The 71,813-nt window shown below is 43.8% G+C and overlaps 1 protein-coding gene across 1 annotated transcript; it reads right to left on the bottom strand.

The window, feature by feature from the left end:
• Nucleotides 1-22,751: 22,751 nt before the first annotated feature.
• CDH20 (cadherin 20) lies at nt 22,752-67,839 on the bottom strand. The gene is made up of 11 exons (XM_054583873.1): nt 67,488-67,839; nt 58,748-59,042; nt 58,078-58,197; nt 55,334-55,501; nt 52,537-52,724; nt 44,951-45,204; nt 38,750-38,886; nt 36,551-36,672; nt 32,348-32,465; nt 27,927-28,178; nt 22,752-24,175 (listed from the first exon to the last, which is right to left on the bottom strand). Exons 1-11 carry the CDS (start codon nt 67,731-67,733, stop codon nt 23,670-23,672), a joined length of 2,406 nt encoding a protein of 801 aa, XP_054439848.1. The 5' UTR covers nt 67,734-67,839; the 3' UTR covers nt 22,752-23,669.
• Nucleotides 67,840-71,813: the final 3,974 nt, after the last annotated feature.

Below are 71,813 nucleotides of genomic sequence, written 5' to 3'. Positions count from 1 at the left end.
TAGCCCCTTCCCCTGCCTTTTTCCGTGGCTTCGCTTTTACGCAGTTTTATTTACCTGAGGTCACCCAAAGTCTGAAAACATTAAATGGAAAAATTCCGGAAATAGATAACTTGTAAGTTTAAAGTTGTGCACCATTCTGAATAATACAATGGAATCTCACCCTGTCCCGCTCTGTCCTGCCCTGGGCATTGAACCATCCCTTTGTCCGGTGTCGCCACGTGGTTGAGGCTCTGCACTTAGAAGCCACCTGGCTTATCAGATTGCCTGTTGGGGACCACAATGCTGTGGCCAAGTCACCCCTATTTTACTTCATAACAGCCCCAAAGCACAAGAGTAGTGATGCTGGCAGTTCAGGTATGACAAAGAGAAGCCTTCAAGTGTATGAATGTGCAGGACAATACACGGTATCTATAGGGTTTGATACGACCTGCGGATTCAGGCATCTGCTGGTGGTCTTAGAACTTAGATGCCCACAGGCAAGGGGAGGGCTACTGTCGTCATAAATGAGCAATGCACACCTCGTGCTGAGAAAGCACGTCCCCACATCAGCAGCTTTTGACAGGGAGTTCTATGTGATAAGATGCTAAGAAGAAGGGCAAACAGCGCTGAGGAAACATGGAGCAGTTAACATGGGAGACGACACTGTGAAATATTTAGCTAGAACACCAGGAATGGGAAACGCAGCTTTAAAGCGAAAAGATGTTACAACTTGTATCTGTGCTCTGAGAATACCTGTCTTGTTTTATATTTATTCCCTTAAGATAATCATTCTTGAATTATGCAAGTTGTACTTACAAAAAGTCTTATGAGGTGCATCTTTTGTATGAAATAAGACCTCCCCACATTTTTATCACCAAAAATAATCCAAGTTAAAAAAAAAAAAGTCAGCGTTGCTTGGCACTTGACTAAACAAGTTTCAGGTTGTCTTTCTAGTAGGAAAACTGCATTTTTAGATTATATAATCCATCAGTTTGAATTGCTTAGGAAGTGCTTAGCAAAGCCCCATGTGCAAATAGGTGTAAAGAAAATGTTTTTTTTTTTGGTGATAAGAATCGGATAGTTAATGTTTCCAAAGCATTTTGCTCAGACATGTGAAGAGCTAAATTAATTTCCTTGAAATGTGTAGGAGAATGCAGTTATTAATCTAATTCAGGTTCTCATTAGTGCAAAGCTCACTGGAATGTTACAGTGTAATGGTCAGCTGTCGAGATGATTTATGCCATTTATTATTTTTAAAAGGAGGGATGCTTTGCTTTTCTCTTTCTTTTTTATATTTCCATGTGATAACCTCGGCAGAGTGAAATCCCATTTCTAGTTTCCACAGTGCAATAAAAACAGGTTTGGCTTTCCAAGTTCGGCCATGTGATTTGTATGTGTAGTTTCGATCTGTGATGTGCCAGCCAATGAACAGCTGATTTCATAACAGTTAAGAACCTCTGCCACACAGCAGTGACGGAAGTGGTATTTCTGTAAACCAACAGAATTGCCTGCTTCTACCAAGGACATAAATTATTTTGCCACATGGTTGCCAAAATGTGAGGAGTTTTGAGATCAATGACGCCAATCTCTGTTGTCTTTGGAGAGACTGACTATACGATCTTAGTCCATCTGTCAAATCACCTTTAATTAAATCTAATTTAATGGACTACTGCCTAATAAAAGGAACGCTTAAAAGAAAGTCACCGTTGCTCTGGCTGGTGTGGCTCCATGGATTGAGTGTCGGCCTGCAGACCGAAAGGTCACCGGTCTGATTCCCAGTCAGGGCACATGCCGGGGTTGCGAGGTATGTCCCCAGTTGGGGGCATGTGAGAGGCAACCGATTGACTTATCTCTCACATGGATGTTTCTCTTCCTCTCTTTCTCCCTCCCTTCCTCTTTCAATAAGTGGAACCTAATGAACAAAACAAACAAACAAGCAAAATATAACCAGCAACATTGAAAGAAAAAAACAAACCAATAGTGACGAGACAGGAGAAGGGAGGGAGGTAATGGGGAAAGGAAGGTGAAAGGTCAAGGCAAGGAACATGTATAAAGAGCCCAGGGATAAAGCTGAAGTGGGGAAGGACTGAGGGTGGGAGGTGGGGGTGGGTGGGGCGGGGGAAAGTGGTGGTGGGAAAATGGAGACAACTGTATTTGAACACTAGGGAAAAAAAGAATAAATAAAATCTTAAAAAAAAAAAAGTCACAGCTGAAGCACACACAGTGAAGTGGAGCTCCCTGGACTTGGATTTCTGAGGGTAGCGTCCATTCTGATCTTGTTGCTCAGTTCTTCCCTTTTTAATGTTAAAAAAAAAAAGGCAAGCTGCAGGCTACAGCCAGGAACCAAATTGATCTTTAATTAGATTTTCGATGTTTAAAAATAGAGATCATTAAGGAACTTCTTCCCTTTCCCAATACCCTTTATGCCACCTTATCTTTTCAAGATAAGGAATATATCAAGAACATGAAACTTGCCATTTTAGACATTTTAAAGCGTACAACTTAATGGCATTTATTATGTTCAGAGTGTTGTGCAACCATGAACACTAGCTAGTTTTGAAAAAGTATTTTCAAAACTTTTTAGCATCCCAAACCAAAACCCTGTGCCCATTAAATAATAACTTCTCATTCTCTCTTCGCTAAGGCCTTGTTAGCCTCCAATCTGCTCTCTGTCTCCGTGAACTATCCTCCTTAAGAGAGTTCATGTACGTGAAACAGTACAATACAGGAATGGGCAAAAGTAGGTTTATAGCTTTAATATAACTAAGTAATGCAATAACTAATAAACAACACAGAAGTAAACTCTATTTCACATACTCACAACTGCAAACCCACCCTTGCCCACCCCTGTAATCTGTTCTTCGTCTGACTCACTTCACTGAGCATAATCTTTTTAAGATTCATCTCTGTCATAGTATGTGTCAGAATTTCTTTCCTTTTTTTTTTTTTAAAGATTTTATTTGTGTACTTTTAGAGAGAGGGGAAGGGAGGGAGAAAGAGAAATATCAATGTGTGAGAGATATATTGATTGGTTGCCTCCTACACGCCGCGAATATCCCATTATATACATAGATCACGTTTTGTTTACCCATTCAGCTGTCGATGGACACTTGGGCCCTTTGCAGCTTCTGGCTGTTTACACAGTCATGTCTTGGTAGTTATTTACCTTTGACCTGGAAGGCACATCCTTCCCTGTCACCTGTGCAGCTTCTGTTCCAGGGGCGCCTCCTAAGAGTAGTCTGATGCTACTCCGGGCGAGGTTAGACCCCGCCTCTCCTTGTCTGTGCAGGGCTTCCTGCGCCTGCGCTTCGGTGTGTTGTACGCTGCCTTGTAGCTGTGTTTCATGGTCCGCCTTCCCCATGGGAGGAAGAGCTCATCAAACTTGGGGTGTCCTCTCCTCCGTGGCCTCGCCCCAGCCCTACAGAGAGTGAATGCCAATCAGCGTGTGTGAGTCAAGTGCACCCAGAGCCGTGTTCCTCCTGAGGAGGCCCCCCCGCCCCCTCCCACAAATGACAAACATTGACCAGTGACCTGTTCTGCTCCTTGTTTCCTCATTCCAAGGGCTGGCCGAACCGTGAGGCCTTTGGGGCACTAACCGTGACAAACTCCTGGGATGCTCCGGGTTCAGAAGTAGAATTTATAAGAATAATTTGCCAGAAGGGAAGGAAGAAGAAGGGGAGACACGGATCGCATCCTTGGGCCAGTGGTGAGAGGGTGAATCCTGAAGATTTATAGACCCTAGGAAGGCTGACGCCAGAACAGGACGTGCCCATGGGTGGGGCAGGGGTGGGTAGGTGCACAGGTGGGGCTAGGGGAATAGAACAAGCTTAGCTGGTGACAGTCTGGTCTGGCATGAACGGAATGTGCAGAGGCAGCCAGCTATTCAGCAAAGCGTGCTGTCCCCTCCGTAGATTAGAACGGGGAGGGGGCTGCCCAGCCAGGGTCTGTGTTTCCCAGCTCTCCTTGGGTCCAAATGGGACCACAGGGCTAGTTCCCACCAACGGAACAAAAGTAGAAGTGATGTGTCTTTTTCCATCCACTCTCTTTCCCCGTTTACTTGCTCCAAATAAGAACTTCAAGGTCTAGAGGATGAGGGGTCCATAAGAGAGAAGGAACCCAAGTCTCTGAATCATTCTACATGGAAGAATTGGGAAGTGTGGGCTTGAGGGGCCAGGGAGGATGAAGGGTTTGGTCAAGTTCAAGGGTGGGGCACAGGGAGAGGGTGGGCCAGCTCAGACCGGAAAGGGCCTGGTGCTAGTGACGAGTATCAATTTACCCAAGTTTCCCCAGGTGTCTTAGCTAACTAGGGCTGCCGTAACCAAGTTACTTAGGCTGGGCGGCTTAAACAATAGAGGTTTATTTTACAGCTCTGGAGGTTAGACGTCTATGATTTAGGTGTCAGTGGTATTGGTTTCTTTGGAGACCCCCCTCCTTGGCTTGTAGGTGGTCGTCTTCTCCTTGTGTCTTCACAGGGTCTTCCCTCGGGCATGTCTGTGTTCTGATTTCTTCTTCTTACAGGGAAACCAGTCATATTTCACTAGGGCCCATCCAAATCAGCTTATCTTTTATTTAATTCCTACTTTAAAGACTCTCTCCAAACATAGTCACTTTCTGAGGTACTGGGGTTAGTTTTTAAACATATGAAATTTGAGGGACGTAATTCAGCCCCAACACCAGGATGTAGACCTTTAGATTCCTGAAATCATGAAAATGCAAATCCTTTTTCTTCAATGACTTTTATATCTATTTCAGAATAATTTATGTACTCAACTCACATATATCATCAACTCAAGCGGAGGGCTGAACAAAGCATTGGGCTGGTAGAAGACTTTCAGGAAGTCAGCACTAGGGGGCAGCATAAGGGCAGGTGATGCTGGGGAAAGGCCAGTCACGAAGTGTTTGTTCTGCTTCTCTCAGCTTCGGCATCAGCTATTAACCCAGGTGAGTAGTGGAGCATCAGATAGGTCCTCCACTCATCTTCCCTTTCTATACACACTCATGAGAGCCTTTCCTCTACTGGCCAGTAGAAATGTCCATCATAGACCCCAACATTAATAGACTGTTATTTTGGAAAATGCAAACTTTGGAAAACACCCAAAGATGTAAGTAGTCCTGTAAAGGTGTAGGTTCAAGGGAAACCCAGTCTCCAAACCTACACACTTTATTATGATAATAAAAACAAGTTTTATACAAAAGTACAGCAAATGGCCAGGCTTCAGTTTTTGCTCTGATTCTGTCCCTGGAAACTGTGCTATAAAGCAGATTATTGCAGAAGGCAGGGTCAGTCTTCAAGGGCTGGAAGGTTACTTTCTTGTTTCAAAGGAATTGTGGACCAGGCTAAGAATATATAATTCATGTAAAACCACGACATCCATAAACCTTTAAAGTCATACAAATAGTAAAATTATGTTCAAGGTCATAAAATAGACTTGATCTTACCCAAAAGGCCGAGAAGAGATAAGGTTATAAAATAGACATAAATGTACTATGTATGTTGACTATAAAATAGGCACTAATGTATTACAGAATATACTATGTGTATTAAAAATATAACTTTATCATAAATTTGATTGATTTCTAATATGCTAGCTGTACTAAGCGTATAATTACCATTAAATTTGTTTGGCTTGAAATTCTGAGGTGCCTTTGCGGTGCGCTTTGGATAACCCACTTCTCCAGACTTCCCGATAACGCTGTAAGGGCAGGTGGAGCTGACGTGTCTGGCTTTCCCCAGAGGTGCCTCGCGTGGTTCACCGAGGAGATATTATTCCTCACGGTTACTCCCGAAGTTGGAGTCACTGTTCTCATCCCAGCCTCTTTACATATTTGAAGGCAGACTCTGCATGAATTGTGGGGGCTTTGAGATGAGCTGTCTGTTGAGTCTATCCCTCTTGCTCCTCTTTGATGCCTCTCTGACTTCCCACATCAACTGTCACCCAAGTCATTTTTGCCTCACTTCCTATTTCCAGAGCCTCCTTCCTATGCTGCGTCTTGTGAGGAGGGGGATGGAGGATGCAGGGGGTGAGGGGCAGAGTCCCCTTCGGGGCCCAGAGCCCGAGGGTGGGAGAGCCCCCTCCCTGCGCCTTGGCAGCCAGCCTGAGGGACAGGCCTCTGGCCCTGCCAGGCTGACCCTCCAGGCCAGGGACTGAGTCTCCAGGGGGTGATGCAAAGTTGCAAGGTCCGCTGACGAACAATGTCCCCTTGGCTTGGAGTGTCCAGGAGCGGCTGTGCCAGCCATCTTGTCCCGGAGCCTTTCTTCTGGCTGCCCAGCCTTCCGGGGTCCTAACTGTCGTGCAAACCCCGTTGTTCAGACGTCCTGTGGAGCCTGTGGCCTGCCTGGATCCTTCGGCTTCGGTTGCTGTGCCCTGCAGCTCTCTGGAACGGCTGTGGTGCGGGAGTCCTGGGGGCGGAGCCTGGAACGGGCAGTGGCAGAATTTTGCACTGCGAGTGGGGCAGGTGAATGATGCTGAGATGGTGACAGAATTTGCAGGTGTTTCCTTTGTACACAGGAGGCCATTCTTGCAGGGGTAACTTTGGGCATTTCCTTTTTATGGGAGGAAATCCTCATGCTCTGCTTTGCCAGGGGACCTGAGGTCCAAGGTTCTTAGTGATTAGCAATTTCAGGCCACTCTCTACCCGGCTTAGAGGGTGACAACAGCGAAGAGACTGAGCTCACGGAGAGAGCGGTGGTCTGGGTCTGCCTCTCCGTTGTGGCCCCAGTGTCCGGCACGCAAGGGATATTCGGTAGCTGTTGAATGAGTGGGTGTGAATGAATGGCAGGACACTGGGTCAGAAGACAGCTAGGAAAGGCACTTTAAGTTAGAACGCACAAAAAAGCCAAATGCCTACCTGACTCTTTAAAAAATGTATTATTTTTATTTTATTTTAAAATTTGTTATATTGATTGATTTTAGAGAGTTAGAGGATGGAAGAGAAAGGGGGGGGGGGAGAGAGAGAGAGAGAGACACTGACTTGTTGTTCCACTTATTTATACTCTCATTGGTGGATTCTTGTACAACACGTGCCCTGGCCAGGGATGCACCCACAACCTTGGTGTGCGGAGAGGACGCATTAACCATCTGAGTTACCTGGCCTGGGCCCAGACTCCTTTCTTAAATTTATAGGTAAATTTCACTTCTCTTTAATTCAAGATCCTTTCTTTCTACTGTTACTATTTAGATAGAAAGGGAAATGAGAACAAATGTACCAGATCATTGTTTTGTATCTGATCATTAATTATAATTTATCCAAAACGGAAAGACTGAAATTTAGCTTCAGAATTACTGTCATTATAGAAAATCAAGAAATATATTTATAATAATGACTTTACTTTCCAGCAGTTTATTAATTTTAAAATAACTGATATATGTTCGTATGTTAAAATTTTTTGGATTTTTATTTATTGATGAGAGAGAGAGAGAGAGGGAAGAAGAGAGAAACATTGGCTTGTTGTTGCATTTATGTATGCATCATTGGTTGCTTCTTGTATGTGCCCTGACCGGGGATCAAGCCCACAGCCTTGGCTTATTGGGGCGGTGCTCTAACCAACTGAGTACCTGGTTAGGGCTTGGTAAGTTTTTTTAAAACGTATATCCAGTGAAAAGTTAACCTCTCTCTCCAGTCTTGTACTGTATTCTACTTCCTGTGTTTCAATCCCTAGATATAAGCACGATATAACCAGGTTTCTTATGTAGTCTCCTAATTCATTTCTATATAAACAGATATTTAACTATTTTTAAAAATATAAATGATAGCATACCATACTCATTATTCTTCATCTTGCTCCTTTTATTTAATGTACAATTTAGAGATCAGTCCATTTTACTGCATAGAGAGCTGCTTCATTTCTTTAACAGCTGGGAATTATTCCATTGTATATATCTATGATAATTTAATCTTCACTGGTACATATTTAAGTTGTTTCCAATTATTGCAGCTGCAAATAACATCATTTTATACATGCACAAGTATAACTGTAGCATAAAGTTCTAGAAAGGGAATGGTTAGGTCAAAGAGTATATGCATTTATAATTTTGACAGATAATACCAAATTGCCTTCCTTGAAAGTTGCACCATTTCTATACAGGTCTTCATTAATAATTCTCATTATTGGTATGAATGTTGATTTTTTTCTTATTCTTATTCAATAATGTTATTAAACTTTTTGATAATTTGGCACCTCTTAGGTAAAAAAAAAAAATCTTACTGTCATTTTAATTTCCATTTCTCTCTCCATGAGGGGGTCAAACCTTTCTTCTTAGATTTAAAATTTATTTGTATTTCCTTTGCTGAAAACTCTACTTATTCTTCCTCCTTTTCCTATTAGGTTTTTTTTTCTTTATGGTTATTGTTCATTTGTAAGAACTTTTTATATATTACAAAGTTAGTGGAAGTTATTGCTGATAGTGGTTGGCTAGGGTTAAGGCAACTACAAAAAATACATCAAGTTACACCTTAAGGACTTCAAATTCCCAAGTCATGTTGCTGAAGATGTTTTTAGAAACAGACCTGCAGTAATAGAGTCTCTAAACAGTAGTTGACAAGTACAGTTAGTGTCAGTGCCTAAGTGTGCAATTCACACATATTGGGAGCTCGAAAAGATCTTAGATCATTTTCCTCTACTCTCCCAGTTTATAGGTAAGAAACTAAGGGCAAGAAAAAACTTGGACCTTTGGCTGAAACTAACAAGAAGCCAGGCTCAACCTGGCTTGCACCATAAAAAATGTCTTGGCTCACTTCAAAGGAAGCCCAGGCAATGCAGGGTTTAGGGCTGGCTGATCCAGCAGCTTCTTCAGTGATCCAGATTATGTCCCACCCAAGGGTAGTTTCCAGTACCAATTCAGGGTTACTGCTTCCTCCTTCTCTAGCTGAGAGAGGAGAATGCTCCTGCACAGCCTCCCAGAAGAGTGAGGACAAACCTAGGAGAAGTCCGCAACAAACCTCTTCTCATATCTCATTGGCCCTGACTACATCACACGACCACTCCTGAGCCAATCATTGGTGAGGGGACAACACACCCTCAGGCCAATCAGGACTACCCCTGATGCTGGGAGGCAGGTCAGTTTCTAAGGAGGGTAGTGGGCTGTTGGTAAAAGGTTGTTTGGTGCCCGAGCAAAATGAAAAATCCATGCCACTTATAATGTCATGTAAAATAGCCTCACTAAAGGTCTCTTCATTGTTTTAATTTAGATAGCATGAAAAATAGATTCGTATGAAATCTGAATCAGTGAGGTTCTCCAGAGAAACAGACCCACTGGTATTTACACACAGACGTATACAAACACACCGAATAAAGAGAATTGTTTTAAGAAACTGGCTCTAACGTAGGGGCTGGGAGGTCTGAAATCTGCAGGGCAGATGAGCCTGCTAGAAACACAGGTAGGAGTTCATTTTGCAGCCTTAAGACAGGATTCCTGCACCAGTAAACCTCAGCGTTTGCTCTTAAGACGTCCAGCTGATTGGAGGAAGCCCACCCACATTATCGACAGTAGTCCCCTTTCCTCAAAATCAACTGATTATAAATCATACTCACATCCACACAATACCTTCATGGCAGCATCTAGACAAGTGTTTGATCATGCAACTGAGCGTCATTGTTCAACCAAGTTAACACATAAAATTAACCTTCCTGTGATATTTATTCTCCATTCTTATTTTCCTTAATGTTTTTGGCTTCCAACGCCCCTGGACAGAGTGGCTGGTGTGATTTCAGAAACAGAAGCCTTACCAAGAACGTGCGGCCAGGGCTCCCCCAAGTCATTGATTTTTATCCTACCCCTGGAGTCCATAGAGGTGTCCCCAGAAATAGACGGACTCTCAGCCCAGTTTTACAGGTGGGAACGCTGTCCCATTTATGCTCTGGTTCAGATTTAATCCGTAGTGTTGTGCCGCAGAGAGGGACCGGAGAGAGGCTTGCTTTCTTGCCTGGAGTAGCACCAAGCCAGCCCATGACTCAGCAAGTGAGCCAGACAATAGGACCCCGGCTCAGCAAGCGTCCTATTATAAAGGGAGACAATTAGGGTTAGAAACATTTAACGGTGGGCTTTATCGGAGCCACCCTTGGCTGATAAACTGATGATGATGATAGTGATGATGGTGGTAATAATGATCACCCACTCGTTTGACAAACCTATGAATATCTACAGTTCATTTGGGGTATGTGGCTTGACAAATATTCTGGAGGCAGTTAAGGGATTTTAGCTCGCACAGGTTATTTCAGATCTATTTTGGGTATTAGTGTGTAATTATTAGACTATGTAAAAAGTGTTTTTCATCAGCTGAGACTCCTTCTCCTTTTTGGGAAGGGGATAATTTTAGCATGCTGTGACTTTGGTTTTTACCTGCTGTGAGAGTTATCATTCATCTCAGAGTTTAAGAAAGTTGAGGCTCTCTTTTTTCCAAAAAGACACTTCAATCCGGTGGCTAACCCAAAATCATGGAATTAATTACCCTTATGAGGCAAAAACCACACAAACAAACAAACAAACAAAACAGCCCTCCAGGGATTCTGACAGAGCTTTTGAGTGCAAGCCTCCTGATAGCTGTCAGTGTGTCATCCTGTCTTATCTTAAAACCTGCTTTCTAATTCACTGGGGACAAGTAACACAGGGCGATGCTGGGTGGGTATGTTCACTCAAGGGTGTGGAGAGAACAAAAGGACTTTGGGGAGCAGCCAAGTTAGTGCAATTGAGGAATTCTCGTCTTGGTGCCGAGCCAGCCGGATAAGCTTCCTTCCTTCAGGTATTTGACCAATTCATTGTTAAAGCAACAATAAGGGAAAGGCCACTGCTCTCCCCCTCCCTCGCCTGTCTCAGATCTGGAAGTTCCTTTCTTTTCCCTTACCGGGCCTCCTTAGCACCACGCTGGGTGTCCCTGAGAAGGGACAGTGTCCTGCTGTGCCAGTGGGTTGCCACCCCGTTTTAAGCCCGCGAACTGGGAGACCTCGCTGCCAGGGCATTTCCATCCACCTCCTACTGAGTCTGACTTGCGTTGTCTCTGATAGACAGTCTTCCAATAGCTTCCTGGGATCTGGGTAGAGATTGTTGTCCTTATAGCACACCTTGTTGATGGCTGAGTAATTGTTTTTGACCATCTACCCCGGTTCGTTTAGAAAAGATAAGATATAGGAAGTCGGGTATGCCTGTGTCCTCCACGTCCTCCGGGTCCCCCAGCCGTGGCGGCGTTTCTTCCAGGCCGCAGGTGTTGGAGGCCCATCGCCCGCAGGCAGACGCAGCTGGGAGGCGGCGCGGCGCTGGCTGCACAGCAGGGACCAGCGGAGGGGGACAGGCGCCCTCCTGTGGCCGAAAGTAAGACCGCCTGCAGAGAGCGGCGAGCCCGGGCGCCCGGAGGCGAGGCTCCTGCCGCAAACATCCTTGCCCACAGCGGTAAACCAAGCGAATCAAACCTTCAGCCTCTGCGGCTCTAGCACCTCGACTTCGCCCTTCTCAGAGGGGAGAATGGTGGTCGCTGGGGGGAGGAAAGGAAGAGCAACGGATTTTTCCTATTTCAGCTTTTGCCTCCTTTTTCCCACTTGCCTCCCCCCAGCCCCCTGGCTGACCCCAGCCTCCTCCGGACGTCCCCCCTCGCGCCCCGCTTGGCCCCCTGGGCTACTCTAAGTCAGATTTCGTTTTGCCTCCAGTGAAAGGTGTGGGTTCATTAGTCGGCTTTGTCTGCAGGCTGTGTTTCCTAGCGGACCCGGGTCACATCCTGCTTGTGGCTGCATCCTGCTTAGCGCATCCCACACAGTAGGTGCTGAAAGTAGGCTCACAGCACGTTGGATGGCGGAAAGGAACCTCGCGGTCATCTGGGAAGAGCCTGGTTGCAGGGTAGGATGTCGTCGTGAGCCAAGAGCAGCAGGCTGATTTTAAATGTTGGTCCTATCACCTCCCTCAATTGACGTAGCTTTTACAGAATGTCCTGGTTCACACGATGCCACTTAAAACATTCTTGTCTTTGAATCAACTGAGCGAATTAGATGCGGTAGACATTACCATTTTTATTTAAATATCAAAATATGTACGTATTTATTTCAGGTGCTTTGGAGAGTCAGATGGGACTAATTTATTCATTTAACAAACTTCTGTTTTCTGCGTGCTATGCAGCTGGCAAGTTTTGGAGGCTGGAAGTCCAAGATCAAGGTCCCAGCAGATTCAGTGTCTGGCGAGGACCCTCTTCCAGGTTTATAGGCTGCACCTTCTTGTTGTGACCTCGTGTGGTGGGAATGTAGATATTATGGTTCTTATTTTTGAAATCAGGGAAGTATTCATTAAGTGCAAGTGACTTGCCCAAGGGGCCTAGACAGGGGATCCTTTCTCTCTGTTCCTCTCGCCTCTTTGCTCAGAGCTCTGACACCCTTCCATGAAGTCACCCCTCAGGCTCATGCCATCTGGGTGAGTGACGGACCTCCAGGTACTTGCCCAGTGTCTTCGGTGAGTTGCGGTAGCTATTTCCACCCATCGATTTTGGTCCCGTCCCCAGCTGGCCGGTGACTCACTGAGCCAATGACATCGGGCAAGTCATTAACCTGTATGTGCATCTCAGTTCCTTCATCCTGAAAATGAAGATGACAGGAGATGCCGGCTGCCGCGAATGGTGGCGTGAAGATTAATGAGATGGTGCTAGGAAGCGCCCTGGGCGCCTGCGATGGAAGACTTAGCAGGAGCGTGAAGTCTAATTATAATTTCTCAACAGATTCAAAGGAGTCTCTGGGAAGCCGGTTCTTGCTTCTATATTTGGAGAGGATGCCTATGGGGGACGGAGGCTTTTCTCCCTACTGGCAGCCCCCGCTGTCTCCTGCTTACTCTGGGCTTGATGGCTCTGGTCTGACACATCAGCCTGTGGTCTACCCTCGGATCTCATCAATAATGCAAGCAGAGCCCCCCAAAGCCACTGCCCCATCTCCCCCGCTTATAGGAAAAAGGAGCAAGGGTAACCCTTCTGGGACAAGCATCAGCTGGGGATCTATTACTTTTAGGGGACTGGGGAACAGCCCCTAGTTCAAAGGCAGGAACATGATGTAGATCAGCAGTCACGTAAGAAGTCTGCAGGGACCTTCCAGGAAAGGATACTCCCCCGACTCCAGGTAGGAGGAAAATCTGGAAGAGAACCTGTCCTGGCCACGTCCTCGGCTTCCTGCCTTTAAGTGCAGTGTGAGATCTGGTCCTTGGAGCCAAGGTTGTCATCTCACAACCTAAGAATCACAGCAACATTAGCTCTGACGCCATTGATGAGTCACGGAGGCAACATGGGAGCACTCGTGTGTGAGAAAAAGAAACCTTTGCTTCAGCTGCTGTTAGGGCACTTTTCTGTCACTCACACAGACACTCCTGCTACGTGGCCACGTCCACTGCAGCGTGGGGCAGGTGCAGGCTGCAGTTGGGGATCTCTGACCTGGAACGATCCTGTGGAGGTTTCGGAACACTGGGTTTATGCAGAAAATCTGTGCCTTTGCTCATGTTCTGCCCTGCTTTGACTCCGTTCTGGTCACTCCCCCAGCTGCTTGTCAAACAATCTATCCTGAATGCAGCAATAAACCCAGGGCACACGCCAGCTCCCATGAATGGGGAGGTGAGCTTGGTCTCCCTGCTTCCCATTTCTCAGCTTCCTCAGCCAGCTCCGGAGCCCTCAGTGCTTGCTACCCAGGCACTGCCCGGCAAAGCGCTTTTCATCCGGGCTCTACAAAAGCTGCCATGACTTTAGTGCCCTGATCAATGCTGCAGTGGATAAAAATGGCTTGATGAAGATAATTTATCTCCTTTTGGTATTTGTGTTTTCAGAGTCCATCTGGGGAGGGGGGGAAGTGCTGAGAAACTTGAGACCGTTTCTGGGATCCAAGGTAACAGTCAGCTCTACTCTGCCTTTGTGACCAGTTCACCCCTGAATTGAGCACAGAAGAAACATTCATGGTCTAGCTCTCAGCTGACTTTCTCTGTTTTCTGATTTACTGGGGTTACAGGACCCAGAATTCTCCAAGGCCTTCAAATTTAAGAATTAGTGGTGGAAAGGAAATAAGAAGATGGACTGCTGGTCTCAGAAAGCCACAGAACTTTGGAAGCAAGAACAGATTTCCTAGCCACCTCTTGGGAAGGGGGCTGTCTTCCTGAGAAGAAGAAGGGGGTCCTGGCTTCCAGTGGGAAGCCAGGAGATACTTTGAGATACTTACAGGAATGATAAAGCAGCTGAGCTAATGAAGACACCCCCCAAATACCACAGACTGGGAAGGTGAATGGAGAAAGGGGTGCCTCCAGGACCATTTATTTGCCCAAAAGGGGTATGATTTCAAATGATACTGTTCGTGGAGGATCCCACCAGCATTCAGTAGTTTGGGAGAAGACCTTAAGTTGGCTTTCTCTGTGTGAGACCGAAATCTCTGTGCTGGCTGCATTTCACTACAGTGAATCTTAGTCCTCATAAGATTGCATTGTGCTGGTTCTCAGGCCATTAGAACTCCTTCCCAGCCAAAATGAGAAATGGGCTTTGCTTTATGCTTGGAAAGAAGGCCAAGTGTACATGGGAGCCAACAGATAGCATACCTGTGGGCCAGCTCATTAAGGCACATAACAAATGAAGAAACAGATTTTCTGTTGACAGATGTGGTACGTGTACACAGTCATCGATGATGTGGGTATATGCACGCAGCGTCTCACTTTTTCAGGTTAACTTTTCCTTTTGCCTCTTAAGTCTTAAGTTTCTTGTTCTGCCCTCAGTGATTAATGATGTTCTGTTAGCTCAAACACTCCAAGCCTGCCTCTGGTGATTGGCTTGCTCCTCCGCTTGCCCTGATGTAATCGTGGATGGGAATGGCATTAATAGACCATGGCACAGTGGGCACTCCTCTGGGGATGGGCTGATTTAGATTGGCTGCCAGAGGGACCCAGTTTATTGTTTAGTGATTGACCATGAAGGCAGCCAACACTAACAGACTTAGTAATTCAGTTGTTCTGAAATCACTGCTGAGTCTGAGCTGAGAGCTACAGAAAGAATAGGAGTAACGGCCACTGTTTGTTCTGGAGTTTTCCTAGCGGACATCTTAAGAGAACTTGCTGTGGGCCAGGTGCTGTGCTAGGTCTGAGAAGGTGTTGGAGGAGGGATTAAAAGACAAACAAGACATCGCTTCTGATTGTAATGGGCTTTATTTGGTGGAAGTAGAGGTTAGGCCCAGACCCTATTTTACTCATTTTAAGCCTTAGAGGAAATCATGAATGTTTAAAATGCAGGGAAGTGCAAGACCAACTTGTAAAGACTCAGTGTGTGAAGACTCACTGTAAAAATGCCGAATAGGTAGAGGAGTGCTGGTTAAAAACCACTGCATTCATTTCCTACTGCTGCTGTAACAAAGTGCCTCACAGGGAGTGGCAAAAGAATAGGCAAAAAAAAAAAAAAAAAATCAGGAATTGATTCTTACAGAGTTCTGGAGGACAGAAGTCCAACATCAAGGTATCAACAGGGTTGGTTCTGTCTTGGGGGTCCAGAGGGGGTGTCTGTCATGCCTGCCCCCCAGCTTCTGGTGGTTGCCGGATTCCTTGGTATTCCTTGTCTTGCAGCCCATGGCTCCAATCTGTGTACATGGTCACATGGCCGTGTTTCCTGTGTGCCTGTCCATCTCTGGGCACAGTGCAATTTTATGTCTCTAATCTCAGAATTGTGTGCTGTTCATTTTGAGAAGGAATGGGAGGAAGCGAGTTGAAACATTCAATGAAATCCGTTATTGCTCATGGGGAAAAAAAAAACAACAACTGGTGAACATACATTTTTGATGAGGTATCAGTAGTCATTGCTCTATTCATATCAGTTGGTTAGTTTCTCTTCATAAGAGAAGTTAATTTTTGTTGTTGTATTAGGCTAAATTATGCTGCTGTAATAAGTACCTCCAAAATCTCATTGGCTTCAACACCACAAAGGCTGATGTCTCTGTTGTATGTCAGCTCTACTCTCTCTCTCTCAGATGACAGGCCAGAAGGAGGACCTACTTAATAGTCACGGAGAGACTGAAGCAGACAGGGACTCCAGCTCGGCGCCGACTTTTAAGATCACTGCGTCAGAGGGTGGGAGGGTTGGCAAATTCTGAATTGGCTGTAAAGGATCCTGCTTGTGAGTTACTGGCTCTGGGCAGTCACAGGGCCAGGTCTAAGTATAGCAGGGTGGAGTAGAGCAGTCCTACTGTGCACTTGGAATGGGGAGAACTGGCATATTTATGAACAGCCCTAATGTCTACCATCTTGAGATGTGGATTTCCTAAGCTCCAGAGTTACTACATGGGGACCTCATGATTCTTTTCCATTTGGAGACGGAGAATTCTGCCCTGCAGGATGGAACTTTGGTCAAACAACTGAACACAATGCTGAGCCGACTTCTAGAACACGGCCATGTTTAATCATCCTATTTACAAGCCAAGACTTAGAAACAAAAAGGATACATGGTCATCCCATGAATAATTTAGGTTCCCAAGTGTGCTAGTTAATATAAAGAACATAAAAATCACCTACCTCCTTCAGCTTGCTATTTATCTATAGTTTGTTCATTTAGGCCTTATTGGAAAACTGTGCCAAGGATGGTGAAGTAATGACCTTCATTTTGATGGTCACATTTCTCCTGTATTGGCGTTTTTGAGTCCAGTGTATCTTTGGCTAGAAGGAGCGTATAGAGACTTCTGGGCTGTGAGTGCCTGTTTCTGCAGCTTCAAGTGTCTTTTTGTTTTTTCTCTTTGAGATAAAAATGGGAGGATCCCATCATTTCTTTTCCTTCACAGGAGAGTGTTTACTCAGGAGGGAAGCAAACCAACGGTGGTGATGCTAAAGGACTATCAATTTATATTTTAATGGAAACTTGAGATTTACCAATGAACTCGACAGTGAAAGAGGCACTGAGGTGAAAAGGGAGAAATAAGCACTGGCCTTCCATTTCAAGAACCAAAACCCCTCGTCTTTTTTTCTTCAAAATAAAGGGATTGCGCTAGAGCGATCTCCACTCATGCTATTGTACGCGTGCATCTGTAACAAAAGGGCAACTTTGAATAATGAATAATCTACCTTCACAGTAGGAAACTCTGCCGCGGAGAGCCCTCAGTAACGGGGTACTTAATAATTAGAAAGATGAGCGGGAATTGACCTTCCAAGTTGGGTATGTGATTATTCACTTTACTGCTCACTGTCACAGCGGGTGCTGTCACAGAGACGGTGACTAAACACCTGATAAAGACTTCTCTGCCAAGTCCCATAAAGAATCGGTCTGCCCAGCATGCCTGCGGTGTACTTGGCATATGCTTAGGTCCATGTGGGAGTCTGCATGTGGTAAGTGGCCTGGCGTTTACAGAGAATCCGTACCCAGTTTCGGGGAAGGGATGTACTGTAAACCCGGCAGCATGCCATCGTCCTCCGGAAATAGCCCCTCGGTCCCTTGAGAGGAGATTATATAAGGCCCCCGATAATGAAGTCCTATCCAGTGACACCTATTTTCACAAAATCCTTATATACAGAGTGAAATTATGATTTCTGGAAAGAATGTTAGACTGGGACTTTGCGAGCGTGATCGCTCCCTCTCTGATGACTCGGTCAGTTGTCCCCACCTGGTTTCACTGTCCTCTGTGAAGGCCAGCTTTCAGTCCTCCAGGGCTTCAGGTGTAGAAGGGATATGAACAGTCAGTTTGCACACAGAGCTCATTAGATGTTACAATTCACAGGGGAGCCAGTGGCGTCAATGTCACACACAGCCCGGTGTCCTTTTCTGGTTTTAGGTCTGTGCCTTGCTTATGTTTCAATGTGCGTGAAATAGCGTGTGTGGAGGCCCTTGGCAGAGTGTCTGCCCACAGCAGGTGCTCAGTGGTTGGCAGTGTCCCTCTCCCTTCCCTGCTTGGCAGCTCAGCAGTGGTGAGGTCAGCCTGGAGCGCGATGCGGCCTCGAGCCCCCTCTTCGGTGTCACTAGGATTCATCCTCAGGCACTGCCCCTCATTTGAGAATCTCGTCTTGCACTATCATGTAGGCCAACGGTCCAAGTCCCAAGAAGTCACTGGTGAATATAAAAATGTGAGGCTGATGAAGCTAACCTTGGAGGTAAACGCCAGGTCAGATGGTGAGCGCCCCTCAGTGGGCCAGTGAAGAATAGCAGTTAGGATGAGTGAATGTCACTGCATATGGGCCTGGCAGGGAAACACACGGGAATGCATCTGGTTCCCAGGGCGGCCGGGCAATGCCAAGTGCAAGAGACAGAAGGAAGGCATGCTGCCTGCTCTTTGAAGGTTAATTCTTCCACTTTGCAGTGCAGCGTTGCACCTGCAGAAAGGGGAACTCACTGGCATGGCACCAGGGCACCCGCACTCAACGCCATCCTTTTGCTGTGGGGCCTGCGGACCAATGGGCACTCAGTGAGGGCTGCGTTCAGCAAGCGCACACCTTGCTCCGTTATCTGTACCCTCTCCCCATGGCCCACATCCGCGGGGTCATATGAATGGATGTGTCTCTGCTCCTCCACCTGGCGATTCGTTTTGCCCTGACGCCTGCCTGGAGCCGTGAGAGCCGTGGCCTGGCAGCCAAGGCGGCTGGAGAGGACCGCTGCTGCCCCGCTACCTGCCACACAGCAGGGCGTCCGTCGAGGCCCTCCGTGTGCTCGACGCACGTGGAACGGCTGAGTCAAAACAAAACAAAACAAAAAAAAAACAATCCCGCAAAATGAACACACGCAACATGGGTGTGTGTTGTAGATCCAGCCAAACCGATGGGTACATAAAGGATTCATACTTAGTTATTTTTTAATGTAAAATAGAGCTTTTAAAGTGTACTATATAATAAGGCTTGTTTCCAAGGGCTGCCATAGCAAATGACCATAAACTGGGTGGTTTCAAACCACAGAAACTTATTCTGCCAGGGTTCTGGGTGTCTGAAGTCAAGGTGTGGGCCGGGTCCCTTCTGGAGCCGTGGCGGGAGAATTGCCAGCCACCCTGAGGCTCCCAGCCTTGCAGATGCGTCATCACTCCAGGCTCGGCCTCAGCTTACATGGCGTTCTGCTTTCTGAGTCTCCGTTTTGGGGTCCAAAAATCTCTTTTCTTCTAAAGACACCAGTCTTTCTCAGGGCCCATCCCTAACGCAGTCTGACCTCATCCTAACCTGATTGCCTCTATAAAGACGCTATAAAGTCATATTCACAGGAACTGGGGGTTAGGACTTGAAGGTTGTCTTTTTAACAGACACAGTTTAACTCACAACAAGGCTCAAAGGTAATGCAGTAAAAAAAAAGAACAGCCTTTTTCAATAATTGGTACTAGAACAATTGGATATCCATGTGTCAGTAAAAGAAAGGGTCTCCATTCATACTTAATAATCTACAGAAATAAACCCAGAATGGATTATAGGTCTAAATGTAAAACCTAAAACTATAAAAGTTTTAGAAGAAAGCATGGAAGAAAATCTTTGTGACCTTGAGTCAGCAAAGATTTCTTAGAAATGATAGCAACAGCACAATCTATGAGAGAACAAATTGATGCATTGGATTTCATCAACATAACAAACTCTTGCCCTTCAAAGGCATTGTTAAGAGAATGAAAAGATAAGCCACAGACTTGGGGGAAAAATCTTTGCAAAGCATATACCTTGTAAAGGACTTGTATCTAGAAAAAAAAGGAAAGCTTAACTCAATTACAAATGGGGAAATATATCTGGATCCTCCACCAAACAAGATATATGGATAGCAAATAAGTACATGAAAAAACACTTAACATTATTAGTCATGAGGGTACAAACTAAAACCACAGTGAGACACTATAACAACCCTATTGTAATGACTAAAATGAAAAAAAACCCCAACCAAACCAAGTGAGGAAATGGAACTATTATACACTGCTGGTGGGAATGTAAAATCACAAAAAGACTTTGGAAAACAATTTAGTGGTTTAGGAAAAAACCACGTATACCTACCATATGATGCCAGCTATTCCACTCCTAAGTATTTACCCAGGAGGAAAGAAAATACACATCTGTACACAGACTCACACACAAATGCTATTAGCAGCTTAACTTGTGACAGTCAAAAGCTGCAAACAACCCAAAGTCTATCAACATGTGAATTGCTATGGACTAGACTGTGTCTCCCCCAAATTCATATGTTGAAGCCCTGACCTTTAATAGTTGGAGTAAGACAGTAAATACAGTTAAAAGAGGTCATAAAGGTGGGGCCCTAACCTGGTAGGATTAATGTCTTTATAAGAAGAGATAGCAGAGAACTCACACTCTCCACCAAGTGAAGACACAGCGGGAAGGAGCCAGCTGTGAACCAGGAAGAGAGTCCTCATCAGAACCTGACCCTGCTGGCACCCTGATCTTGAACTTCCAGCCTCCAGAACGGTGAGAAAATAAATTTCTGTTGTTCAAGTTACCCAATTTATGGTATTTTGTTATGGCAACCTGAGAAGACTGAAAGGTGAATGGATAAACAAATAGCAGCCTATCAATATAATAGAATACTGCTGCTCGACAAAAACAAAAACAAAAAAACCAACACAACGAACTATTAACATACACAATGACATGAATGAATCTCAAAATAATGCTGAAAGCCGCCAGATATGCTCCACTTCCACAAAAGTTTATGCTATATGATTCCATTTATATAAAACTCTAGAAAATGCAAACGAATCTAGAGAAAGCATATAGTAGTTGCTTGGAGCTGGGGAGGGGCAGGCAGGGATGGGAGAGAAGTATTACAAAGGGGTATAAGAAAACTTTGGGGGGTGATATATATTCCTATCTTGATTGTGGCAATGGCTTCTGGGTGTATACATATATCAGAACATGAAATTGTATACGTAAAATACGTGTGAACCACTCCAATTTGCCTTTGCTGTTTGCCATGGTGGGATAGTCTGCTTCTTTGATTCAGACAATCCATTGCTAATTTACATTTGTGCTTGTGTTCTTGTTCAGAATACAGTTGTAGACAGTCTTAATTGATTTCTACAGATGCTCCCGTTTTCCTCCAACATGTATCATGTAGCTAGCTGCTTTACCTCTTAACAAAGGGATGGCTGAATAATTTTACAGCTCTCTTGTCTAACCTGATCACACTCTCTGCATTCTGTCTGGTAGGGAGGGTATTTGCTTTTCAGAGGGAGCAACATTTGTGGTAAATTGTGGCCATGGAAAGGGAATTTAAAAACTCATTTGGAGGGAGGAGTCTCTTTCAGCTGAGTGTGAGCTGAAATGGACCTCCTATTCTGTGTTTCTCTTGTACTTCCTGTGTCACACCATTAAACATCCTCCAGGGGACCAGGAGCTCCCAGAGGTTCTGTGTAATCATGGGTGTAATCACGCCCAGTATCATGGCGTGATGTGGGGCATGATAATGCCCTGTGGTTAGGATAACAGCTGTTCCCACTTTTTAACACATACAACAGGAAGTGAAACAGCCACAAACTTATCCTCAGGGCTAGAGACAGCAGGGAAAATGTTGTTGGGGTTAATTTGTCCACATTCAGATAACCTATTTTTTAGAGCTCAGTTTGGACTCAAGTTCATTGTTTTGCTTTGCTAAGTTTATTTTTTGCATCACACCTCAGCTGTAAAGAGGATGTGTGAGAACTGCCTTTCGTGGGAGGAAGGGTTAGTATGATGCAGCTGGAGATGAGGATCGGCCTGGCTGTTAGTGTATCAGGTAAAAAGGTACCAGGTAAAAAGCATGAAGCCTATCCTCCTGGCTCCCAGACACACATCTGCCTTCCTACACCCTTCTCCAAAACTGTCCTTCATCTGCAAAAGAGATTGACAACACCACTCCAGCGTGGGGTAAGCCCCAGTGCAAGGGGCTAATAATAATCTAACCTTGGTATGTTTGAGAGAGAGAAGCAGACCCTGCACCAGAGTTCTCAAAGTGTGGCAGCCTCAGCATCACCTAGAAACTTGTTAGAAATGCAAATGGCCCCAGATCGGCTGAGTTAGAAACTCTGGGATAAGGCCTAACAAGTGACTGCTTAGCAAATGGCCCAGGTGCTTCTGACATTTAAATACATGGAAATTTGAGAACTACTACTATAACCACGACTTGCAGAAAATGGTATTTTTCATAAGTTGTCCTCAGTTGTAAGGACAATTGTGTAAAATATCTTTTGGTAATAGGATACCAAAGAAAGAGATCCCTTTTATCATGTGTCCACAATGCACTTATTAAGCTCCTACTGTATGCAAAAGACTATGCCAGCTACTACGGAGAAAGGAAAGATCACTAATACATGGTCCCAGACTCTGTGAGCTCATCCAGTGATTAGAAGCTGTACATATTTGGTATACATTTGTACATATTTGATTTGCCAATAGAACAGATTAAAACACAGTGGCCTGCCTCCTTGGTGATTATGTGTAAAACCCTCTCCCAAAATGAAAAATGTGGGCGAAAATCACCATTGTTTTGTTGCTGTTCTCAAATCATTTTTTGCTCTTTTCAAAGATGGGAGGATAATGTTCATGAAAAGCATAATCGTTTGAACCGTAGCTATTCATCTGTTCAGTGACTTAACTAGAACACACAGCCTCATACTTCTTTGCTGTTGGCTTTGCCTTGTGACTCCGCCCCAGCTCCAAGAACCTGAGGCCAGGCCAGCATCACCAAGCCTTCTTTTACCTGCTCAGCAATTAAACGCGTTAGTGGTAGACTCTCCCTTCTATTTAACTTTTATTAAAAGAAGCGCTAAGGTACTGAGATGCAGTACATCATATTTATTACCAAAATTATTAACAAATATACAAAACTTATACATGTAATTCTCTTACATCCATTTATTCTCTATAATACTGATTTTTGTTCAAGTAGGTTATCTACAGTATGTAAACATCCCTTGGATTGACCTCACACAGATTAGGAAAGCCCTCTAACCCATGCTTTTATCAGATACTTCTTTTTATTTGGCTTTCATGTGTAGCATCTAATCTTCACATTTGGCACGTGGAAGAGACATGTACAGTGCAAAAGAGGCAGGTTTTCTGGTTTCGTTCTGAACAATTTTGCAGGGGCGCAGTGCAAGTGCTGCGAGAACAAGAGCATTCTAACCTGGTGGAGGTCCATTGGTTGTGATGCCAGCAACTCTTGGTTCAGCCGCTAAACTGGAGCGCAACGTCAGTGCCTCTTCCTTCTCCCGCCCCGCCCATTCCCCATGCAAGGCCGATTCGCCTTCACTTGTTCTCAGAAGGGTTAAAAGAAATTCCATCCATCCCAGGACAAGTAGGTTAATTTCACCGAGTAACATTTTTTTTCCAGCGTTCTTTTGTGCGGGTTGGTTTACGCTATTTGATGAGACAGCAAAACTCTTAACTGGAGAATAAAAGAACATAAAAAAGAATCTGAGAGTAGACCTTTCTGTCTGCTTTCAATTGCCACCCTAAGATCAGAGCCTCTTTGTGGTGGAAAAGTGACAACTGCCTTGGTGGAAGGCAAAGAAAAGCCAAGCTTGCCATACATAACTTCACCTTGGACTCCAAGCCTTTGAATACAGTGTCCCAAAAGTTAAAAAGAAAAATAAGATAATGGGAGATTCTGCCCTCTTCCTCTTGTGTTTACGTAATCTAACCAAGTAGTAAAGCTGATCCAGAGAGAACTCTGTTCTCTTGCTCACCCCCTTCTCACTCTCCAGCACAGTATTGCTCGTGGGGTTGATTGCACCTCGTCCGCGAAGCATCTGCTTTGAACGGAAGGGTTTTGGCGCACACGCGCTTCTGTCACCAAAGGGGTGCTGGCCCCTCTGACGCCCCGTACAGCTCGGCCAACTTCCGGAAGCGGGGGCCCCAGTCTGTTAGAAAGTCGAAGCTCTGCTCTGAGTCTGATGTGGCCGACTGCAGGGAGCTCAGCGACCCGGCTACTGAGCCGTCCCCCTCGAACATGTACGTCTGGAGGGAGTCGAAGGGAGGGGCCCACAGGTCCATGTCGGCCTCGTAGAGCTTGGCGAGCACGTAGCTGTGGACGGTGCTGCTGACGGCGCACGTCTGAGGCACGTAGCGGGAGAGGCTCTCGATTTCCGGTAGCATGTCCTGCCGCGTCTTGGGTGCGCCCCCGACCTGCGCCTCCCGCGGGTTCCACATGGCTGCGATGTCAAAGGCCTCGGTGTCCTCTTCGCCGCCACCCTCGTCGTCGTAGCGGACGATGTTCTCGTGAATGTTCTCGTCGTCGTCAATGGTGTACGGTTGTTTCCGGTGCCTCCGCATGGACAGGATGAGCAGCACTAGCACTGCGGGAGGGAAGAGGACAGGAAGTTTACCCCGGAGACCTGCGCATGCGCCCTGCCTCAAGATGGCCTCGATTAACCAAGCGTGGAGAGGGCGAGCTTCTGAGCTGGGAGCTCAGAGTCAGCGTGGGAATACTTTAAACCCCAGGGCCTGCCTCGTTTTCACCCCTTCTGCTGGGTTAGGTTGAGAATTTGGGCAAGGGAAGCCCAGTCTTTTCTCCCAAGTGGTTTAATGAGGGGTTGCGTATAAAGTCTCTGCATCAGCTTGCTGCTTTGAAATCGTGTGTGGATGTGTACACCCTACTTCCCAGTACAAAATCCCGTGAACAAAGCCCAGGCCCTGTGGCCTGGCTTGGAGTATAGGCTAAGGATCAGAGCGGACTCTTAACACTGGATATGCGTTCCTCTTATTATTATAATGTGGCGATCTTACTATGTAAGTGGTATCCTGCTTTCTTACATTAGCAGCTTAATAGGATACTACTCCGTAATTAACATATATTAGTGTATTTGCATACAGACTCATAGGCTAAGTATCGGTCAAAAGCCTTAGTCTTTTTATGTCTCCTCCAGAAAAGAGCATAAGTCACCGCTGTTGTCCAATAAACTCAGTTCTGCAGAAAAGCCTTCCATTAGTTGGAGAGGTGGTTGTGGCGTTCTGGGCCCAACGATGTTTGTGGAAGGGAGGGAATGAGCAGTGACATTTTATATAATTGATCGTGGTATCAAAGAAGCACCACACTGTGAGATGTGGGCTTGCAAGTTTGGATAAAACTTTATCCCAACAAATACGTATGTATTTTTTTCACAGGACGTGCTCACTGAGGTTTAAAGGAGAGCTAGAGATAATCCCATTGAACTGTTTATCTCTGTGACCTAAAATGTTTTCCTGGAAGGGTGTTGAGGTTTTAACTGCAGAACTGCTACTGATTATTTTTCTGGTGTGCGTAGTTAAGCTGGTGAACAGGGACAGCTTGACAGCACAGCAGAGTGAGACCCCGGTTTATCCAGGGGGAAGATGGAGTGTGGTCGTCCGCCCAGTAAGATAATGGATGGACTTAAAAAACGAATAATCGTGCTTTTAAAAATTTGAATGTAGAATGTACTTTTTGTAAATTGTATTTAAATACATTAATATTTTCCCAAAGAGTTTACAAAAACATGCACAGGGAACAGTGACATACTCTTGTATGTTTTCTTTGTGTGCCAAAATCTAACTCGGGGACTACAGGCCCGTTGGATTCCAGAGCAAAGGACTGACAGGGCTCCAGGGTCGCGGAGGCTTGGACAGGGCCCTGGGGACTGGGGCGTGACTCGAGTGGACGGGGACAGAAGAAGTGGGATTCTAAGTGAACAAGCGTTTTGTGGCCTTCGGTAACTAGTTACTAAACCTCAGGTGTCTCAGGCAGGGTGCTAGTGCATGCGGCGACAGTGTTGACCGATGACTGCTCTTACAAACTAGCAGTCCGAGGAGGCTGTGGACACCGGTTACTCCCAGTCCAGCCGCGATAAAGCCTATCACAGGGTTACAAGCGTCGCAAAGAGAATGCAGAGGCAGGGCTAGTTAATCCTTCCTAGGGCCTAGGAAAACCTCCACACCGGTGACACCGGGACGATATTCTATTAGAAAACACTAGGAAGGAAAATCAGAAAGGTTTTCAGTATCTGCTGGAAAGAATTCCCATGGTGATGAAGGATTACACGGTTCATGGAACTGGTCCATCTCTTGAAAAATAAAGATTGCCACATATTTATTTTTTAGGTATTCTGATTTAAACAGCAAGTATTGCAAAATCAGATTTGAGGGAAGATGGTCCTGTGTAGCCAAAAGGCTTCCCTGACAGAAGAGAATCAGCTCTAGGGGTGTTTAGTCTTCAGGTACTCCAGGCGCAGCACATGGGGCCTGTGAGTTTTCTAGGAACTAGATACCTACTTGAGATGTGAAATTAAAAAAAAAATCCCACAAAATCAAAATGATTGTGTTTATTGAATTATCCACAGAGTGTAGTATTTTGTTGACAAGTTACCTTCAATTTAATACTACTCACTTTTATGAGTTTTATTTCATGTGGGGTGTGCATTCTTAGGAATAAGAGTGCCTAAAACTGTGAGGATTTTATGGCAACGCTAGGAGGTTAGCTCCTGACGGTATGTTTATTCTCTACAATTCAGAAGACAAGACAGAATACCACTTCTCACCGGAGAGCCTCTCCACTCCAGACTCTTTAAATCAGTCTTTCTTTAATGATGACACCTCTTCTCTTGTGGGCCAGAGTGAACTTAAAACGGGGACATTTCCCTAAGAGCCAGTTTTGTCCAAGGCCTCTGGCAGTTTATCTTGTTAGGCACTCAAGGCCTCCCAGTGCCACCTTATGGACACTCGGGGAATTGCAGGAAGGTTTTATTTGCTGCTGCCATCAAGGACCAGAAACATGACAATTCCCTGTGATTCAGGGCTTTGAGGACTTAGAAAGGTTGCTTATTTATATACTTCTCCCTGCATGTAGCACTGAACTAAAGCAACAGAATCAAACCATATGTTGTATTAGGAAAGTTATTTTTGAGAAGCATATTCTGCAGACATCCCTCACATTCAGTCAAGTGTTAACATTTTGCAGTCTGGATCTTCCTTTGGTCTGACGGAGTCTCCTGGTGTGGAGGTCAGCCTGGGACTGAGGCGGTATGTGGGTGTCTGCGTGTCTGTTCTAATTCAAATCCCCAGTGCTTCACTGTTTGCTCTCGTAAGACGCCAGGATTTCTTTCATGTTGGATGATATTACTATCTATTAAGTTGGCTTTTCTCTAAGTAAAATACATATGTTATAAACTATATATATGGGATACATGTACAGATATTTTCTTGGTTTCAAGAAGTGGTTTAGGTGTTTCATTGCTTGTTTCTGAGTATGAAGTTCAAGAACAATTACACGAATGGCCTTACGTGCAGGGGAGGTGGGTGGCTGCCTTGCAGTTTGACTTGAGATGAGGAAGAAAGGACCCCATACCCCAACAGTGCTCTCCCACTGGCCTGTTGACCCCTCTGTTTACTTCACCAGCAGAGGCCAACTGGCCCTGGCGAGTCACTGCTCCTTCCTAGATTGCCACAGTGCCTTGGAGAGGAGCCAGCGCCCAGGCAGCTGATTTTCCCAGGTGTCGTGTACTTTCCCTCCATCACTTTTTCCAGATCTCTGTTCAAAGGTCTCCCTGCTGGGGAGGCCTTTCCTCACCACCCTGTTTAAAATGGCACCTATCCCATCCCCTGACCCGTCAGGACATGCTCTCCCCCGTCCTGCCTTTAACACCTACCACCTCCAGAATCTGGGATGGACATGTAGGAGAAGGGCCGTACTTCTCAGACAGAGGGGTGCACAGTGTAGGGCCTGCCTACATTTCAGTCCTGGCTCAGTCTGTGACATTTTGCCTTAGGCCTGTCACTACCTCTTTGTGATTTAACCAGTCACAAATGAAATGAAGGGATTAGAGGAGGCGATCATCATACTCTGTCCAAAATTGCCATTTTGGTTCTGTGGGGTCAGAATGAACTGCTTTGTTCTGAAGTAAACTCTGTGAAAGCTGGGACGTGTCTGTCTTAATAATCTCAGCACCTGCAGTATTCCTCTGGCCTATAGTAGCTGCTTTCAATAGGCATGGTCCAGAAAACCAGTTCTGAACAGCTGTGCTAGGACAATACCTGAGTGCTGTCTAAGTAAGCATTTTCAGGAGCCGACAGAATGGAAGGGAGCCACTTACTCACCTAGGAGGACAAAGATGCAGGCCAGGATGGCGATGAGGGCCCCCCGGCTCAAAGTGACTGGGAGCATGTAGGCCTCGGGGCTGCAGGACAGGATGTGGCCATTGTCATCACAGCTGCACACCTGGATGGTCAGTGTGCCCGTGCTACTCAGCACTGGCTGCCCGTTGTCCGATATGAGGATGGGCAGGTAGAAGACGCTCTGCTCCTGCTGCCGGAAGCCAGACCTCCTCGTTAGGATGCGAGCGGTGTTATCTGAAGAAGGCAGGGATTCCAGGATGGGGGAGGGGGGAGTGGAAAGTGGGGGAGAGGGAGAAAAGGGAGGAAACAACACATAAATCAGTCTCTTGGATTGAGGAAAGTTTAGGGACAGGAACAGGGTGTTTGTGGGAAGGAGAGAAGGATGTCAGACATTTCCCACAGGCCCTCAGCTACAGCTTTGTCTGGATCAGCAGTTGGATGCAGAAACCAAGGTTTTGCTGGCTTCTAGGCAAAACCCTGAGGCCTGGAGAGAAGCCCTTTTTGAGATTATGTCTTACCCTTTGTGACATAAAATGCCCAGGGCGATCTGTCAGGCTTCAGATCTAACTGAAATGTCCCTGGGAAAACTTGACAGAAATGAGCAATCACTGGTGACGTGTGGTCCTCAGCAGCTTTCCACGGCTGGTGCGCTTTGTGCCTCCAGGAAAAGAATGCTGAGGAGCCCCCGCGCGTGTGGCAGGTTGCTGATTTTTGCCACTTGGACCACAATTCCTGGCTTTTGCTATTTTCCTTATGCCTCTGAAGTGCAGTCACCATCTCCTGTGCTTTCTGAGGAGCCTGCTCATTTAGCAGGAGCTTATTTGAAATCCTCTAATCATGTGACACACTCTGTTATTCCTGCCTATTTGGTGGTCTGAGTTTAAGTAGTTAATATGAACTTGGTGAAAATTTGTTCCTGATCAGCAGTACCAGTTTTTCCCCCCCTCTAGTTTTAAAAGGGATTAGCAAAACTATTGGTTGTTTCCACAAAGCTGGCATGTGTGTATTTTTATTACATTTGCCCAATGTGCTGTTTTGGGGTCTTATTTTTTCTTAATCTGTGTTTTCAAGTTTCCTTGAGTGGGATTGTACTCAGAGATACTTTTGCATAGCTCAGGTCATTTTTGGCAGAGAAAAAGTTTGAGAGATGCGGTGGGACACACAAGCAGTGACTCTCAAAGCGACTGTCACCATGGGGGGGGGGGGGCTCTGGAGGTGTTTTACACTCCACAGGAAAGAGTCTAGAATTTCACACAAAATTCTGAGAGCCTAAAAAGAAACATTATTAATATCAATGTTAACATTTCTCATTCTCCTTCCATTCTTGGACATGATAAAAGATTATACTTTTCGACCCTTTGGAATTTGGACATGTTTAGATGATAAAAAAATGAGCACAAAGTCATTCATGCCACTTCCAGGCAGAAACATGTGAGAGCTCGCATGTGATTCTCTGTGCTCTGCCTTGGTGTGGTACTAGGAAAGAGTGAGCTGGAGATCCAGACAGCCTGGGGCACTGAGCTACACGTAGGCAGCTCTCCTTGGTCACTCGGAGTCTCGGTCAGCTTAATATGAGCAGGGAAATAACTTCGGTTGTGTTAAGTCATTGAGATTTTGGTGGTGTTGGTTCCTGCAACATAACCTAGCCTATACTGACTAATATAGTCTCTCAATTTTTCCTCCTTCTCCTCTTCCTGCTCTTCCATGGTAGCAGATATTGTACACTGAGTGCTTATGTGTCAGGTACTTGGACTTTACATGCAGCATTTCATTTAATTTTCACAAAAATTTGGTAATAATCTCTCCCTTTTACAATGAGAGAGTTAAAGCATAGAAAGATGATATAATTTGGTCAGTCACTAACTTAGTAGCAGAGCTGGGATTTGAACTCTGATCTCTCTGACTTCAAAGTTATACTCCTTCCACTGTGCTATGTAAAAGCTTATTTAGTTCAGTGACATTAGCTGAAAATTATTCAGCTAATTGAAATCTCTTCCTGCTTTGGCGCAGGCCTTTTCTCTTATTTCCAGATAAAGATAGTAACTGCTTGCCAACCTGAGAATTATATTCTTATTTCTGCCTGTCACACAACCCACTCAGTTTTCTGTTTTCCAGATTTAGTTGCTAAATACTGTTAGTTCTGTTTCACAGTTTTAATTTTTTTTTTTTCAGAAACCAAGTTTTTCTGAAACGAAAATGTTTTTTATTTTTCAATTTAATTGAGTCTAGGTCCTAAGAAAGTCTGACCAGAGCTGAATTTGATAAAAGTGTTACAGTATTCCTTCTACACATGTGTTTCTTGATCTCAGAATTACTTAAGATTAAAAAAAAAAAAAAAGGTCAGAGCATCACGTTGCTGAGTCTATTCCTGGAAGAGGTCTCGGATATAAAAGCCACTTGTAGAATTTTTGTTGAATATGATAACTAGGGGTTTAGGAACTGATTTGGAAAAAGTATTTGTTTCCAAGGTGACGCAAAACATTTTTTCTTCTTTTTTTGGTGTGGCTAAATCAGGTCCCAACTTTCAGTCCCTGTCGTAATGTTTACTCACAGATTTGTTTTCTTTTCTTATATACCAAATCAGACTATAAAGCTGAGAGGGCTTAGCCTCTTCCTTCAAAGCTTATAGGATTATTATAAATATCAAATAAAGCAAAGTATGAGAAAATGCTTTTGGAATTATAAAGTGCTATATACACACAATACTTTTCATAATGCTTTGTAGTAAAAAAAAGTGAGGCTTTGTTTGAGATAGTGCCATAAAAGGCTACCATGTTCTGGGCATGGGCAATGGGGGCTTGATGATAGATCTACCATATCAGACGCTGATCAATTTTTTAATGAGCCTAAGTAAAGGATGCTTGTGGAGGAAATTGTCATTTGGAGAGCAAGAGTTTATTCTTTCTAGTGAAGTTGTGTTAACTTCCCTTTTGGAAAACCTTCCAAGAGAGGAGTCATTTCTTTTCATAGTCATCATGTTCCGGTGGCCCATCTTTCGAAGGCATTGGCTCCCTGAATTTGGTGCCCAAATTCATCTGGAAGAAATTCGCAGCATTTTGCTGCATATTGTTTCTGTGTTGATCCTGACAAATACCAGAGTGAAGGAGTAGAGTGACACAGCTGAAAATTTGAAGAAACAGTGCAATGTGTTATTTTTTTTCCCTAGGGTTTCCGCTGTGAGACCAATCCTGAGGGGGCTGAACCACTTTGCAGGATTTCCTTGTAAAAGATATAAATGAACAGCTCAAAATTTAACCCAAGAAAAATATCAGGATACTTAATTATAGTAGTTCTGTTATTATAATTTTTATTACCTTTCCTTCCAGAATTGTCATAGTGATTTTATGATAACGTGACGAAGGGTACAGGGATGGCTTGGAAGAATGCTCTCCATTTAGAAGGACACGGTTTTGATATTTTCAGCTTTTAACAACAGACTATGATGTGGAGTGGAATTAATACTCTAAGTTTCAAATAATTGATGTTTGAGGCTAGGACTAGGCATGCCTAATCATGACTCTTTGTTACCCTTCGTTTAGATTGTTATAAATTGGCGATTTATGTTTTAGAATTTGAATGAAAATGAGGTGACTGCAGACCTCCTGCCTCAAGGCCAGCCGGCTACTTGGTAGCAGAGTTAGTGACAGAAGGGGTTCACTTGACAGATTTAAATTATTTTTTCACTGGCTCTGGCTTTTCTTTGAAAATTATCTGGCTAGAGAACAGAAGTCCCTCATTTTCCCACCTGTGCGCAGCGGGGAGTGTGCTAAGTCCAGAAACCCCCGAGCTGACCTGGTGCTCGGTGGAGAAGAATGTCTAGAATTCCATTCCTGCAAAGCTGTGGTGGGGAGCGCTTTCTGGAACAGGGAGCTCCGGCTCTGTCTTTCTAAAGTAATAAAAGTGGTAGCGCCAAAACTACTCTTTGCGACCCCATATTTGCCCTTTGCTATCTCTGTTTCTTAGCCTTTGCCTCCCTTTTGTTCCGGGAGCTTTTTACTGTTTCCCTCTTTGATCTTTGCTTAGAAATATTCCCTCAGGTTGTCCTCTTTATCTAGTTCAGTTTTTCCATCATCCTTTTCAGCTCCTTCCCATAGTTACAGAACACATACACACGGCTGCTCTGGGGGATGACGGCAGGTTTGCCTGCGTGCCCTACACGGTGTCGGGGCAGAGCCAGCGCTCAGACATTTGTGAACTGACTGAAAGAAGGTTTCAGAATTAGCAGAGGGCATCCTTTGTCTTTGATGTTCTGAAAAAAAACAACAACTTTGAAAGACATTACAAATTAGCATTAATGTCTTCCCTCCTTTTAAAGAGCAGGTGGATTTTGACAGTTTGCATAACCTGAAGGATCTAGCCCAGGCTGTAGAAAAGTGTCAGCAGCCACCTGTCCACCCGATTACCTTGGTTGTCCCTCACGGTGAAGTTGGGGTTGTTAGCAGCCTCGGGAGCCAAGCTGTAGTAGAAGTGCTGACCATTGCGTGGGTCGTCATGGTCCACGGCACTCACTGTCTGGATCAGCTGAGGGAGGGACATGAACTCAGGTGAGCGGGAGCCGAAAGAAAACGCCTCAGGGCCCAGTGATATCCCAAACCCTGAAATCCAACAGCAGATTACTTTACCTAATGAGAAGAATATCCTGACACCGACCTGGAAAATCTCTACGCTGTCCTGCAAGTCAGGATTTAGTTTTGGTTTTTTGTTGGGCCTGAGTGCATTAACTTCACAGGGTGAATGTTATCTACATATTTCAGATGTTAGACATCAACATAACGTATTCTCACACCAGGGCCAGCCATTTTTAGGCAGTCCAAGGAGAAGATTTTGAATAAGTGAACTCTGCGGTGCTGCAAGGTTCTGCTTGTCACAGTTTTTCATCCTCTCACCCCGCCTACTTAACTGCACGTTGGGGTTAATGTTTCAGGGTCAAGTAGTTATCTTTGAGAAGTCCCTGTTTAAAAATGACCAGTACCTAGAAGGGCACATTGGCTATGTCAGGTCAGTGGGTCATAGTGCAGTCAGTCTCTGTTGGCAGGAAGGGGAGCTAGACAAGGTACAGAGCACAAGACTACCAGGGTGGGCTGTATAGAACAGACCAGAGTCAGAAGTTCAAAACGGGGGACTGAGGAGAGGAGCAAGTGGGGTGGCTGCTTCTGGAGCCCTTTGGCCCAAACTTTGCCTTTTCCACGATGCTTTTCAAAGTAGTGGTTGCCGCATGGCTATGAAGACCATGATGAAAAGCTACCAAGAGCAGCGCGAGATACACAGCTGAGCCACTGGCAGGCTGACTTGGGGGATATAGAAAAGATGTTGAGTGGGTGGTCTCCTTTCTGTGTGTTTGATTTTCTTTCGACCAACAGCACAGACTCCAACCTCATGATGGGCCTGGCCCTGTAGACATGACATTCCAGCTGTTAAAAGCCAGCCGTACTTCTGCCAGCATAGATTCCAGAATGGCAAAAGCCAGCCGGGGCCCAGGTGGGCCTGCGTAGTCTTTATTTCTTCACCTGTAGGTTAAGGGAGGTAATGCCACCTTCAAGGTCCGCTGAGGAGGAAACAACAGGGAAGCTCCAGCAAGGGGACTTTTGGTGGACAGTGTGCTGCTCAGATCCCTCTTCAGTGAGGGGCTTGGTGCCCAGCCTTCACCTGTCTGTCTCTTAGGGGGTTGACTCAGTCGCTGAGAGCCACCTATGCCCCATCACCACTATCTTCCAGTGCAACCCACGTGCAGTGACTGATGTAATAGTATGAAGGCCCGGCCATCCCATCTCAACTTGGGAAAACTCTAGTTCTAGAGCCCTGTGACGCCATTCAAGGCTGTCGGTGGGTCTGCATTGCAGCTGGACTTCGTCTTTGGCCCAGTCCTACACCAGTCCTTCCCTTCTACAGGCTTTGGTCCAGGGACACTCCTGAATAAGCATCTTCCATTCAGACACCATCTCAGGATATGCCTTCTGGCGAATCCAGCTGGCAACTGGGCTCATTGCTGATTCAGAAAATGGGGCAGTGGCGCTGCACTAAAGGGGAGGGTCAGGAGAGCTCTGAAGATAAACTGGCCCCACAGTCTAGCCCGGCGTCGGTGTTGCACGCACACGAGGGTCCCCCTGCGGCCCCATCCCTGCCGAGGCAAATCCTGTGCCTTCTGTCTTACCTGTAGTGCCCCACGTATTTGTTGATGTATGTTGTAAATAGGTGTTTTTGTTGGTCAGCGTTGCTGGAAAGTCATTTCAGAACATCTGACCTGTGAAATCATCTATGCAGGTGAGGTGAGGGCCTGAGACGTAGGTTTGGCTGGTCGCAGGGCTTTAAAGAAAGAGTGAGCGAAGACCCTGCCATACTGAATGTGAGTCAGGAGCATCCCCCGTTCCCCTGCCCTCCGCTCCCCTGCCGGTCCGACTTTGCCCTTGGCCTCCTGGCCAAGCGATACTCTGCTCAGCGGGTTTCACGCTGCCCTCAGCCGTCATCAAGTCTGTCTTCTGGTTTCTTTGTGGGGTTCCTTCATCGCTGCCCACCAGGAGGGAAGCACATACCCCAGACTGGCAGATGCAAAGCTGATGACAGTGTCCAAAAACTCTAACCCAAGGAGAACAATTCTTTATAAACCAGATATATCTCCTGAACTGTGCTTTTGAAAATCTTCAGAACATGTCCCAGAACCAAAATCAAAGGGTAGTCTTTTCATTATGTTGGGTTAAAGATGATAAATATGACAGACTTGTGGCTCATTACCTGAATTTTAAGTCACGGATGAATTGTTCCTTCAAAGGACTTTATAATTGACCATTAAAAGATATATTTAGAGGTGTAGAAATGGGAGATGTATTTGTGTACTTCAAAACGGAGAGAGGTGTTAAAGTGCTATTAACCTCTCAGAGTGCAACTTCTTTTCTGAAGCCCTTTAAGAAAAGGAAAGCTCCATTTTGGGAGGGTGGTGAGGGGTCTAATTTACTATGCTACTGAGCCCTCTCTTTATTTTATAGATAAAAATGGGCCTTTTGTCATATTGTAATATAAAGTATTATATATGTCATATAATCTTATATAAAGTGACATTTTATATATATTTTTATAATACATTGTCATAAAACAAAAATTATTAAAATGAAGGTTCAACCCCCCTTACTCAAAACCCATCTATGCAGAGTAACTATTGCTATTTTTGTCTTTTATCTCTCAATCCTGCTTCATACACAGACATAATTTTATATAACTTCAGCATGCACATGCCGTTTTTATATCTTTTTTTTATAATAACACGGATCATTTCTTATGCTATAAAGTCTTCACTGTAACTTTTATTAGCTGCATAAAATTTCAGGTCTTTCTAGACTAGAAATTCAATAGATGTGGAAGTAGAATTACCTTAGACTTGTTAAAAAAAAAAACTTTAGGGGTGCGATAGACCATTGCACGGAGTTTCAAGAGTCAATGGATGAGATGATTTAAGTCAAAATCCCTACAGGACCCAATCCTCACCCCCCACGCCCACCCCCGCCCCGGCCGCGGAAGATGGGACTCGCTTTTTGCTCTGACTTAGCAGAATGCTCGAGATGTGTTGGGTCAGTCGGTGCGGAGACAGGGCTGTACAGACACAGTCTCTCTGTGCAGCAGGGTGCGGGAGGCAATGATGCGGGTGCGTGAGAGAAGGGAAAGCAAACGCCGCGGTACCGTGGGAAGGCCTGCATTGCCAGAGCGTGGGTTCTCGCCCTGTAGACATGCGCGTCAGAAACGTCGGGGAAGTGGGCCTGCTTGGGAATCTGCTGGGTCATACGTAGAGGAGGAAAGCGCCTTGCAAGGCAGGAGCAGAGGAGCGGACAGGGCGGCTTCGGACCTGAGGTGTGGAAGGGTGGGTGCGGGGGGCGGCCGCCCTGTCCAGACGTTACTGCGTGGCCACTCTGAGCAGAGTTTTGGATGTTTCGCAGTTGTACCACTTGGAGTTCGATCCACCAAATATTTAAGTTTAAAAGTGGACTTACAAAAAATACAATTTTTTCCTGAAGGTTACGAAACTAAAGTTATTTCAAATATGTAGAAATTTGTTCCTTCGGATTAATTTTTTCTGAAAACTTAACCTGACATGAGCAGCACTAATAAAATGGGTGTTTTAACTGAGGAAGGAGCAAGGATAGGTAGTTCTCGGTCACAGGACCTTCTGAGAATCTGGTCGGCAGTCCCTAAACAAGGTACGTGTTAAAGTTAAGGGCGGGGTGGGGGGAGGGAGGGAAATAAACTCCCTACTGTCAGTATTTTCATGGGTTAGTGCTACACTGAGGAAAAGAGAGGGTTCCCCTTCTGCCCTTGATGGTCTCTCTCTTCCAGGGCCCAGAGCACATGTTATTCCAGTTGGTTCCATACAGTTCAGTTACAAGGTGCGTAGATAGCTTATTACTGGCTAGCCCGTGAATCAAACCATCATCAAAGCATTCCTTAAATCATAAAATCTAAAGTCCAAATAGTTGTCTTAACAAATGAACTGTTGCAACGTGATTTATGGAAGCTGGGGACTCTGGAGCCTGCATTTCTGTGATTGCAGATTTGGTTACCTGTAACCGTCATTTCCGCATTCGGGGATTTAACCGAGGTGTACGCCTCGCAGGCTGCCTTACCTGCCCCGATTTGGCATTCTCGCAGACAAAAGCTTCGTAGAATCTGGGGAACTCCGGAGCGTTGTCGTTCACATCGAGGACTTTGATTGTGACAGAGACACTTCCAACCTGGGAAGGATTGTCTAAAGAGAGCACAAAGACGACCGAAGGTGAGGGTTTCGGAGGAATGGATAAAGGATGCGGAAATGGCCATTGTGTTACCGGTAAGAGTGCGTCCAGGACACAGAAGCATGGACAGGAGGAGGCGTGTGTCTGAGGGTGTGTGTGGTATCGGCATGAGGCGAAGGGCCCTCCTTGACAGGAAGTGGTATCAAACCATGAGCCTTAAAAAGGTTTGAACCTCTCACTTGGCTCACACTTAAGCTTCTGGAATCAAAGGAGGTCAGTTCTGTATATGGGGCTTGCAAATAGCCCCTTTCTCATTGGAGGCATACTATGCAGCTTAGGTTTATTCCTGTGAAACATTCTGTTCTTTGGATTACACTTCAGAAGGTTCCAACTTTGGACAGGAATACGGATAACCCTGCACAGGGACCCAGGGGGCATTACAGGATCACGCACACCAAACCCCCGTCTTTGGCTGGGGCAGGAGAAGTTACTTGCCACTCATGGGGAAGTGTCTGTCTGGTTCACCTTTTGCTTGGCATTGCCACACAAAGACAGTTTCATAGCCCCAGGGATCCCCCTCCTGTCCTTTCTGTGTTGGTCACCATGCCCAGAAGACAAAATAGAAACTATAAGACACAGAAATTATTCTTCGTAAATCATTTTAGTAAATTAGAATGCCGTATTCTTTTTGTTCATTTTTTCTTCCTCAAAAATACTTATGCTCTACTGAGTTTCCCCCATAAATATTTTTATTGCTTGGCTAAAAATGCTGAGACATTTAAATTTTTTAATTACAATTGGAATTTGTTTATAGAAGGAATAATGAAAATTCCAGAAAAACATGAGGATAACTATTGTCCACAGTCCTACCAGACATAGTCACTACATGATATATCTAATACTGCAGGTGTATACAAAAATGTGGAACTACACACGTGCACGCGTACACACACACACAGCAGTTAAGTGAAATAAAAAAGTTCGATTCAGAACGTTAATATTCTAGGGCAAGATTATCTTGTGTCATTGAAGTAGGCTTTGAAAGCATGGATATTAATATCTACATGATAGTCTCATTTAGTCTGACTTCTATTAGACATTTAGAAAATTCCCTTCTTAAAAAATTTTTATGTATTGGTTTTAGAGGGAAGGAGAGAAAAGAGAGAGAACTCACATCGATTTATTGTTCCACTTATTTATGCATTCATTTGTTGATTCTTGTATGTGCCCTGAGCAGGGATTGAACTCAGAATCTTGGCATTTGGGGATGATGCTCTAACCAACTGAGCTACTTGGCCAGGGCTAGATAATTCTGATTTTTAAATAATATTGTGTAGACATTTTGGCATATAAATTTTTGTTGATACCTATTGTTATTTCTTTAAGATAATTATTTGAGGTAGAATTCTTGAGGAAAAGTATGACTATTTTGGAGCATCTTAATACAGAAGGTTAATTGCCAAAACTGCCTTCCCGAATGGCTGTACATACTTTGGTCAATACATGAGGGTCCACCATTTATCTGAACCTTTACCATCACTAGGTATCATGGACAAAAAGTAAATGTAGTGGTAAATAATTTTTGTTAAGCTTATAATAAACATGCAGATCTCAATTTTATTACTTTTCCATTCCATTTTTAAGTTTATGAATCTGCATTTTAAGATATCTGAAATTTTTGTACGCATGTGCGTAATAAGGGTCATTTGTTATAAATGCTTTCTTTTAGCCAAAAAATAATATTTTATGCTATTTGTGCATTCCTGAACTTGTCAAACACTAAAAACCTCTTAGATTTCTCAGGAACTGTCCCTTTTCCTCATATAGAAATCTAGCTTCTTGGTTTGAGGATGCTTTTTTTAATTGAACTGCTTTTGCATGCTTTTTAAAATCTCTAACACAGGACTAGCTATACAGCAATTGCTCAGTAAGTATTTGAACTAAATGCATTCACTCACTTGCATGAACTATTGACTTTTCATTTCTTTCTGTAAAGAATACAGTTCCTGTTCCAACAAGCTCGAGGAACTTCCATGTTCTGCAATGCTTATATTTGTCACCCTATAGAGACCAATTTGTTGTATTACTTACTCATTTCCATAGCAAGGATAGTGATATTATGCCAAGAAAACTCTTCCCGGTCAAGGGGTCTTGCAGTCATTAGAGCACCTGTTGTAATGTCAACATAGAAGAATCTTCCAGGGTCACTGCTTCTGTCAATGGAATATCTGCAAAACAAAAACAAAAAGAAAAATAATAAAAAACCAAAACCCAGCCCCCCCAAACAGATTAAACACATTGTTTCATTTGAATAAACATGCTATAGCGTATTACATGCATGAGAGAACTGAGCGCTACCATGTGAAACATGACTCCACTAATTTTGAATTATGGATACTTGGAAGACTGAATTTACTGTTTTATGCCCAGTCCCCCCAATAAACACCCCCCATGTAAAAGCCAATAATGAACTATTACAACTCTAATTTCCTAATTCATGAAATAGAACAGGATACTAAATCTTAAGGCAATTTTAAGTTATTTCAACATCAGTTTCAGCTATTTAAGTTTAAAACTGTCCAAGGTATTTGGGACCCTCTGAATATCAACCCCGGCATATCTGTTCAACATGAGCTTTACTGAAATAAGTTCTGAAATCTTAAATTTGAATGGAAAACATGTAGTTCAGTGATTCTAGTCCACCTAATTAATATCAACTATTGAGAGGAAGAGATTTGCATCAGGTCCTTTGTAACATGCTAATGACTGACTGTTGGCAAACACAATAAGATATTTACTTACTGGAAAGCCCTTATCTATGGAATGTTTTTAACAGGATGGACCAGGTCTGTCTAGATTGCTTATTATAAGTAAGCTTGGAATTTGTGGATTTATGGGGACCAGCTTGCTGGAAAATGTCATGTAAGCTATGTAATTAATGAGGTGTAAAAAACAGATGTTTCATCACCAAAATGGCTTCTTCTGTTCCGGCAATGCACTGAATAACAACACCCATTGCGTATACCTTTCGTGCTTAGTGTGGACCAACATGCATCCTTACATAGGAAAAGAAGGTATTCACAAACCCTTGTGCCTGATAGTTTCAGGATTTTCCAAGGAAAGAATGCTTGGCTTGTATTTTGCTGTTGTCTCTATCCTTTGAGCCCTTATTCACCTTGGTACCGGGTAGGCTCTATCATTCCTGTTGGATATGAGTTGGCAAGCCTGTCCTTTGTGTTACCTCACGTGCGTCATTTTATTCGGTTCCAATTTTGGGAGACTCAGTTATTGTGAAGGGAGCTTCAGGCATCTGTATGTTTAAAACCCTCCGTAAAGGATTTTGAGATGTAGTCATAATTGAGAGCCATCCTTGAGAACCTTATATAGTCCTTGGGAATGGCCAGTAATTATAATAGCTGCCATTATTGAATGCTGGGGATTTTAGAGTTTCTTTTTAAATTCTTATAACATCTCTAGGAGGTAGGTATTATTTCAGGTATCAGAGGAGACTAAGACTTGGAGAAGTTAAGTCACTTTCAAAGAGTTACAGAATTAATAATTTGCAGTAAGCTTTGAAAACACACACACACTCTCTCTCTCACTCTCTCTAAAGTATTTGGTTCCAAATTCTATTTAAAGTTGCCAGCAATAGGGAAATGGGGAAACTGCCATTTTGATGGGAGTAAGCACTTTCTTTAGTGCATTGCACTTTAAACTGCAGGTTAGTTAAATCTGTATGGTGGGTTATGACTAGTGTTGAAAGAAAATGAAGTAAAATAACATGTATGCATACCAGACTATCATATGTAGTAAGGGTAATGTTGATGGTAAAACTTTTATCTTAAATAGATGTGTGTGTGTATGTATATATATATATATATACATACACACACACACACACACACACGCACCTGTATATGTATTATTTGGTAAAATGTTTCAAATACATTCAGATTCAGGATGGCTTTTCAGAGAATTACAAATTACATGGAAAGGTGACCACTAAGGGTTAGAGAAGTTGCAATCATTTCATGTATGACTCTCTAAGAGCTGGGAAATTTAAGGAAGCAAATTAATGTCTCTTTGTGCTTGTGACCCTGTTTGATGGATGCTAGGGTAGTCTGGCACTGATTTATGCACCTTACTTATATTGGCTCATTTAATACCCACATAACCCTATGAGGTATGTATTATTCTCATCCCCATTTTACAGGTGAGAAAACTGAGGCATGGAGACTAAGTTATTTGTCCGCAGTCTCACAACTGGGAATCAGGAGTAGCCAGTAGGGTTTCAGGTTCCTACTCCTAACTACCAGGCCCAGCTGCCTTACAGCGCACGGAACGAATGAGATTGTTAAAGGAAACAAATCTGATCTCTTTTTGAAGGTAGATTAAACCATGACAGTAAACAGTTGACTTTTCAATAAAGAATGAACACATGCCTGCAAAGTTCATTTAAAGTTAACTAGAGCATTTTTTTCCTAGGTATAACTAGTGATTTAGTTTTAAAGTTTACTGGCTTTTTTAAGAGTTGGATTTGCCTTAGGAAAACAACACTGCTTGGCTCCTGACAGCCCTTTCTTGCAGCTCCCCACACGTGAGTAACGCCAGCCATGGGGCCCTAACCACGGGGGCAGTGCTCCCAGCTGCAGGCCTAGTGCCGGGCAGAGGCAGCCCATGCTGGACCCACCTGCTGCACCCAGACCCGCAAGGCCAGAGCACATGTCACAGAAAGTATGGGTGGAGTGATAGAAATAACAAACTGAGAGAACTCGTGACTGGGCTGCCTCGTGATGCTCCACGAGGAAGCCTTGCCTCAGCGAAGCCTCCCTGGCCCGGCGGCGTCCCTGGCCGACGCCGCGAGCAGGGCCTGAGTTGAGGCAGTGCTGGCGTGCAGAACTCCGAATGGCACACTGAGCCGGCTTTCAGGAGGCAGGAGGGCACCCTGAAGGTGTAGACGCAGATGGAAAATGAGGAAATTGGGACACACTAGTGAATTATGTGGATGGTTTTCCTGTCTCTAGCCATAATCCTCTCACCTCCTACGGGCAGAATAGGCCCCCCACACGCGCAAAGCTCCCTGAGCGAACCGGAGCCGGCGTTCTGCAGGCTCCCTGCTTGCTTGCCTGGCTCAGGGCGTCCTCTGAATCGGGGAGCGATTTGGAGTTGGGGCACTCGGGGCGGGCTTGCTAATGCACGCGTACGCCCCAGGGTGGCCCCGAAGGGCAGGCTGAGCCCGTTCCAGCTGCCCGGTGCTCCAGCCCCCGGCTTGCCAGGAATCCCTTGGGTGTTCACTAACACTGAGGGAGAACCAAGCACTGCATTTTTCATGCACGTAAAACGAAATCCGGAGACTAGTTTTGGAGGTTGCTAGTAAATAACGACCAGTTTATATACCCGAACACACCATAGACTTCCTAGAAAGGAGATTATAAAAGTCCTAAGAATCTTTTTAAAAAGTTAAATGGCTCTTTGTTCTTAATATTTAAACTTTAGGAAGTATGTTGGTTTTCCGGTAATTTAATATGTAATTTCTTGTTAGGAAATACAAATCTCATTTATTTGTAATAAAAATGCAGATGAATTAGTTCGCCAAGCAGCATATAGTATGTACAAATTATTTAAAAAAAATAACCTTAGCCCTGGCTGGTGTGGCTCAGTGGATTGAGCGCTGGCCTGCGAACCAAAAGGTTGCCGGTTCAATTCCCACGCAGGGCACATACCTGGGTTCCTTGCCAGGTCCCCAGTGGGGGGGTGCATGAGAGGCAACCACACATTGATGTTTCTCTCCCTCTCTTTCTCCCTCCCTTCCCCTCTGTCTAAAAAATAAATAAAATTTAAAAAATAACTTTAATAGGAAAAACAAGGATAAATGATGTCAGGGAAAGGTAATACAGGAAAGCAATCCCCAAATGGGTATATTAAACTGTATCCAGAAATTTGCCCCTTAGGTACTTTTCCCTCTGAGAGTCCAGGACCCCTGATTTCCTGCTTGGAACCAGTGACCATTCTTTGTTTCTGGGGGACACCAAAAGAATCAGGGACCCTGAATCTAGCTCTATGAATTCTGCTTGCTCTTTGCAGCTGAAAAGCAGAGGGAGAATTATCTCTGGTTCTGAGGAGTGGAGTTCTGCATTGCCACTGTGCCTGAACCCTGGTCTGTTGCCTCCAGGCATGTGGCTGTTGCCTTGTTCTTACCAGTTTGTCTCTGAGGACCTAGAGTCCTACCTACCCCAGAATAAACCCGGTGGACCCTTCTCTGTGCAAACCTGTTCAGTCTTGGATTCCTTCTGGCTGCGATCTATTGGAATAGACAGGCATTTCATTGTGGACTTCCGTGATGCCAACTGGTGGCTTTCAATGGCTCATCACGTAAAGCAACACTCTGTTAGCCAGACAGGATATCTTCATTTTTTTATACCTCATTTTGCTCCGTGCCAGTAGTGGGTCTAGGCCTACTGGTGTTTCTCTTTTCTTCCTACAGATGCCTTGAGATGACAACTTTAGTCCTGAAAAATGCACATTCACTCTAGTGGGGGGTGTGCGTGTGTGCACACACACATTTCCTGACTGCGCTCAGTCTCTTTTACTTGTCATTTAATAATGGGACTCCAAACGAAACCTTATTTCTAGTGCTTACCATGTAGGAATCAACCGCAGAGTCAATCTGGAAAGGAGATGTGGAAGTATCCACTGAGTGTTCTAATTGACTCTAACAGAAGTGAGATCTGATCTGTTCAAGCTTGTATTTATTTCAGACATTTCCCCCATGAAGTTTTATTCTCTAAAGTTTTCCCCACAGTATTTTTGTTCTAAATAGATAATTTAACTAATCAGAAGGTATATTGATATGTGGGTATGTGTGTGTGTGTGTGTGTGTGTGTGTGTATGTATTTGGCTTCTGAAGATATAAATTTATAATAGAATCTTTTTCATTTATGTTGTTTTGATGATGATATAGTTCCACTAACTTCTTCCTATCCTATTATATATTTAAAAAGCTTAAGGGTAGAAATATTACCCCTATAAGGTTGTTATAATATAAGATTAGTTGACTTCTAAAAATCAAATACCAGAATTCAAACAAAATCATTTTAGCCATTTTAATGCCTGAAAATGTAAAATGTTTATGTTTGGTTGGAGGAAGCAGATTTCCTCCAGTGTAGTTATTCTCAGGGGAGAACCATCTTTGTTAAACTGAAAACTCATGTTTTCATTACATACAAAATAGCACCAGGTGAAGGAGAAGCTGACAGAAAAGGCATTCAGTAGATTGGGGTGTGTTTAAAATGTGTTATCTGCACTAAAGTCCTAGATCCATTTGTGTGACTTTCAACAATTAACGTGACAGATGGCCTCAAACAGCCTTGGAATCCTGATCTTTTGTGTTGAGCTTCGGAGGCTTGGCGATTGCTCTGGAAGGCTGAGGTGTCGACCTATCTACCAGCTGTTTGCACTTTGGTTCCAGAATTGATGGGAAAGGGCCGTGACCGTGAGAGCGGCTCTCCCACCCCCTCTCGAGGGGGAGGCATCCTGGTGGGAATCTTTAGGTTGAAGCAAATTTTGGAACGACTGATGCATGGGCTTGCAGTAGAAAGTCCCCTGTGCGATTGGTCTACATGGCATCGAAGCCATTGACAACACAAATAAGTAATTCTGTGTCTGTTCTTTCTATGGTATATGGAAATACATATTCGAATATATTACTTTTCTCCATTTTTAGAGTAAAAAGTCAAAGGGTCGTAAAAATCAGAAGAATGTGCCATAATCACCTTTATATTCATGGCTAAGATGCAGCAATTTTTAATGTTTTGACATCAGTGTTTCTGTCTATGCTTTATCTGAATTAGTGGTTCTCTTAACTGGAGGTAATTTTGTACCCCACCCTCTTCAGGACCATTTGGCAATATATGGGGATATTTTAAGTGGTTACTACTCAGGGGGTGCTATTGGTATTTAGTGGTTAGAGGCCAGAGGTGCTGCTAAACATTGTGCAATGCACAGGACAGCCCCCACAACAGAGAACTATCCATCCCAAATTGTCAATAGGGTTGGGGTTGAGAACTAAGGGGGGGGGTGTGTGTTACTGAACCAGCTGACAGTAAGTTGTAGACATAATGATACTTCATTATTTAGAACATGAAAAGGCCATGTTATTTAAACAGAAAGAATTTAAAGAAATAGGAGAGTCTCCAGAGATGGAAGAAGAAAAGGGAAAAAGTGCAAAAAAATTTGATGCAAGGAAAGGGAAGATTTCACGATACAAGGAAAAGCTGAAATCTGTGGAAAAACCTGATTGAGTTGTTGGTCACATCTGGGTCCTTGGCAGAAATGATCTGTATGGTGGTTCCAATTGCCACATCTTCAGGTACCTCCACAAAATAAAAGCCGGGTTCAAATACAGGGGGCTCATCCACATCTTCCACACTGATGTGCACTGTGGTTGTGTCCTGAAAGGGGCCCAGGTTCAGAAAACGCATGTCTAGGTGAGGATTGGCTCCCTCCACTTTTAAGGTGTAGCTTTTCTTGCTTTCAAAACTCAGTGGCTGAAAAGTAATGGTAGGGAAATTGATTAGCCAGTAGCATATATGTCAAGGTTCCAAAGGACGACCGACACTGATGGCTGGTGGGGAGATTCCTCGATTCGTTAAAATCGTGGGAAAGAGGTAAGGGAGAAAAGGAGGGGGTTTTTCTTGTTTGTTTTTTTGTTCTGTAGTTCTTGGTCTTAATGTCAGTTTCAACAACTTGGGTAAAGAAGGTAAGGAAGGTGCTAGATGCTTCAGAGATAGTGAGGGAAGCCAGTTTGCTTGTACTCTGGGCAAGGCTGACTAATATGTCTACTCTTTAGTCAGCACGGTCACCTTCTCTTTAGAGCTGTTTGTTCATTTGAAAAGATGTCATGATAATTAAGAGAGAGCCTGAGGTCTATTTCAGAATACCCATACAGCTTAGGCCTGGGCTTTTGTTTGTGTGTTTGTTTTCTTCCTTAAAAAATTCTTGAGTACAAAGGCAATAGTGATTTTTTTCCAAGAAACTATCGTAGGCGCCCTTCAGAAGAGTTGTCAGGGTACTGTGTCAGATCAATATTTGTGTATTCTGCTTATACCATAGATGATCTTTTTAAAAGATCTTTTTTAAAAACCTAATCCAGTGCCTCATTGTACAGTTGAAGAAACAGACTCAGAGCTCCGAGGCTGAACTAAGCTAATGTGGTTATGTGGAGTCAGAAGTGCTGGTCTAGATTTTTAAATGTTTCATTCAGGGCTCACCCACAAAATAAAATCCCGTGTCATAAAATTTAAATTTTTTTTCTTTTATCTAGCCCTACCTTCAGAATGTTTTATGTCAAAATAAGTACAGCACTTCAGGGCATAATGTGAACTTGAATGCTATCTCTTAAGAATAATCCATTTGTTTCCTTTTCTTTTTTTTCCTGACAAAACTGTTGAAATGTTTTAAGCAACAATTCAAAACAGCATTGATAAAAAGAAATCATGGAAAGTCAGTCCTATAAAATAATTACAGAGAATAGGAAAGAAGTTACTAAGGCTTAAAAGTCACAAATGAACTTGGCAATGACTTACATTTTTGTAGCTAAATATTCACTCATGCTTTTTTTTCATAATATATGCTGAATTAGGCACACTTCATGTTAGAAAGAGGCATGTGTCCATCTAAGCATCTGCTTTGTTTTTGAGAAACCAATAGTAGTAGTTATTTTAAATTTGTTATATTTAAATTGTAACAAAATTTTTTTGTTGTTGTTGCTATTGTTGGATTACTACTTGTTCTGTATTTACTTAGCACCGTACATTGGACACCTTGTTTCATAAAGTCCACCATTCCCATTTGAACCAAGCAACTTGCCTCTTAGAAGGCAAGGTTTTTGTTAGCAGGGAAATCTGCCACTCAAGTTATAATATATTTGAAGGAATAGTTTTACCCATTTGCTGCATTTATACTTGCTCTGTAAACCTGGACATTTATCTTTCCTGGTAAATGACATTACATTCTCAAAATTCTCTCTTTAAATATAGGTAACCCAGCACAGGCACTGTTGTTTATGTTAGGTTTGAGCTAGGTAGTTTTTTTCTCCTAAGTCATTTTTCTAACTTGGAATGAATTTTGTGTGTTTTTAAATGAAGACGTAATTTACATACATAAAATTTATCTCCTTTAAAGTAAGGTTTTGTAGGTTTTGGCAGATGGATACAGGCATGTTTCCATCATGATAATTAAGACACAGAGCAGCTCAGTTGCCCCGTTGCCCTCTTCCCTGTGGCCTCCCCACGGGCAGCCATTGTTCTGGTCTGTGCTCTGCTCCTATCGCAAGAGCGTCATATAAATGGAATCATTCAGTATACACTGGTTTCTTTCATTTAGCACCATGCATTGGAGATTCATCCATGTTGTATAAATGACTTTTGTTCCTTTTGATTACCAAGTTGTCTTCTATTGTGTGATTGTACCACTATTTATCCATTGGGGTAGTTTCAGTTTCTGATGGTTTTGAATAAAACCATTGTGAACATTTACGTACAGGTGTTTGTGTGAACGTAGGTTTCCATTTCATTTGGGTAAATACTGAGGTGTGAGATTACAGGATTGTATGGTTAAGTACATTTTCTACATTTTCAACATTTTATACGAAACTTCCAAACCAGTTTTCAGTGCGGCTGTACTGTTTTGCATTCCCACCAGGAGTATATGAGAGACCTAGTTGCTTCACATCCTTGTCATTATTTGGTTTTATCGGTGTTTTTGATTTTAGCATCCTAGTGCATATGAAGTGGTATTTTGTGGTTTTGATTTGCATTTCCCTAATACCTAATGATGTTGACCATTTTTATAGCTTTTCTGGAAGAGTTCTTTATATATTGTATCTTTGAGTCCTTTATCAAACATGTGGTTTGCAGGTATTTTCTTGCAATCTGTGAGTTGTGTTTTTTCTTTTTTATTCTCTTGACAGTGTCCTTTGAAGAGCAGAAACTCTTAATAGTGATGAAATCTTATTTATCAGTTTTTCTTTTGTAGATTGGAATTTTGGTGTCATGTCTAAGAATCATTGCCTAATCAGGGTCATAATGGTTTTCTTCTGTTTCCTTCTAGAAATTTATAGTTTAGTTTTTTACATTTAGGTATATGACCCTATTGAGTTTGTTTTTGTGAGGTATAAATCAAAGTTCTCTTTTCTTTTTTTACATATGGATATACCATTGTTTTAGCACCATCTGTTGAAGATACCAAAGTGAGTTTTTAATTACTGTTAAACTTGCTTTTAAAATAAATTACCTAGTGATCATTACATTATTTAAGATTATTGTCTCCCTCACTTAAATAATTTCATTCTTTAAAATTCAAAGAAAGCATTGCCTTACATACTCTAAGCTTTAAATTGCCTACAAAAAAAATATGACTTTTCTCTCTCAAAAAGTTTTTGTATTCTTTTTTAACATCAAAGAATTGTTTATTTTTATACTCATAATAGTAAATTAAAGAGTAGTAATGTCTGAGAAACCAAGTTTCAAATTCAAGAAGTTCCTCAGAGTAGGAGCACACAAAAAATGAAATGCCATTATGTGGTTGAAAACTGAGTCATGAAAACTATGGCTCAAAATAGTAATGCAGGCACCCGAGCAGAATTAATTATTTCCTCCTTTGGTCCCATAGCACTTTCTCAAAATTTCATTATGGCTCTTCTTATTTTGTATTACAAGTATTTCTTTCTACATTGGTCCCTCAAGGGCAAAGGCTATGACTTAGTTAGATTTTTACTCCCCAGTGCCTAGCAAGGGCCTAAAACTCAAAACACAGCAGAAAAGGCTGTCATATTGAACAGTGCAAAAAAGTTTTTCAGTGTGAGTATTAACCAGTACTGGTTGAGTGCTAATATATAGATTTTACGTTAACATAGTTCAGTGATTCCAAGGTGTACATTTTTTCACATTTTGACATTTTGGAAATAGGGTTGCTTCTCCAGTTGATGGTACCTTTAAGCCCAACAGGAGATCGGATGCAGTTGTCTTTGTGCAAATCAACCGGCTCAAAGCTGTTCTTACTGTATGTACTTCAGTTGTGTTCTGTACATGTTGGTATTACATGTGTTGAACTTGATTGTCTTCTGAAATGTCTTCCAAGAGATTGTATTATGATTCAATATTGAAACAAAAGTTACGCTAGCAGAATGGCATGGCCACAGCAGCAGGGAGTAATTCTGAGGTTAGTGAGGCAAGTACGTCTGTGTCTACAAGGGTTTTTTCAGCAACTATAAGCCAGGGAATAGGAAAGCATTGTATCATTTACATGGCAAGTGTATTTTTTTTTTTTTGAATGGTATATAAAACAATGACGGGATCTACATTTCATGGACATCTTGGTTTGATGAAATACAGTTTTGCTCTTTGTGGTCTGCCTAAGGGGGAGTTAAGGGGGTAAACTATTGTTTACCATTTGCTGGAATGTGGAAGATAACGCTGAAGACTGGAGAATGGCATAACAGCATGCTCATAGAAGAAAGGATATTTTGAGAAATATATATTTAAAGTTACCTTTCAAACATTTAAGAGACTGAAAATCAATTGATTGATTACTTAAAAGCCAAAATGACCCAAGATACCTGTTAGTAATGTGTGGTTTTATGAAAACCCCATTCTATCAATTTATCTTAATTTTTCTCTTTGAAAAATATGTGCTTTTCAGATGAATAATAGGCCTTAGAGAAATAAATCAAAAGCAGAGCTTTTGTTTCCATTTTATGCAACATTAGTAATAACAAAATGGGAAGATGGGTGTGGATCAGGCGTCTGAGCGAATGTTATTCCAGATGTATGGATCGAGCAGTCAGTAGCCTTTAAAGTATTTATTATATTTGCCTTGTCCATCTACCCAAATTATTGACCTCTTTCTTAATCCTATCTTCTGTTACCTTGTAAGCTCAGAAGAGAAATACAAATGATCTTGGTAAAACTGATATCTGTTTTGATTAAACATGGATATAGCTTTAGTAATGACAAAGACAGTGTTCTGTCTCATGGGGTTTAATCTTTTCACCAGGTAAGGGAGCTGGAGAAATGACATTTGGAGGTTCCTTTTAAATGCAAAGTTGTAATAGTAAATATTTTGAAATGAATGTTTTGTAATAAGGTATATGCTATATTCTAATAATTTGACATAAATATTATTACATTACTATTGAGAATTTTCTTGTATATTAAGATACAAAATTTGAAATATGGAGAATTTCAAAACCCCTTTTTCTGACTGCTTAATTTTTTAAAGGGAATTTTTGTATTATATAATCCACAATTATTCAAAATTTTGAGCATTTACCTTGTTTACAGTTACCAGTCATGATAAGCAATGCATTATTAACTGCTGACTTGAGCCATACCATGTAATAGGGGAATGTTTTTAGTCCTATATTACACACTAAATTGATATTATTTCTAGTCACCTTTTATAATTCTACTATGATTTATTAATTCTCAAAGAATGGGAATAAAATGAGAAACAGCAATATTTAAATTATGTCCAGATTTATTTGATGATCCAGAGTTAATGTCAGCATTTTGCACTGTTTGAGGTCACTGCTTGTTGGTTATACAGATTTTTGGTTGCGGGAATGCTGGATATAGTATTTGTTTCTTTGATGCATTTGATTGCACCTTAAATAAAGCAGGGCAAACATGAACTCGTCCCTTCTAAAGCAGCATTAATTCAACTCTATGGAACAACACAGAATAAAGTGATTAAATGCTAACTTGTGCCTCATTCTAAATTATGACTGTGTTGCTTTTGTCTAGGTCTTCCGTGTTCCTAATGCCTATGGTTAATTTTTAGTGTTCTTACATGACCTGCAGAAGCATTTGTCACAGGTGGTCACTCCCTTCTCTTGGAAACAGTCTCTTCAGCGCCTTCCGGGACCCCGCACTCTCTTGATTTTCCTCCTTCCTCTCTGGTCTCGCCACAGTGTCCTTGCTTGTCCTTGCCCGCCTCCCCGACCTCATCGTGTTGGGGCGCTGCAGGGCTCATTTCACTGTCTGCTCCACTGATGCTCACCCCCTTTGAATATCATCTTCTTTGACTTTTTAAAGTACCGTCTGTTTGCCATTACTCTCGAATTTATGTTTCCAGCCCAGGACTCTTCTCCTACCTCCAGTCTCTGACAACCAACAGCTATTACGCATCTCCACTTGGCTCTCTAGTTGACGTTGCAAATGTAACAAACGTGTTAAGAACTTAATCCCAATATTTGCCAGCCCCTGCCTTCTCTACCTGCCGACTTCTCATCTCAGTTAGTGGGGCAGCTTTATTCTTGTTGCTCACCTGACTCCTCTCTCTTTCATATCTGCATCCAATCTGTTAGGAAATCCTGTTGGCTCCTCCTTCAGAATATATCCAGATTCTGACCGCAGCTCACTACCTCCATTCCTACCACCCTAGGCCAATCCACCATCTTCTCCTACGCGTATTATTGCAATAACCTTTCAGCTGGGCTCTCTGTTTCCATCTTTGCTCCCTGTGGTCTTTTTTCAGCAGAATCTACGGAGTCGTTATTTAATAAAGAAAATAAAGCCCAGTCATGTGACATGTTTGTTCAAGTCCTCCAGCTTTCCCCCACTTTTCTCATAGTAAGACCCGAAGTCCTTATATCAGTCTGTAAAGTCTTATACAACCTGGCTCCCTTAGTGCTTTTCTGAATATTTTTATCTCCTACTAGTCTCCCCCTTCACTCAGTCTTATCAACTCCCTTGTCCTTGAAACAAACCAGGCAAAATTCTACCTCAGGACCTTTGCACTGGCTGTATATTCCTCAATATCTCCATGCCCATTTCCTCATCTCCAAGGCTGCTGGTACAGTTCTCACCAAAAGTCATTTATATGATACCTTCAAGGGGTATGTATTGTCAGCTCACCCAATTCGATACTGTGACTCTGTCCACTTACATGTCTTTGTGTAAATGTCACTTCTGTGGGAGGCCAATTCCAACCATCCAATTTAAATTTGAAGTCATTTTGGCTCTTCTCATACTACTTTTTCTATTTTACTCCTCCCCCATGGCATTTACCCCTTTCTAACTTGTTTTATTGGCTTCCTTGCTATTTTGATTGTCTCCTTCCTCTTACTAGAATGTAAGCTCCATGAAGGCAGAGTTCTTTGGCTTATTTACTCTCTACATCAAATGCCTAGAGTAATACCTGGCACATAGGTAGACACTCAACAAATATTTTTTGAATAAATAATTTAAGATATCTTGGGTTTTTAAATGTAGCAAAATTTTTCCACCTGAAGATATCCATCCGTATGTGCTTTATACCACACACACACACAAAAGAGAGCTTATATTCAGAAAACTTGGTGTTTTAACATGTATCAAAGGAGTTTCAAGTGATAATTTCATGTAGCAGCTATATTTTATAAAGCTTTTCCCAGGTCTAATGAGCATCTATGGATCTTTAAGTAGCAATTAAAAAATCCCTACATGTTATTTATTGATTCATAAATATTATTATAGCTTGCTTTATTGTTATTTATGCTATACTATGGTAAAAAGTGAGTTATTCAAGTGCAGATATTGATTATCATTAACATCATTGGGGAATTAAGCTAGAGCAGTTTTTTAAGTGGCTAAGTAGTGGGCTGGGAGAAGTGACATATTTGTAGTTAATTTTTATTATGCCCTGATACTCTCTCTTTAAAATGACACAGCCAGTGTTTACAGGTAAGCAAAAGCAGTAAGAGGTTCTTCTTCTTTTTTTTTTTAATAGTAGAAAAGAGTGTTTATCAAAGGATTTGAAGAAATACATATCAATAGTACAACAGCCCTTACTGACATCTCATATGCATTCAAAGACTCCATTAGAATGATTTGGATTACCTTCTTCACGGTTATGATGCCGGCTTGGAAAGTGGGGTCTGTGTTAATGTCAAAGGCATCGGCACCATCACCATCCACGATAGTGTACTTCATCTCTGCGTTGAGTCCTTCGTCCAAGTCCTTGGCAAACACTCTCCCTACCGTGGAGCTGATGGGGGCCGATTCCAGTACACTCATCTGATAATGTTCTGTGAAGACAGGTCAGAGCACACGGTCTTGTCATCTGTCACTGTAAAAAATGCTTCCTCCTATCATCCCATCGTATAAGACATGCTGTGCAAAACATCTTTCTCCTGGTTCAACAATTAAAAGTTAAGTTTTACTGATGGAAAATGAGATCCAAAGAGGCTGAGCAAATGGTGTTAGGTCCTAGACTGTACTGGGTGTTCAGTAAGGAGGGGCCAAAGCAGCTCAACTGTAATTCTAAGAGTAGCACAGGACAAAAGTAAAAATATTTCTTATCTCAGCCAATCTGCCTTCGGAGTGGCAAGAAGTACCTTACTTTTCAATCTTTAATTCCTTCCTAATGAACTATTTCCCTGAATGTTAATTCCATCTGAGAAAGAGAAAAAAACAGTGGCTTTATGAAGTGCTTATTTATTCTGTTCACATTTCAAATGCCCATATATTCGTTCATGGCCTGGCCAGTATACTATCTGTTTCTATGACCAACTGCCCAAGTTTACTGGTGACCAGTGATCTGTAAAGAAGGAACAGCCACAGAGAGTGAGCTCCACTGGCTCTGTGTGTTGTCCGTCAATGTGTCCTTGCACCTGGACAGATCTCTGATGCTTCTTGTTCTCTTGTTTTAGCATAGAATACCCCCAAAGCTCTCACGTATGTACGAAGCTCAGAGTTTATAATGTTCTCCTCTTCAACCTGATATCCTGAGTTCACAATGCAATGTAGTTTATTTTCAGCTCCATGGAGTTCTATCTTTACTAACTTACGTTTTCTGGGGCTTAACTTTTCTATCTTCCTCATTATTGTGTCAATCAAAATGTGACTGACACAGAAAATCACACGGTCACATTTTCAGTATGTACACGGTCTCTTCTATTCTAATATGTATCGCAAGCTCCAGGGAAGCCTGGATGTGAGGGCTTGATTTCATACACCTTTGGGGGAGGCTGCTAGCAACCAGCCAGATCATGGCACCCTCCCGTGCATAGGAGGAGAAATGAGGCCTGGTCTTTGGCATTATGAGCCAGGAAACTGCTTATGTCTGTATCAAGTTGGCAGGCATTTGGGTTTTATGATCCCTTTCCATTCACTTCCAAAGTTGCTGATGGATTACACCCTGCTGTTGCAGAACTTTTGGGAAAAACGAACCGGTATCTGCCTATAATTTTCTCCACACCAGGAAAGCTATGTGTTTTGTGTTTAAACAAACACCCATACAATTCCTGATCTAGTGTCCTGCCTTTCTGTTCCATGCGATCTCATGGGGACTTTGTATATACCAGTTGTACCTAAATATTTGAGCTCTCTTGCTGTATTTACGTTGATAAAATAGATGGTAACGTGGTCTGGCTGGCTCAAAATGTAGCTATTCAGCTGATAGCCAGGCTTGATTCTATTTTTAGTTTAGTGGTTTTTTAACCTGATTTCCTTGGGCAAGTCTTTTCACCCGGGGTTGTGTCTGTCGCTCTGGCTTCTCCGGCTGCCCCTCGAGGCATCTGCTCCTCACCTGCACGTCCCCATCCCAGTCATAGCTCTGTATTTCCGCGTTCCCGGAGGACATGTAACCTGATTGTCCTGCTGCTGCTTCATGTTCAAATCTGAATTTGTCTTTCCCACTCTCTTACTCTCGTTCTGTTATGCTGCCTCCTCTGTTTCCATCATGAATACAGTTCTTCTCCCTGTCCCCTGGTCATTGCCACCGTAGACTCCACCCTCTGCCTGGTTCCCTTCGCCGAGAAACCAAGAGGCAGAAATCCATGCCAGCGCCTTTGTCTCAGCCCACTCCTTCCGCCATTCCCGTGAGTCCTTATTCCTTCAAGCCTGGACCATTCCCAAAGCCCCTCGCGGACTCTCCCGCTTCGAGTCGCCTCTCCAGCCCTGCCAACCCAGCCTGTGCATGGCTCTGTAATGAGGGTTTCCTCTGAGTCTGTGCCTTGCTCAAAAACTTTCCAAGACTTCCGCTAAGTCATAATAACACATTTCAAACACTACATTTCATTAAACATAAAATTACACTTGCAGCTTTATTTCCAGGTGTTTATATACATATTTTTTTCTTACATTCAGGTTTCTGCTTGAATGAGCTCTAGGGGAGCAGAGAGATCATTTGCTTTACATACTGTTCTATATCTCATACCCAGAATGGTGCCTAACACAAAGAATTTTTGAATGAATGAATTGCTTCCCCCTTCTGGAACGTTCTCCTTTCTGCCCATTTAAATCCTTTATATTCTAGCTCTCAGTCATCTTAATTTATAGTGAAGGCTTCATCTGCAGTAGCCAAGTAGTGAAGGAGAAGCTGCTTCTTGGTTAACTTTCGGTGAGCATAGAATGTGCACTCCCCAAGCTTCCCAGGGCAGGGCCGGGGTGTCAAGCACCTTGTGCCCCTCTTGCCCAGTGCCCTTACAAAGCAGGTGCTTCGCACCTGCTGATGAATTGCTGAGTTACTGTGGTGAAGAGGGTCACTGCTTCGGCTTAGTTTCCCTGTGCGCATTCTCAACAGGGGCAACATCGCCCTCTGCTGTGATAAAGCGGAACTCGGATCTTCTCTCTCATCCCTAACAGGTGAAGCCCTCTGGCCCGACGCCTGGACTCTCACTGGTTAGATACTCACTCTGGGGAAAGCGGGGCGGGTTATCATTGACATCCGAAAGAGTGATGTTGACTGTTGTGGTCCCAGATAACCCTCCAAGCTGCCCTCCCATGTCCTTGGCTTGGATAATCACTTCGTAGTATTCTTTCGCTTCTCGGTCCATGTTCATGAGCGCGGTCCTAATTACACCTGCAGGATAGAAACGACTTTATTTTCAAAAACAAAACCCCGAGTCCGGTTTTTAAGATTGCATTCTAGGTTTCTCCCTTGTGTTTTGTTAATACCTAGAGTCTAGATGCAAGTCACTGGTATTTTATTAAACGTGAGGTCAGAATCTCAGCCTCAAAAGACCTTACACAAACGGTGAATAAATAAATGCAGCCTCAGTGGGAAGAGCCCCTCCTCTGGCCGCATTACTGAGAGGAAACAGGAGGGGGCAGCAACGGTTCTCAAACCGGCCCGGGATGCTCTATCTCAGGGAAGGAAACTGGGGTTTAGGTAAGCCCAGAAAACACTTCCTGTGTCTGCAGATCTGTGATTTTAGATCAATTCTTCTTCAGCCCCTAGAGCCCTTGCAGTGTGAATGACTCTTTTTCAGGCAATGCACTCCGAGGCTGCGTTTCTCCCGTCTCCCTAATACCTGTAAGCAGGGTTGGAATTCTGATTTGATTTTCCTTTTGTTATGTATTCATTCTGTTTTGTCCTGTTCCGCTAACGTCAGCGCTCCACTGAATTCCATGAGCTAGGACATGAAAGTTGCTCTGTGAGTTGTTTATCTTGAACATGTGTAAGGAACGCGGTTCCCCAGACAGTAAGTAGCAGCATCATGGCGTGCTAACAGTGTCCTTAAGAGGGGTCTAAACCAAAACCCAGAGAAATGTGTTTTGATCCTGCCAAGAATGTGTGGAAATATTTTACCTAACTTTTAACCCTTCCACTTAGAAAAGTTGACTTCTGTACACTGTAGGCAAAGATTAAAGACTGGCTTCCTGCAAGTTTATGGCATGACTGCGGGCTAAACAGACCTGTACGTGCCAAGGGAAGGGGCTGGGAACCGCAGGCCCTTCCCCAGCTTCACTTGTATAATGATGACACTGAGTTTTAGTAACAACATCCTAAAGTGAAATATGCAGCTTTTTTTTTAAATGCCCTGTGGGCATAGCAGTAACCATCTTTTCTTGTAGTTTTGACCTCCATGCTAAAGATACCCCCTGGGAGCTGTCAAAATAGTGTAAGATTCCCCTCAGGATATAAAGGACATTTTACCCTCTTCCTGTCTGTACTTTTTCCCCGCTGTGGGCACCCGTATACCCTCTCTTGTTTTTAAAATTGTTAAAGTTACTCTGTCATAGAAGTCCCTAACTGCAGTCTTTTTTCTTCCCTCCTACTAATATATACTCCTTCAGTGTTTGCTTTTATGACATAATTTTCTGAATGCCTGGTTCCCCGCAAGACTTTTGGGTAAAAAATTCTATCAGGTTGTGAATAGAAAAGAAATTTTCCTCCTTCAGATAAGCAGGTGACTTTGAGCATGCACCACTGACTTTACCGCTGTGGCTGTAAGTTTCTTTATTCAAGTTCCTTGCTAATTACTCTTTGGTCCTTAACTCTCCTGTATATAAAATGGGAATAACAGCACTTCCATATATTTCAAAAATTTACAAGAATATCTGGAGGCTTAAACATGGTCATGTGCATGAAAGTGTTTCAAAGGGAGAAAGCCTGACACAGGTACAAGATAATAATGATAAAATCATTACTCTGCCCAGCTTAAAAGTATTGAAGGGAATTCTTCATAGATAACACAAATTCTGTAATTAGAGCTCTCAGGTAAAACTGAAAACCGAACAAACCAGGCTTCTGTTGATGTGTGCCTTCTGCCACGGTGCTCCTTACCCATCCGGCCCGGTACGCTGTCCTCCCCGCTGGCGCGTCCCACTCGGCACCTGCCTTGTAGGGGGCCACAGCCCACGCTTTGTGCTCTTTTCCCGTATCAAACCCTGCCTGTACCAGCATCCTCATATTCCGGCCCTCTTGTCTGCTTAGTGCAGGGTGGGTGAGTGGAGAGGACATCAGACCACGTGTCACGGGACCTATCTACAACTAGAAACACTTTTTTTTAGGTCTCAATTCCCAATTTCCTTATCTACCATATTTTGCCATGTATAATGTGCACCCACATTTTTGTGTGCATTATACATGGGATTATTATAACCATTATTATACCCATGGTATGTAATCATTATGTACATGTATAAGGCGCATCCTTATTTTTCCCTCAAAAACTTGGGCAAAAAAGTGTGCATTATACGTGGCAAAATATGGTATTAAGTGAATGGCAGTGGACTGGGTGATTCCCCTAAGGCTCTTTCTAGCTTCAAAATCAATGATTCTGGTTCTGTGTTGAGGCAGGTTAACGTGTCCATCCTCTCACACCACCTTAGAGTTATAAAAAGACCTTAATCCCGGGAATAAACACAGCCGTAGGATTTTTGGAAGACTCATGAGGAGGCCCTTTGGTGTTAGCAGGCCTTTTGGCCTCTGCAGTCTTACGCTGCTCACGGTCTGTACGTAGCACGACACTGCTCTTACCCACCAGGGCGGTGCCGGTTTGCTCTCTTAATCCCAGAGCCTATCATAATCGCCTCTGGTTGATATACTCCCTGGAGAGTCCTTGAAAAGGAGACCTGGGTCTGTCATAGTAGCAGTTGTACATTATTAGGGAATAAAGCAAATAGCCCTGACTCGACTGTCGCATCAAATACCTGTTTTGGAGTCCACGGAAAAGTACGGTTGGCCCTGGAGAATGCTGTATACTACCCGGGCACTGTTGCCATAGGTTGGGTCATCAGCATCTGTGGCTGTCACCTGGATAACCGAGGTCCCTGAGGAAGAGAGATGATGGAAACCTGTTCAACTCGCGTCGCTGAAGGCCAGACTCAGTCCTGAATGGGCAGTCTTAAAGCATTTGCCAATGTTATGTTTGCTTCCCTGGAAGGGCCCCCTTCTAGGGCAAGCTTCTGGAACACCTGTCTGGTACCTCTTTAGAAAGAAGGGATGGGAATTATGCTTTAAATTCATAATAACCAGTAAGGACAATACAGTTTTTTGGATCGTCATTGTTCTTTCATTTATACCAAAATACTTCTCCCTTATGGATCAAACGTTAACTATCGTCTGTCCATCTATCTATCACTTGTTTTTTTAAGAACTAGAACTGAATAACAACACTAGGCTCATTATTAATATTTTTTTACTGTGGCTGATTTCAATGTTTAAGTAGTTTTCTGCCTAAGGACTTGGTTGTCACTTTAGGTTCAGTTTTATAATTTGTGAGTTGTTTTGCACATACATTCTCTCCTTTTCTTTGTTTAGACAGGAGGACCTTCTATAGAGGAATCACTCTTTATGACAATCATTGAATCTCCACCTTACCCACTGGTGACATTTCTGGCACAGTGGCAACATAAGGTCCATCCAGAAACTTGGGCTCATTGTCATTGATGTCTTGGATTTTGATGATGAACTCTGACTCAGGCTCCATTGGCCTGCCTGTCCGCCTGTCCAGGGCTTGAGCCCTCAAAGTGTACTGGGCCCTCTCCTCTCGGTCGAGCCTCTGAATGGCGTGGATGTCCCCTGTGGTGTCATCGATGGTAAACACGACGCCTGCGCCTTCTCCTGAGAGGATGTATTTGATGGATCCATCCCCCCTGTCCATGTCTGAATGAAGCTAGGGGAGAAAAGCACCGAGATCGCATTACGGATAGTGAACAGGTGTCAGAAATAAATTGATTTTCAGCGTGGTCCTAATATATGATCTCCTTTCAAACAGGAAGAATTTATTTCATTCAAATGTTTAAAATGTTTCTCTGCAAAAAAACTAATATTCATTGAATAAGATTGTATCAAAGAGCAAATATAGGTTGATGAATAAGTACTGTGTTTTCCACGTTGCATTCAGTATTCTATTTTCTTAAGTTCCTCTCCCTGAGAAGTATAGAAAATAGGAAGGGACCCTGGAAAGTGTAGGTCCCCAACATGAGGACAGGAACAAACTGAGTGAGGAAGAACCCAGCCTTTCCTTTAAAGTTTTTAAAAAATGGAGAAACCTAAACATTTCAAAGAAAATGTTGCTGTAAATTAAGTTTTGGAGTTTCAAAAACTGCCTGAAAGTTTTAGGTTGGCTGAAACGTCGATGAAATGATCCACGAACGCGCTGTGGCCGCCACGCGCTGGGAACACCGCCTGACGGCCCGGCTCGGGCGGGGCTCTGGGTCCGCGGTCTCAGCGCTGCGGTTTCGCTCCCTGGGGCTGTGCTCGCTTATGTGCCAGGTGTCAGAACGGAACGGAACGGCCGGTTATGATTCTTGGCATTGCTGCATCCCTCTTTTCTGTGGGACCAGTTCCTGGATTGATAGGTGGGTCACTCGAGTGTTAGTGGGCAGTTGTGTTAGGGACACATGCTTTTATCTACTCAACCAACTAAATTTCCTCCCAGATTACTTTGTAATGATTCTTGAAACGAGTCCAGGGCCACTATATTTATATCAAGCCTAGAAATTTCTGCATCTCTAATTATAGACGATGTATATAGGTGGCAAGAACCCTGGAATTTTGGGCTATGTATAATTAACAGTATCTCTCTAAGGGGGGGGCAACAAAAAATTAGTCATATTTAGTCAGCCACTATTAACTCTGTTGTTGCTGGGGTCGTTGTTAGCACGTTGACTCATTCAGTGATGAAGGCAACAAGATTTAGTTTATAAAACGGACACCAGTTTAGGCTTAGGCCAGAGGAGCAAATATATCTGGCCTGAATATTATGTCAGTTATAAATTGAGTGCCCTTGACAAATTATTGTTTATAATTCTCAAATTTCTCATTATATATAAATGTACAGAACAGTAGGAATACTCGCTTTGAAGGGTTGTTGGGATCGTTAGAAATTAATGTCCGTAAGGCACCTAGCACAGCATTTCAGGTAATAGGAATGGTCTAAATGGCGCCGATTATGATGATGATATATATGCATAGGGAAAAGGGTGTTACCCTGCCCAGCTCTTCTCTGCCGCCTTCAACCTTCTGGAGTGTAGCAGACATGGCAACGCAACCTGTTGGCTTTTTAAAATGGACAGTCCATGCAGAAGGCTGTCTAAAGCATTGCTGGGACAGGGTTGCTCTGGGAATTAAACGGCACAGACACCAAGGAGACACCTGAAAATGTATTTGCAGCATCCTCAGACAAGGCTGGGTTTGGAGGCTGTAGCTGGCTTTGAGCTGATCTCATATTGACTCACGGCCAAATCATGCAGGCAGCGATTTTGCTGCCTAGAGGAATTCAGCTGTGTCTTATCTAGGGAAGGGAAATAAGAGAACAAAATTGACCGAAAAAATAGCTGTGGATTTTTTCTACTTAAAGGATTCTATTTAGAATATGAAGTGCTCACATTTCCTCATTCCATATGCAGTATTATTACTATTTTTTTGCAATCCAAACCTTCTATTTATGCAGTTAAAAAAGCAGAGGTGCACAGTTCTTATTGTATAGAATAGAAAGCCATTTTATTCAAGCTTGGCCACAAAGAAATGAAAATCCATTCCATGTGGAACTATGTTCCCAGGCAGAGGAATGGAATTGGGAGAAGGAGGACAAGGAACTCGGGAGTTTTTTTTTAATTAAAAAATATCTATGCATGCGTGTGTTTATATATACAAATATCCATATAAATATAAACGTAGCTATCTGTCATTTTAAGTCATGTGGCATAGGACTTTCACTTAGAATGAAACAGGTTAATTCAGGGCTTGGCAGATTATTTAGGGGAAGAAGAAATAATAGAAGCTGACATAAAGAAAGAACCCAGAACTGTTTTGAGATGTTCTATTTGTCATCTAAATAGTTTTGCTCTCTGAACTGTAACAAAGCTCAGCGCACTTGTGATCATCATAGGCCAAGTTTAAGTGCTCTGCCCATGGAGAGAGCTTAATGAGTAAATGAAGGCTGAACAGCTTTGCTGCTGTGGAGGAGGTTCTGGTTCCTCAGGAACCATCTGGCTGGCTGATGTCAACAGTCTGGGCTGAACCTCAGATCTCTTATCTTTGCTTTCATCTCATACAGATGAGCTGGAGGAATTTGAAGAACTCTCTAGACTGTGACTTCCTTGAAGTCAGGAGGCATGTGGCCTTCATCTTAGTGTGGATCCTCATAGGTAGTAAGTGCTCAAAAAAATTTTATTGGAACAATGGTGTAAGGTGTAGGGGTTAGCATTAAAGCTGTTTGTGAAACCAGTTTACCTTTGTTTGAAAAGAGCTAGCAAGCATCTTCCAAGTAACTCCTGAGTGTGTGTTTGCTAGTGCACCCTTGCCTGTGAGAGAGAGGGAAGGGAAGGAGAGCGGAGGGAGGGAGCGCGAGGACATCCGCAGGGAAGGGGGAGAATGCTGGCTATGGAGCGGCTGGGTCTCCTTCCCGAGAACTGGTTTCTGGGGAGCATATGGTATCAGGTCAGGATCCAGTCAGGGACCAAAATGCACAGCTGTTATTTTAGCAGAAAATTCAATATGAAAAGGCAAAAAGGGAGCCCTGAGGTAGGGGAGGGATAGGGACTCCAGGACACAGCTAGTGCCCCTCTCGCGGGGGGTGGGAGGGGGTGCGCAGAGGGCAAGGGCCGGGGCTCTCAGAATCCAGGTGTTCACAGGAGGCTGGGCCTGCCACCTCTGAGGGGAGAGTGCCACCCCCTGGGGCTGGGGATTCAGGAGCTTAGAGGACGTGTCCCCAACCCCCCCGAGCCCGCCCCCCCCACCCCGAGAACTGCGACAGCAGAGAAGGGGATGCCATCCAGTGGTGCTGATGTTTTGTAGGGGCTGCGATGAGGCAGGTGGGGAGAGTTCAGGGGTGTGCAAAGAACCCAGGCATGGAGTCAGCTGCTTGCTGGGTAAAGGGAGGGAGTCCCTTCTCCTCTTCCTGCCTCCGGTGGTTCTCCCTCTAGAACTTTCTGCTCTCAGAACCCTCCAGGGAGCTGGTTAGAAAAGGAGAAATTGTGCTCACTGACTCCCAGCACCAGCATCACAGAGTAGAGTATGGAAAGGTCAATATGGAGCTGAAAGACACTAAGCCTAGTAACCAGCACAGTAATGTGCACTTCATATGAAGGCTTACCAGCCATGGAATACATGTTTGGTTGTGAAAATTGCAAAGAAGAGACATTAACAGCTTTCCTCTGAGTCACTCAGCAAATTGGCACTGTAATACAAATGTTTTGTGTTTATCCATATATACTCATCTAATACTGACTGGGTACCAGCTCTTTGGAGGAAGATGAGGAGCCCATAGTTATGTACAAGGTCTGTCCAGAAAAAGGCCAGCCATTGTTAATATAATAAGAGTGGTTTGCGTGACATCGATGTAACCTGGCAGCCAAGGAGAGTGGACTGGCATGCACATGTGTGATCAATGACGACTTCACTGTACTGGTCAGTGGGGGCAGTTGACGCTGTTGAGTGAGCATGTGCACTGTGTGTCCATCACATTCAAAATGATTGACTGAGTAGAGCAACGAATCTGCATTGGGTTTTGTGTTAAGCTTGAACATTCCTCCATGGAAACTATTGGGATGATTCAGAAGGCTGCAGCTGTGGGCAACCAGTGATTGGCAGCTTCATCACGACAGTGAGCCCTGCCCGCTCATGCAACACGTCTCGTGCAGAGCCTTTTGGCAAAATACCAAATCAGCCAGGTGACTCAGCCCCACTACAGCCCAGATTTGGTGCCCTGCGACTTCCGGCTTTTCCCACTGCTAAAATCACATTTGAAAGGGAAGAGATTTCAGACTGTCAATGAGATTCAGGAAAATACGATGGGGCAGGCTGATGGTGGTGGGGAGAACTGTGTGAGGTCTCAGGGTGCCTACTTGGAAGGGGATTGAGGCATCATTGTCCTATGCACAACGTTTCTCATATCTTCTGCAGCAAATGTCTCTATTTTTCATGGTACATTGCTGGATACTTCCTGGACAGAACTTGTATATCTTGGGAAAACATTCCTCCCCCGCTCCCCTGCCAAATGTCCTAGGTGGAATAAGATGGGTGGATATTCTACTTAACCTAATACTTCTTTAGTCTGTAAGATCTTCAGCCAAAGGGGTAGTGAATGGTGGAAAGTACCCACAGATTACAAAAAACCTTAGTCGATTAAGGATTTTAAAAACAAGTGTGTGCTTCAGTCCTTGTCCCTCCTTCACGGTGCCGTGTGTAGTTCCAGGAATGCAGTAAGTGCTCACAGTTTGTGGTTAGACAGCTTCCGTGTAGTTGTTAACCCCAGCATGACTTGGAACCACAGATTCATGCACAAGCACAAGCTCTCTGCATCCCTCTTTGCATGTGTCAATATAATCTACCTTTAGCTCAACACTGCTTGTCCCTGGAAAGCCCAGTGTGGATTTTGTAAGGCCATACCAATTATAGCTGATAAGTGTTGCTATATTCCTTCCTGAAATAAGCAAACAGTCAGGCAGGCTCTCTAAACAGACATCTTCCAGAGCTCAAGGTGACAAGCTGAATGCCCCTGGAGTGTATAGGGAATGGAAGGTAGATGAGTCTCTTTTAAAAGAAAGGAAAGGGGTAAAGTGTCTGATATGTGAATAGATAATTATCTTCTTCCTGTGGACGTAGCACATGCAGTACAGAGGAAAAACTTGCACTGGTTGCTGGTGTGTTAGCTGGACAAGGTGACTTTAGGGATGCCTGGGGTGTCCTGTGTCCTGGGATGGGGTGGTTAGGAAAGAGTGAGTCCTAGTCGTGAGACTAGAAGGTGCTACCCAGCTAAGTGCTCCCCGAGTCGGGAGGCAGGCGGACTTGGTTGGAGTCCTTGTCCCACCCTTGCACCATTGACTCTTCCGTGGGTCGTTCAGGGCTCAGTCTAGAGTCGGGGCCCCATGTACGTGGGGCGATGCACAGGAAAGCCATTGCTGCAGCGTCAGATCTCGGTGTATATTTTGACCTGGGCTTTTACTATTTGCTACCTTTTGTGTAACTTTGGGCAACGAACAGAACCTCTGTAAGCTAAGTTCTCTAGGCTAATTATCTACAGGTGGTGAATTATACTTAAACCTCGCAGCTTTGTTACGGCGATTAAATGGTCTCGTGCGAATGTGACTGGCTGACACGCAGTGCTGGGGCGGCCCTGGAAGCTGTTAGGGACCCCGTCTGTCTGCGTGGTTGTGTGCCCAGGCTGTGCTGGGTTTTCCGTGGGGGTGGGGGGTGTAGGGGAGGCTGGGGGTGGTGTCTTGGTTTGCCCCCTGGGGAGACATGAGGAAGGCTCTGAACGGTCCATGCAGACAAAGCAATTACTGAATACAAATGTGTGTCCTTAACGTTATTTTGGCAGTAGCCATATAACTCTAGTTGGGAGAAACATTTTACAAAATTCTACTGCATAGCTAGAAATCTCTGGGGTTCTGAGTAGATGGAAGATGTGTCCATGATGGAAGTGGCTTTTCAGCTGGGACCCTGAGGAATCTGTGATTGACTAGAGAGTGGGTGACGCATGTCTTGGGCAGGGCAGTAGCATGGACATACTTGTGGAGTAGGGACAAATGTCCTTTGTGTGTCAGGGCCAGTAAGGAGACCCCGCTCAGCTGGGACCCGGACTAGATTTGAGAGACCGCAGGGGAGGGCCGGGTCAGGGAGGAGGAGTGGTTTTCCGAGAGCTCCTGAGCTACATAGGGGCTGAGAGCTCTGAGGAGCACGGAGCTTGCTTCCTCAGAGGAGCCCCAGGAGGGGGCGGGTGTGGGGTGGAGGGGGTCAATGCCCTGAGTCCGGGGGGAGGGGCGGAGTGAGCCCCTCGGCAGGGGCACAGAGAGCACAGGGGCGGCCGTAGTGACAGTGCCCGCAGAGGCCGAGGCGAGTGCGAGAGAAGGTGGGAAGGAGCGTGGGCAGGACGTGGCGACGACGGGTGGCGCCTGAAGGAAGGTGGGGAAGGGAGGGAGAGGGCGAGGAGACCGCTGCTGCCGCTCTTACCGCTATCGCTCTGGCTGTCACTGCCACTGCCGCCACTAGCTCTGCAGGGCCCCGTTGACTAGTGTTCCTCTCAGCCAGGTACTGCGCTAAGTGCCGGCAGCCTAGTCTGGGGCTTCGGGCGATACACATGTAAATAAACACATAATTTACATGTTGTAGGTTGTGATGCGGACCGTGAAAGAGATACTGGTGGTGAGAGATCCTAACAGGGGGCCTAGGTTAGAGAATGGCTTAGAGAGACCCAGGTCCAAACGAGGAGGAGGCAATGGTGAGGGAAGCCCGGAGAAGGGCATTTCATGACGAGTTAGCAATAAGGCAGAGCTTGGCCGGTTGTGGGAACTGACAGAGGCTGTGTCCCTGGAACACGCACGTGAGGGAAAGAAAGGGTAGGAGCGTGTGATATGGGAGGCCAGGAGGCAGGCTGGGTCACGGAGGAATGGCCTTGTGAGGTGTGTTCAAAGCGCCGTGGGAAGACATTGCAGGATGTAAGCAGAGTGGCATGGTCTGGCTCGCATATTAAAAGCTCGTCCTTGGCGAATAGTTTGGAAGGAAGTGTGGGGTTGACGTGAGGAAACTGGCTTGGAATCTGGCTCTGGGCACGGGTGAGCGATAGTGGTGGAAGTGGAGATGAGAGAAATGAAGGAGTTGGGATTGGTTTGGGCATAGCACTCACAGAATTTGCAAGTGGAGAGAATGTGAGGGGAAGCAAGAGAAAGTGGAGAATGACCACAGGTGCCTGGTTTTAGGAACAGGATGATGGCAACGTTAAGAGAGAGAAGATTGGGGGAACAGTTGGTCTGGGAGGAAAAATAAGAGCTCCTTATTGCATACACTACATTTAGGAGGACTTTGAGTCATAAATGAAGTGGAGTAGAAGTAGGTTTGTGAGTCTGAAGCTCAGATGAGTGGACTGAGCCAGAGGTGGTAGTTTTGGGTTCATTGCTTTATAGGTGGAGTTACAACCAAGGGTGGTGAACCCCCCCAGGGAATGAGTGTGGGTAGAGAAGAGGCCCAGGCAGAGCTTAATGAGACCTCCAGTGATTAGGGTCAGGTAGAAGGAGAGGCCCAGCAAAGAGAGACAGGACTGAGAAGGCCGTGAAGCCAAGAGAGGACTGTGAATCACGAAGTAGGCCACTGCTGTGGTAGAGGGGGGTCCTTTGGCGCATGGGAAACGCAGGTTTAGGACAGTGTGGGGTGGGGGCACAGCGTCGGGTAACTGGGCTAAGAAGTGGGTGGGAGTGGAGGGAAGAGTTCATCTAGGCAACTCTTGAAAAGTTGTAGTTCTTGTATTATCCCCACTAGACGCTTGAAGAAAAAAGGAGGGTAATGGGGCTTAGGGACCTGTCCAAAGTCACTTTGGAAGGAAAGGGCAGAGCAGGGTTTTGAACCCACGTGTGTTTGACTGGGAAACCCATGTTCCTAAGCCTTTGTGCTAAATAAATGTTCAAGTTATCATTTGAATGAATTATTTATTTTCTAATTAGTTCCCTGTTTCCCATTTCCTCTCAATTGGTTGCTTTCACAAAATAGTCTCTGATTAACAACCAAATAATGTAAACATAGGAGAAAGTGTGGATTAAAAATGAAGTGCTAGATGTATCAAGGGGATTTGAGTATAAAGTTTATAAATATGTCCATTGATTGTTTCCAGTTATCCTTTAGGATAGAGCACATGCTGGGATATTCTGAAATGAAGTATGTTTTATTCTTCCCTCACCCACCATTAAATTTGGGCCTGAAGCAATACCCATGGAAACGCTTTGGGGAAAAAAAAATAAAACAGAAAGCCGCCTTCTTCTGCCTTTGCATTCCCTGGTTTCTTTCTTCCCCATCCTGTCATCCCCAAGGCCACTGCTTCCTCTTTGGTGACATGGATGGGTCTTGCAGGAGCTCAGGCGTTCCTTCCGGGGTCCAATTCCTCCTCCCTCCCCCGAGCCCACCCCTGCCAGAACAGAAGCATGAGCAAGGAGAGAAGTCTTTCCTTTCTGACTGGTTATCTGACAAAGCAAAAATCAGATTCAACTAGCTGTCAAATAACACACCACTGGTTAAAATTGTTTTTAGGCTTCAGACACAGGCTAGAGAGTTTTCGTATTCAATTCATAGTCAATTTCAGTATTCGATACTCTGATAATTTAGCTTTCCCTTTGGCAGTTCTTACCTTGCCGACATACAAAGGGTCGGTTCCAGTGTACTCTTCCAGAACAAAAAACTGGTTCCAAACCCAGCTCCTCTTTGTCCGCGAGTGTGGCTGTGGCTTGTCTGACAGGAGCGCTTCTAACTTGCCTGGTGGTGTTGGCGTGCTGGAGAGAACAGTGGTCGTAAGGTCCATCAGTCCCCAGAAGTACAAGGACATGCCAAGTCCAAGCCAGCTCTTTGCATTGCTCATTCTACCAGAAGTCCACATGGGAATGCCAGGTTTTCCGAAAGTGAAGTACAGGATGGTAGGCCACTGGAACTTGAGTATTTTCCAAATAAGAAAATAACGCAGTTTATTGGATACTTATGCTTCCCAAATGAGATCCCAATTCAAGTCAATATGCTTGAAGTTGACTTCCTGTCAAGTTAAGGAAAACACAGTGCAATGATGTCAAATTCTTTCCTATGAGTTTGTAGCAAGTTTTCAAGAAATGTCAGTAGTCAGTTTTCTACTCGAGAATTAAAGAGTCATAACATGGTATTGCTTTAGTAGTGCTGGAGTATAAATAATATTTCGATAAAAAGAAGACAGTTTTTCTTGCTATAATCAATCCTAAACCTTTGGATATGGATTTTAGGAGGATAAAGCTAGTGAATACGTTTCTTCTCATCAGTAGTGTAGCTGAAGGGTTATGCTATGCTATTGATTGGCTTGAATTAATAGTGTACGCTTTGAAATATTTATGGTCAGGCAGCCTTCTAAACTCTTAAAAGTGGCATTCATTTCCAAAATTTACAGCTAATATTTTACAACTAATATTTTAATTAACCCAACTGCTTTTCTTGGCTTGAAAAACTAAAAGCAAAATCTAACTATCTTTTTTGCCACCCACAATTATCTTGTGCCTACCCCATGTTATTGATACTATTAGGAATCTTGGACTTCATTTATAAGCAGCCGTGGATCACCTCTCTGACTTTAATCATTCTCTGAGCTCATAGCAGAATTCAAGTTGCACACTCTACTGCTTTGGCTCTGATAGGGGCTGCTAATGTGACCTTTCTAGGATCTGAATGGTCAGTTAATCATTATATCATTCACAAGGGACTCTGCAGTGCCATTAGTCACATGCTGCTGTGGGCCTGCAAGTGTCTAGCCTACAAATTCCTCCCCATCCCCACCATCTGAAAGACTCATTTCGTCAAAGGGGTGTTGACTTCTACCCTGGGGACAGCGTTTCATCAGCCAGACTTCCTTTGTTCCGTGAAGTCAGATTAGCTGGTGACCTCACTTCTGGGCTGTGACCTCATCAACCTTTCCTTCGGCTGGCATAGCACTTAAGTCACTCTGTCAGAAACCACCGGACTGTCTTCTGTGGGCTTCGTATTTTCGCTGTTCCGTGGAGAACCGCCATCCTCTTCCCTGAGCAAATGAGTGTGTTTGGGGATTTCAGACCCACACAACTAAATACGGCTCCATTTCTGCAGTGGTTTAGTGAGAGCGTCGGCACTAGCTCAGGCCCCCTGCCCCTCTCACCGTCAGGGCTCACTCTAGCTTTCCTCTCAAATGCTCGCTATTTACTGGAACAAAACAATTAAAAGGCATCGTATTTCGTACAGCGTGCCATTTCACTTCTGTATAAGAAATCACTCCAGTAAGAACTGATACGGAGGGAAACGCCGAGGGGGAGACTTGAGAGTTTCCGTAATGGAACGGGAGGCTGTGCCTCTCCTGAGTTGTAGTTCTAAGGCAGATTGACTGTTCCGTAAAAGCAAGCCAAGCGTGCCGTATTTATTTAGGGTGATGTGTTTGTTAACAGAGAACAATGGTATGCCAGAAGGTGGGTTACCAAGTATTAGTGGTCCTTTCTCTTTGGACCAATAAACAGAAACCCAGCTCACGTTCTCTGATTCCTAAGGGGAGATGTTCTGGAACAAGGAACCTTAACCCCGGGGGATAAAGATCGGTGAGAAATAGCTATGCTGTTTTAGGGACCTAGATGATGGCTAAATGGCATTGCCAAAAAATAAAAAGAAAAAAAAAAAAAAAAAAAAAAAAAAAGAAGCCGTTGTCAGAATAAAAGGAATAGACTTAAGAGTTAGTCACTTTAGCTCCTGGTTCTGTCTTCACTACCTCTGACTTGTTTACTTCGGGCAACTTTTGTTTCTTATCTGTGAAGCAGGGATGATCCTTCTCCCACATGCCTCACAGGACGACCGTGAGGCTCTGTTGGTATAACGTAGGTGAAGGTGCTCTGCAAATGGCTAGGGAGCCCGTTGGCACTGGAGCAGTCACATAGGGAGAAATGGCCTAGGTTGTGTGTAAAAATGATGAAGCAAATCTGAAACATACTTCCTGGGTACTTCCTCAGACCAAAATTCTGAAAGGGCTTAATGTATATATATTATATCACAGACTTTCACATCTGTGAAAAGTTCTATTGGGTAGTGGGTTCTGGCCCAGCCTAATTCTATAATGACCAAACATTGCTTTTCCATGTGAGAAAACTTAATGAAGGAATGGCTACTAGAAAACTCTGTAGGATAGAGAAAATTCTTTTCTCTTGGGTTACATTTTGTTAATAATATATCTACTCTAATATATTTCCTTTTATGTCTGTGATTCATAGGTGTACATTCTTCCCAAGAATTATTTTTGATTATTTTGATTACTTTTTCTGGCCAGTTTTGGCGTCTTGCTCTGGATTCCAAGTGCATAGGTGCACTCCTGTGGGCGGAGTGTGCAGACGGCCCTTGTTTTGCTTTCACTGGCTAAACTTTATGGACTGAGATTTGAGGAGATGTTGAGGGGCTTTAAGTACTGTCTTTTATATTCCCCCACCTCTTACAAAGTGGACACGCATTCTTGCCAGTTAAAACCCCCATCTTTACCTGTAGGTGTCATCTGAAGAGCTCAAGGGGAGAATAGGCAATCTTTGGAATCTTTGTAACGAGCATTTGGCAGGCGGGTCGGTCCCCTCAGCTTCCTTCTCTCTCCTGTCCGCTTCCGCCTCCTGCACACCAGTGCAAAGCCCTGGTGTCCTTCCCATTCACAGAACACGTGCAAAAGTGGCTTCTGGACATTCAGGACGGAGGAGCCCTTGGTGATTCTTTGAAAGCTCTGGTGGCCCATGTTCCCTGCTCATGTCCCCTTTTACAAACCTGAAGCCTGCAGTGCCTGCAAACTCTGTGTTACGTAGCTTGATAGCCACAGGTGATGGGAAACACTTTATTTCTGCCATCTCCCGGTGCAGTGAGTGAAGAATACTTCCTGCCTAACTTTTTAGAAAGTAAAATCTGGGTTATACAATAGTTACACTATTCTTTGCACAATTAGACCTGTTTCTATAAAGGAAAGGGAAAATCATTTCTATCAGAAATACTAACCAGATTGCAATTATTATAAGTAGTATGGTTCTCATAGTCATGTTTTTCCCTGTGGGATAAGAACAGTGACGATGTGTTGGAAGGTGGGGTAATTTCTGTCGTTCTTTTGAAAGAGGAGGCCAATATATGCATATTTGTGTATATAGATCTGCTGAGAGGACCACATATGCCACACGGAGACTGCATTAGTGGAAATTGACTTCTGTGTTAAATGAGTCTTTTAAAAGTTCTCCCCCTCATCCTGCCTAAAGAAAGCAAATAGCTTGGTAATGAACACAGTAGGAAGAAATTAAAGTTGTACATAAAGTGTACTCTCAGTGGATTGTTTATTTTGTTACTTGAATTCATTGTGAAATTTAAAGTAGGGGGAAGGGATGGTTACTGCTTTCTTACTGAAATGCACTGGGCTTTTATAGTCTCCTCTGATTTCTTTCTTCATTATCCCAGTTTTCCTGAGCTTTTCATGGTTAATGGAAGTACTACTCAGTAAACTCGAAGGACATCTCCGTAGAAGCAAAACACCAGTTGCCCCTGCTAGTGTTAATTTTCTGATGGGGCCTCATGTCTTCTCACAGGTAAATACAGACGGTGGTGCCGTGGTTTTAGGCAGCTAAACTCCTTAAGCTATCACTTTTACTTACAGAAAGTGCCTCACAAATGCCCTTAAAAAGAAAAACAAAACTTTGTGAAGATTGTAAATATACAGTGAACTGTGATGGGGACCATGTGGTGGGTCAACATTAAATCAGAGCACAACTTAGTGTCACAACATTACCCTGTCTCTCAATAAAGGGTTTCTCTTGAGAAATACAAGCACGTTTATTTAAGAGCCAAAGTTTTTGTAGGAGTGTCCAAAACTGGGTGGTGAAACAGAGGCAAAAAGACTTCTGTGCTTAGGTTATGGCAGGAAGTCGGGAGGATGCATTAGTTAGAGGCAAGGTAATACATTTGGTTTTAGACT

The sequence above is a fragment of the Pteronotus mesoamericanus genome, unplaced genomic scaffold (genome assembly GCF_021234165.1).
Source record: "Pteronotus mesoamericanus isolate MK-2021 breed Mesoamerican mustached bat unplaced genomic scaffold, CSHL_Meso_final contig_74, whole genome shotgun sequence".
NCBI lineage: Eukaryota > Metazoa > Chordata > Mammalia > Chiroptera > Mormoopidae > Pteronotus > Pteronotus mesoamericanus.
This window is presented reverse-complemented; position numbering and strand designations above follow the sequence as displayed.

Bases quoted from the DNA above. Each gene is read 5' to 3' on its own strand.
- CDH20 (XM_054583873.1), bottom strand. From the start codon at position 67,733: ATGTGGACTTCTGGTAGAATGAGCAATGCAAAGAGCTGGCTTGGACTT. The intron at 55,502-58,077 runs GTATTTGATGCG...TCTATCCTGCAG, and splicing joins TTCCGTGGACTCCAAAACAG to GTGTAATTAGGACCGCGCTC. The intron at 32,466-36,550 runs GTAAGGCAGCCT...TCCCTCCCTCAG, and splicing joins AGAATGCCAAATCGGGGCAG to CTGATCCAGACAGTGAGTGC.